Below are 72,089 nucleotides of genomic sequence, written 5' to 3' on the forward strand. Positions count from 1 at the left end.
TCGTTTTTTTACAGAAAGTAAAAAGCGGCTAGGCTATTCATGTCCGCAAACATTCGACGTGTTTTCATCTATTATCATGGTGTATCTTAGGACATACAAGTGTGACGAGTATTCATTTATATTCGCCTGTCAAAACTGTGAGAAGACTTTATTAATATTTGTTCATCGAAGTTGTGACGTGCCTTCTACTTTCCAACTCGGTTATCACTAATACTTGCTTTTTGAGAAATCTATACGAATTGACATCGCACAGACAAGAACCCTCTTTTCTTGTAACTTTTGCCATAGATGACGATGTAGGTGCTGACATTCACAAAGACAATCTTGAAGTTCCACGACCTCTTCAAGCATATAGAATGGGTATTAGGGACTCTAAATGTCCAGCTTGGCTTCAAGAAAGCCCAATTCACAAAAGTAGGCGGTGAATGCATATAGAGCATTGGAAAACGTTCAGAGGCTTTTCGTCAGCCCCGTGCAAGGATTGTCACATATCACATTGTGCATCAACACATGACGAAAATCTGCTAGTTGTAACAATGCTGCAAAGGATCTGAAATATTTCACTGTGTTTGTGTTGTTTCTACGGGTGTACAAACAATATAACCGTGCAGACACGATGGCACTTCGTCAAATCAGTGAGTACTACTGCTTCTACAAACTTAGATTGACACCTATTTCCTCGCTTTTTAGTCGTTCATCTCCCAGTGCCAGGAGTGCTAACCACCATTATCGGGCTTATATATGAGCGCTGAAGGGCAATGGATTCTGATACACATTTATGCCTCTGTTTACGTCGCGTATAACACCTGCAAGTGAAGAAATCCTTCTGTACCGTCATAAACCATGTGACTCAGCGACATGGCTTTCCATCATTGGCGTTTTCACGGTGCTATTGGAAGAATCCATTTATCAAAAGTTAACCGGCGTATTCACATGAAGTGATACGCAGGACTAGACCGCGTGCGCGACATTACAGTGCTCGAAAAATAACCCCTTCGATACGCGTTATAGATGAACTTAAGCACAAAACTGTATGCATGAAAACTGCTCTCAGAAGAGCTAATGATAAATTTTTATACGTTTCACCTGTGCACAAAGAAGCACCCCAAGTAACCGTAGAAATTCTTCAAAACAATCAGCTTAGATGTCTTGATGATGCTGCCCATGATAGGGTCGAATCAACTCTCCATAATGATGTTGAAAACGCTGAATGCTTTATATAATTTTTTCTGTGTTGTGTACACCTTTCGGATTACCGTGATGAACCATTCAGCACAGCCGACTGAGGTTGTGGTAGATCAAATGAGCAATATCGTTATTGTTTATCACGTAATTGAGGCTATTATGAAATTCATAGATGATTCTAAAGTCAATTGGCTTGGTGGTTTGGCACCTACATCGCTTTCTTTGTGCCCGTGACAACTGCCTGAATACCTGTGCGTCCTCTTCGATAAGTCTCTAAAAGAACCTTCGTTACCCGATGAATGGAGACTTCTTAACGGAAAGCTGTTTAACACAGGTGGCCACGAAGTAGTGTTTCGAACTATACGCCCATTACATTGACAAATGTTGCTAGCATGTAAGATACTTCAACATGTTCTATTTGGCAATGTTATGACTCAAATCAGCATTCTTTCCTTACTTATTCTTCAACAGCATGGCTTTAGTTGCCGCTTTTTTCTACAACCCAGTGGCTTGAAATGACACACGACTTATTTTGTGATTTATGCAAGGACTTCCTTGTGAACTGCTTGTTCCAAGACATTTGAAAAATAGCTTTTGACATTGTGTCTAACACATTTGAAAAAATAAAAATGTATAATGTGAACGACATGGTTGTGAGCCGCATAAGCAATCTATAGGCTAGGGTACTATAAGCAATCTATAGTATTCATAAGCAATCTATAGGCTGGCCGCAGGTCGCAGGATTGAATGCCGGTTGCATTTTCAATGAAGGCGAAAATGTTGTTGGCCGATGCGCTCAGATTTGCGTACACGTTAAAGAACTCATGTGGTCGAAATTTCTGGAACCCTCCAATACAGCGTGTCTTATATTCATATGATGATTTTAGGACATTAAAACCCACATATAAATCAATCAATCAATCAATCAATCAATCAATCAGAACCAGAAAAACGAGTATATAAAATTGAAAAAAAAAGTGCTAATAATGGCAACCCGCGATAATGATGTGTTTTTTGATATGCCAAAAAAAGTCAGTTTTCGGTCCTATATTGTTTATCAACTACTTAAATAACATATGCATTATTTGGTCATATATCAAACTATTAGCTGATGAATGTGTTTTGTACACACTCATATATAGCCCCCCCCCCCCCCCCACCTATTGCACTATTTTTCAAAACTATCACGAAAGAGTCTCTGAAGGGTGTTAAACGTGTTAAGTTTTTTATTAATGAAAAAAAATGTATGTTTCATCAAGAAAGAGGCCCCCCTTGGCTCTTTTTTTTTTTTGCAAATTCTACCAGGCAACTTTCAGTCCGCGGACATAAGCATCTTGGTGTATATTTTATGGCTGAACTGTCCTCAGCCCCACCGCGGTGATGCAGTGGTTAAGGTACACGGGTGCTGATTCACATGTGTGGGAATCAAAACCTGGCTTCGGCGGGTGCATTTTCGATGGAGGCGAAAATGCTGTAGGCCCGTTTGCTCATAGTTTGGTGCACGTTAAAAAACCCCAGGTTGTCGAAAATTCTAGAGCCAATCCGGGCTGCAGCTGCTGCATTTCCGATGGAGGCGGAAATGTAGGCCCGTGTGCTCAGATTTGGGTGCACCTTGAAAAGCCCCAGGTGGTCGAAATTTTTGGAGCCCTCCACTACGGCGTCTCTCATGATCATATGGTGGTTTTTGGACGTTAAACCCCACATATCGAAAATTATGAAGCCCACCTCTACGGCGTCTATCATATTCATATGGTTGTTTGCGGACGTTAAACCCCACATATCAATGACCTGTCCTGAAGCCGTGACATCAATCACGGCACAAATAAAGCTACAAGTGCACCAAGGTTGCTGCGCAGAAACCGAAAAATATTACTGGTTGAGGACCAGACTTAACACGTCTAATGTCCGATCTATTTTATATTACACTTATGCTGGGGGGAACCCATAAAAGGCATGTCATACGTTCAATTGATAAAGAATTTCAAACATGGCTGTTCGATTTGTCTGCTATAACTTGATTAGGAATTCAAGCAATAAAAAAAACTCTAGTTCGCGAATTTCCACACAAAAAAACATATAGAATAGCGATTTCTTCGCAACCTATTTCGTAATTGAACACGTTTAGACACATGCCGATACTTCTGCAAACTGGAATACGTTTCACAGCGACCTGAATATGCCATTAAGATAAAGGAGTTAAAATACTGGAATAATAAAAAATGTCATTTTTACTAGGTAAATAAGCCAGTGAAAAAGAGTCCTTTCTGAAGTAGCAAAAATAACTTCACATGAGGTATTTTTCAAGTTCACTGCAGAGTGTACAGTAGTGTACAATTGCAGTTGTGTCAATACGAAAAGGTGGCAACAACATATTTTAAACTCAGTACTACCATGTACCGCTACGTTAGTGGGCAGTGAACAACTTCCTCCAAAGGTTTTTTTTTATTCATATTGCACGGGTGTATGTACACGCACGCATGCAGACACACGCACGAACATGCATGAAGTATCCCCCCCCCCCCACCGCCCGAAAAGAATATCTGGATTAGGTTACTACGGGTAAAATTCCTATTTCTGGATCCAGAGGGTGAAACGCTAATCCGGCCGCATTATGCACTCAACAATCATGGCGTAACCTGGAGAAGCTGCTTTCTTTGAGTCGCATGTAGGCTCTCTAGAAGCTTCTACTTAAAATACGGTTATGAAGGATTCACTTACATGGTACACCGTTTCACGAATCAGTGAAGCACCTACTACGCATCTGTCAGCCAGTTGTGCCCCTTTATAGCTACAGATTTCGCTGATGCTAAGGATGATTGAATTGTAACCAATGACTGGGCATTGTTGTGAGTAGGAGGCTTTTAACTACTAACTTGTTGTTCAGTTCACACCACGTGACGCCAAATGCGATTGTATATGCTTCTGCTGAGCAACATATGCGCAGCTCCTACCTCTCGCTCGACATGGCCCCTTAATAGAGTCTTTTCGAAGCGGTTTTAGATAATCGCTAGTCTCTCAAGTCGAGCGCTTTATTGCAAAAGAGAACATCTGTGTTCTATTTAGACTCGAACAATAAGTTTTCTTTCGAATTCGCTACTATGGCGATAACTGAAAACATCGACTCCAAAGTATGGTGCTGTGAGTTTATACAAACGTAGACTGTAAAACAGTGTTGACAAACTTCTAGAAAAGTTGTCTGCGTTGCACTCAGTAGGTAACTTTTTTTAAGACTCCATTTTCATTGAGGCGCTACTCTTTTATTTTAATGGGGTGATAGCAATTTGCATTAAAACATGATACATAACTGCGTTTCAAGTTGGCTGCCTTACTTTTTTTCAGACTTGTACGCCTGGATTTTTATCGTCGTCTCATCAGGAGGTAAGACACAAATATTTAGGACAGCTTCGCAGCTTCGCACTACTCGTGTTACGCCTGAAAGTCTTGTGTGGAGCTTCGCACCTTGTTTTTTCTCTTTTATCTGTGTTTCTTTTTGTTATATCTCCCCCTCACTCTCACCTCTTATAAATATAAATAAATAAATATATAAATATATATATATATATATATATATATATATATATATATATATATATATATATATATATATATATATATATATATATGTATAATGTAACGTGGTTTATTTGCAGAGCAGACCGCAGAAGACGAAGCAGTCAGCAGTGTCCGGCCAAGCGCAGCAAACACGAGCTTATGCTGATAGCGATGCCCCTGAGGCGCAGAGAAATTTCGCCGAGGCCCCTCTTCTTCCCTACAATCGCCCTCCGCAAAAAAAAAGGCGCCATCCTGGTGGATTAGGGAGAAGAAATGACTAACGGGTCATAGTATGGCTTGAGGCGAGAGACTTTGACAGTGTCGCGGCCACGGTAGCGCAGGTCTGTGGATGGGATGATGGGCTTCACGATATAGTTGACGAGTAACGTTTGCTCTACAACGCGGTATGGTCCGAGGTAATTGGGAAGAAGATTTGCGGAGCTGCCAGGTGCAGTAGCAGGTGCCCGAAGCCATACCAATTAACCAGGTGGAATAGTTTGGAGCCAAATGGTCCCCAGGATGGCGGGATTGCTGCTGCCACTGGTCCTCGGTAGAAAAAAAGCGGGCAAACTGGCGGCATTCTTCAGCATGCCGGGGAGCTCCGGAGAGAGTTGTAATTTCGGACTCATCAGGTTTATATGAAACATTACTGTCTACTGTATTGAAATGTTCTCGTCCGTATAGAAGAATGTTCTCGTATAGAAATGTTCTCGTCCGTATAGAACCCAGTGAGAGCTTGTACGGCAGTATTGTACGCATAGGTGACGAACAGCAGAACTTGGTCCCAATTTGAATCATCAGAGGCGACGTAAATCAGCAGCATATCACCAAGAGTACGGTTGAAGCGCTTCGTTATGCCTTTCGCCTGAGGGTGGTACGCTGTACTTGTGCGGTGTACGATTCGGCATTCGTTGAGTAATGCCTTCAAGGCGTCAGAAAGGAAGGCACGGCCTCTGTCACTTAAGAGCCCTCGAGGGACACCATGACGCAATAGAAACGTTCTAACGCCACCAGCTGTAGCACTCGGAAGCGGAGCTGTTTCGGTATAGCGTGTGAAATGGTCTGTGGGAAGAATAATCTAGCTATCACCAGCTAGAAGCGATGGTAGTGGTCCGTAATTGTCAATGCCGACGCAATCAAAAGGTCGGCTAGGACAAGGAAGAGGTTGTGACGGGCAGACTTGTGCGGGAGGTAACTTTCGTCGTTGGCACAGAGAACACGGGCGAATGAATTTCCGCACGGAGTTATACGTGACACGTCAATAAAATCTGAGTTGAAGCCCAGCGTATGTCTTGAAGAGGCCTGCGTGGGTGCACTGTGGGTCATCGTGGAAAGCGTGGTAAACGTTGGGTATCACAAGGAGACACTTGCGACCACCAGAAAGGTAGTTGCGTCGATAAAGAAGATCGTTCCTTAGGTAAATGTTGCTAGCATGGCGGCGGAGAGTGCGAGATGGCGAAGGAGTGAGGTGATCAGAAAGCGTGCTTATGAGGCCACTGATCCAGAGATCTTTTCGTTGTTCCACCGTCATGTTGCACAAGGTAGATGGCGCAAGTGCAGGCTCGAGGGAAAAGAGGCAAACACCTTCATTCGATTGGATTTGTGGAGTTTAACGTCCCAAAACCACTGTATGATTATGGGAGACGCCGTAGTGAAGTGCTCCGGAAATTTCGACCAACTGGGGTTCTTTAACGTGCACCCAAATCTGGGTACACGGGCCTACAACATTTCCGCCTCCATCGGGAATGCAGCCGCCGCAGCCGGGATTTGATCCCGCGACCTGCGGGTCAGCAGCCGAGTACCTTAGCCACTAGACCACCGCGGCGGGGCACCTTCGTCCGATATGGGTCAGCAAAAAAGGGCGTCGGCGTCCGAGTGATTACGACCGGATCTGTAAGTAACGCGGATGTCGTACACCTGAAATTTGAGCGCTCAGCAAGCAAGTCAACCGGAAGGGTTTTTAAGTGTGGGTAGCGAACAGAGGGCGTGGTGGTCAGTGACGACGTCGAATGCGTGACCTTAGAGGTAGGGAAACATTTTCCAAGGGCCCAAATAATAACTAAACACTCTTTCTCGGTCACGGAGTAGTTAGCCTCGGCTTTCGTCACAGTTCGGCTTGCGTAGGCGACGAAATATTCATCAAACACCTTTAGTACCATGAGCACAGCGCCAAGTCTAACACCACTGGCATCAGTATGAACCTCCGTGGGAGCGGCAGAATCATAGTGGCGGAGTATGGGTGGTGAAGTTAGCAGGCGGTGTAATTTGGTGTACGCATCGCCGCATGCTCTAGACGAGGTGTAAAGGTCCTTGTTGCCCTAAGAAGGTCCGTAAGGGGCGCACATATAGAAGGAAAATTTTGAATAGGGCTTCTGGAGTGTGACGAAAAGCCGACAAAACGTTAGGTTCTTTAGGTTCTTTGGCTTCGGAAAATCGGCGACTGCTAGCAGCTTGGCGGGGCCGGAAGGTATGCCGTCCCACGATGCGACGTGGCTAAGAATGGTGAGCTGCCGGGCATCAAAACGACACTTCTTGAGATTGAGTTGAAGGCCGGCGTTGGTGAGGCGTGTGAGGACGTGCTCGAGACAATTTAAACGAGTGTCGAAATTAGTGGAAAAGACAACGACGTCATCGAGGTAGCATAAAGATGTGTTCCTCTTGAGGCCTCGTAAAATAGGGTCCATCATTCTCTCCGAAGTGGCTGGAGCATTACAAACACCGAAAGGCATAACGGTAAATTTGTATAATCCATCAGGTGTGACAAATGCCGTTTTCGGTCGGTCAGATGCTTCTTGAGGTACTTTCCAGTATTCAGACCGTAAATTCAGCGAAGAGAAGTATTCTGCTCCTTGCAAACAGTCAAGGCTGTCGTCTATTCGCGTAACAGGTAAACGTCTTTACGGGTGATCTCGTTTAAGCGTCTGTAGTCGACACAGAACCAAATAGAGCCGTCCTCCTTCTTACCATGATCGACCGGTGATGCCCAGGGCTGTACAATAGCCCGCTGTTAGAAGGCTGTACAATACCCCGCTAAAGCGTGTCAGCAACCTGGTCGTCAATAACACGGCGCTCCAACGCTGACATTTGGTAAGGACGCTGCCGTAGAGGCGTATGAATTCCTGTGCCAATCTTGTGAGATATGTTCGATGTGCGACTGAGGCCAGAAGCGTGGCTGTCAAAAGAAATGCGAAACGTTTGCAGCAGGTTGACCAACTGGCTTCGTTCTTAAGAAGACGTTGTGACAACGATGGAATGGTGGAAAGCCTCAAGGAGCGATTGGTCAACAACAGGGTCAGAAATGAGTGCACTGAGGTCCTGTGAAAGTAAACTAGACGGAGCGTCAAAATTGTGACGGGCGTCGATCGGATGCACGTGACCGAAGCATTCACCATGGTATAAAGATAAAGGCCCTTCCATCGTCACTACAAAACTGCGCGAAAAATCGACAAGAAACAGAGAAGGCACACACACAAGCGCAGACTAGCAACTGACAGTTTATTGAAAGAAAACACTTATATACCTAAAGAAAAACTATGACGTGAAAGATTAGAAGTTGGCAGTGAGATAATCAATCTCTAGTTGGTGCAAAGTCACCGAAGGCCTCGCAACACACGTGTCGCCATACTTGTGTATATAAAAAGCCTCCGCAACTTCTCTCGCTGTCCTATCCCTGTGCCGTGACAACACCCTTGTTTCGTGAAATAAAGGAGAACACTTGCAATCCCTGCAATGTAGGCACAGATTCGACGAAGGGTGGGCCTTCAGCGATGCCCTGTGATCCATTTTCTTTCAATAAACTGTCAGTTGCTAGTCTGCGCTTGTGTGTGTGCCTTCTCTGTTTCTTGTCGATTTTTCGCGCAGTTTTGTAGTGATGATTTACCAACTCGCCCAGCGTTCAGTACCCTTCCATCGTGTTGTACATGAGCGTCTTCGTGACGCCGTGGTGGAGAGTAAAGAAAGCAACGGGCAGTGGAGAACATTTGCGTTGAATGAACAGGGAGAGGGCGTAAATAGAACATCACCATCGGAAATAGCGTCACATGACACAGTCACCAGCAGAGAAAAGCGCGGTGGTATGGTGGTGTCGCCAGAAACAGACAGTTTATAATAGGTAGAGAGGCTTTGGCAGTGTCAACGCAGGAAGTGAAGAAAGCTCAAGTTCAGTGCGACAGCAGTCAATGACGGCATTATTCGCAAGGAAGTCCCAGCCGAGTATCATGTCATGAAAACATGAGGGCAGCACTACGATTTCGACGATATACACAATTCCTTCGATGATGACTCGTGCGGTACAGGCTGCGAGGAGTGTTACGCTTTGTACGTTAGCCGTTCTAAGATAGAGACCGGATAATGGCGTCAAAACTTTGCGGAATTTGCGGCACAAGTTGACGGAAAGGACGGATAGAGCGGCTCTGGTGTCGACAAGCACCATGACGATGATACCATTGACTGACACTTCAATGGCGTTAGATGGACAGGGGCGAGGACCTGTGCAAAGTGACGGGGAAAGCAGTTCGTGCCTCGGGAACTGCGGCCGTTAGTTTTCCTGATCGACGGGTCCGGAACGGCGGCGCATAAGGGAAGGCGAACGTCGACGTGGAGAATGGGAGCGGTTGTTGGAGCCGAGTGGACGATCAGGAGGAAAAGAAAAAGAAGGAAGGCTTGAAGGCGTACAAGGAAACTGAGGGTCTAAAAAGGGCATTCGTCGAATGTTTGGTGCAGCCTGGCGGTGACGACAATAAAGCGCCACGTGGCCAACACCGCCAAGCGCAAAACATATCGGATGGTTGTCGTAGGTCAGCCAGTGGTCGGAGTAGCACCAGAGTTGCGGCTTGGGGGCAGAAAACTGCGACTGATGTGGTATCGGCATAGGCAGCAGCGAAAAGAGCGGCGGCGAATACATAGGTGCTGGCTGGAAAGCAGGCTATCGAGGTCGAGTAATGGCCTCGGCGTACGTGAGAGGTGCGGCGACTGGCGGCGGTTCACGGGCGGGAGGAAGAGCTTGTGCGACCTGATGTTGAATGAAGCCGCGGATTGTAGACGTCAATATGCGTGGTTGATCGGGTTTACAGGACATCAAAGAGAGTTGATGGAGCGACCTCAGCGCGGATGAATTCTTGGATCTTGAAGAGAAGAGGGGCAAGGTTGTCTCCCATGCCAAGGGTGGGCAGACTGGACAAAAAGTCGTCGGGCCGCGAGGGACGTCGGGTGGAAAGACGTTGCCTGCGTAACTCGTCGAAACTCTGGCATAACTCGGTCAGTTCTACGACAGTGTGAGGACTCTTAGAAAGCAACATTTGGAAAGCGCCGTCCTCAATATTCTTCATGATGTGCTTGATCTTATTTTCTTGAGACATCGACCGTTACCTCGCTTGCAAAGGTCCAGAACGTCCTCAATATAGCTTGTGAAATGCTCACCAAGCTGCTGCGACCGAGTATGCAAGCATTGTTCGGCACGGCGTTCGCGTACCTCAGGCCGTCCGAAAACTTGAGTGAAGCTCGTTTTGAAGACGGACCACGTAGGGAGTTCCTTTTCGTGGTTTATGAACCACAGCTTGGCCACGTAAGACAGGTAGAAGGAGACGTAGGCCACTTTGGCAGCGTCATCCCATTTGTTGTGAGTACTCACTCACTCGTACATAGAAATTCAGTCATCAACGTCCTTGTCTACTGTGCCTGAGAAAACAGGAGGATCTCGCAGACGCAGAGAACCGGTGCAGAGGACAGTAAGTGGTGCCGGTGGAGGAGTTGGAGCGACACTTGCGTCGGTAGGCATAATGGACCGTAAAATGCGATTCCGAAGCTCAAGGGTTATCGAAACCCAGCAGACTTCACCACTTGTAACGGGGTTTATTTGCAGAGCCGAACGCAGAAGGCGAAGCAGTCAGCAGCATCCAGCCAGGCGCAGCAAGCACGAGCGTATGCTGATGACGGTGCGCCTGAGGCATAGAGAATTGCCGCTGAGGCCCCTCTTAGTCACTATATCATTCTCACTAACAGCATCCTTCCTGTCAATTAACTTTCCCACATCCTTGGTGTAAACTTTATTATACAGTGATGTATTATGTTCTGGTAACGTGCTTGGATAGTTCCACTGCTGTGATACTTGCTCTCGTATCGGGGTAGATGAATTGGAGTCCAGCGTTGCCAATGTAGTTCTTTTCACAAGAAGTTATTTTTTCTTTGCCGTTTTTCATTCTATATATTTCCTTTCAGTTTCATTCCCGCATGCGAGGTGCATCTGTCGGTAATGCCACAAACAATTTCAGAAGTTCATTTACGGTTGCTATTTCTAAGCGGTAATAATATACATTGCCCCGCCACGGTGGTCTAGTGGCTAAGGTACTCGGCTGCTGACTCGCAGGTCACGGGTTCGTATCCCGACTGCGGCGGCTGCATTTCCAATAGAGGCGGAAATGTTATAGGCCCGTGTGCTCAGATTTGGGTGCACGTTAAAGAACCCCCGGTGGTTGAAATTTCCGGAGCCCTCCACTACGGCACCTCTCATAATCATACGGTGGTTTTGCGACGTTAAACCCCACATACCAATCAAATAATATACATCTCGTGACTGAGGACCGTCATTTATATGGGTAAAGCGCACCAGGACAAGGACACAAAGAGAAAGACACAGGCACACAGCGCTAACTTGCAACTGATGGCCTTGCCGTGGTCGTCTAGCGGCTTAGGTATTCGGCTGCAGATCCTCAGGTCGCGGGATCGAATCCCGGCTGCGATGGATGCATTTCTGATGGAGGAGGAAATGCTGTAGGCCTGTGAGCTCAAATTTGGGTGCACGTTAAAAAACAGTAGCTAGTCAAAATTTCCGGAGCTCTCCTCTACGGCGTTTCTCATAATCCTAAGGTGGTTTTGGGACATTAAACCCCACATATCAACCATCAACTTGCAACGAATGTTTCGTTTGCGATCACACATGCTACTTATACAATAGATGTAGACCGATAAAACCTGGAAAAGATCATGTTAAGATACCGCACAGCTTATGTAGGCGTCATCCCCGATTGCGACAAATGCACTCACCAACGTCGAAGTGAAGATTCTAGATACTTCTTTTTCTTAGCTGACAATGCTATGGAAGCCACACTCACCCAATTTTAGATGCGAAGCGTTTCGCAGCGAACTTAGTCGACATTGAGCGTATCTATCTATCTATCTATCTATCTATCTATCTATCTATCTATCTATCTATCTATCTATCTATCTATCTATCTATCTATCTATCTATCTATCTATCTATCTATCTATCTATCTATCTATCTATCTATCTATCTATCTATCTAGCCCCCTACGACTTCTAGCTCTCCTGTAAATTTTGCTAGTGGTATCGATACCAAACTTGGTATTGCATAACATGACTGTATGAAGAACATATCTGACTAGTCATAATTCTGACTAGTTCCAGTCACATATCTGACTAGTTCCAGTCCTTAGTTCAAAGGAACTAAGGACTGGAACAAGCAGGGACAATGTTTGTTGTTTCATTCACACCAATACATCAATAATAATAATAATAATAATAATAATAATAATAATAATAATAATAATAATAATAATAATAATAATAATAATAATAATAAAGCCTGGAGGCTTAATGTTCTAATATTACGTTGTAATTACCTCAATTATACAAAATGCATGCCTCTAAAGGCTTTACAATATTATCGACGCTCAGGAACTCGACGATCAGGAAATCGACGATCAGGAAATTACGACGATTATTGACGATCAGGAAATCAAGACTTTTATGCCTAAAACTGTAATGTCGCCAAAGCGATAAAGTAATCAATCACTTGTCTTCATCACAGCATCTATGACTATACTGAGTCTTGAATATTGTTCAATATTTACATGTCATACGAATAAAATAAGCTCTCTGGCCATATATAGTCCAAAGTCTCTAAAGTTTAAAATTAAAAAAGCATCAACTGACGCGACATTTTGCGACCAATTCGGTCCCTCATTTAGGGATGAAATTTTGGCTGGCTCCAAAGCTAGCGACTTCTTTTAGCGGTGTTCCCCACTCCATCGTCCTTCTGGCCATATTACTCCAAATATGCATACAAAGTGCCTTGTTGAATAATAATTCTGTATAACAGCCTTCAGCCACAAAATGTTTACGAGCCTCTAGCATTTTTGTCAATTGACATAACTGTGGTATTTTTCGTCGGTTAAAAGCAATCTGTCTGGTTTTTTCGAGAGCTTGTGAAAGCGCATGGAAGCTTGGCCTACTTGGCCTGGGTTCACAATGGCAAGTTTCACAGCGCTAGAAGGTAAAAAAAATGCGACAGAGTAGAAAGGACTCCTTTTCTCTACCCAGAGCTTTTTTCAATACTGTCCCAGTTTTTCTACCTTCTCGCGCTGTCGAATTCGCAAGCTTGTCCATATTTATTTTTCAAAAAACTAGAATTCATGGGCTTTCTCTCAAATGGTTGCACTGCAATTTTAGGGCCACTTTCAAAATGGTTGCCATGCTGTTCGAAATCTATTCGAACACCGTTAAATTAGTAATTGCATTCAATTTCGTGTCCTAATTCTTTGATTCGTACTTGATTTGATTTTGAAATTCACTATTCTCACACCCCTGTGTATCAGCTGCTCAAGAGTTCAAGTGTAATGCGAACGAAACACTGATGCATTCAAGGCTTTGTTCGTGTTGCGTTTTCAGTTAGCCTTTTCTTACTCGGCTACATAAAATATCAGCACACCTTATAGGGCTTCATGTGCTACGTTAATAAATATTACGCAGGTTTTCTCTTGAACGTGCTTTGAAGTGGTGATTATAATATTATTTGGTGTTTATTGCCACTAGGGCCATGTGATGGTGTTTTGAAGTGTTGACCTCGTACTTTGAACAAGAGGCTACACCAAAAACGTATGTTTTCACGCGTTGAATAAACACCAGGACGTGACAGGAACTCTGTCAGGCAAATTACTGTGTAAAATTCACATCTTGTGTTTTCTACTTTCAGACGGGACGTACAGAGATGAAGTCTTACAACAGTACTTAAAAAAACTTGTTCCACCAGAGCTAAACTTCACCTTACCAGAACATAACTTTAACGTCCGTAATCCTTTCGACTACAAAGGCACTCTGTACAGATTCAAGCTAACAGATGGAAAGCTGTTTGTTAAAACTCCCAAGTCAGCAAAATTTGGCGGATCGACTTGCAGCACCACGCTTAAGCCTGCGAAAAGAGTGCAATGCATATTTCCTATAGACGGCTCCTGGGCAAATCACACCGGCAAGTTATCCTACGGGAGGCCGGTGGTTGAGACCTTCAAAGTGAACCTTACTGTTGAAGCGTACACCATGGAAAATTCAGGATGGAATAACCCTGCGGATATATTTATTTACTTGGAGCCAGTGGACAATGTAGGTAAACTCTCATTTCCCATAAACGCTGTTACAATTTCATATTTACGCACATAACGTCAAAATCTATACACAAGCATCCAAATAAAATAGGTGGATAGCAAATTCGTGGCTCACGCAAAGGATTGTGGGCTGCGGCGCCCACCTGCATCGACTTCCAGTTTGACTTGCCGCGACACCACACAGTCATTCTTGCGAGTACTATCGCTTTCTGCGTGTTCCACCCAGCGCTTGCGGGGCCCTTTTCTCACAAGTTACAGCATATTACTTTGGAGAGCTAATGCATACGGTTTCGTTCAATAAAAAATGCAGTAACTGTGAAATAGTGATAATCGTGCAAGCGGTGATTTCTTCATTCACGCGGCATGCACCGTAGGACACATGTTTCTGGTTTTGCAGTGAAGAGTGTTATCACACATATTTTTTCACATACTCAGACTTTCCGTACATCACATTATCACGAAATATCTGTCTATTTGTTTTCATGCTGCTTACCCGTAAATTTACATGTTTGTTTTTGTGTTACAGGGACACCATTCGAAGTTTTATATAGTGAATAGCAATAGTCAACTATTTCTCACTCTGAAAATGAGATGGGCCTAATGTTTATTGGATTTTGTACACCTCTTCGTCTTCATATACTTGAGATATCGCTTCCTTACGCTCTTCAGCTACGCGTTTCAATATACGTGAAAATCTGCGCACGCAACATACATAACACAGCCTGTCGGCACTTTACGCTTGCAAGCCTGACACAACAAAAGGTGCCATACCATGCCACTCCGTGCTTTAAAAATATTTCAATCGTTTTACGTCCTACGATACTATTAATACATATAGCGGCCGTTTTATCCCGTAGGTCTTTTACGCACTCAGCGGCTTCCATAAATCTGGCAGAGTACGCGTATATTGTCATTGAAATATGTTGACATTCGGCCGAATGTGCCCATAAGGGCGAGTGATTTTGAAGGTATCGCCGTTTGCGCTCGAAAATACTAAATCGAGGTGGTTCTGGAAAAGATTACTGAATGTATCAAAGCATAATTGCATGCTACGTTCGTAACCAACCTCTTACCGCTATTAGCGATTGCCCATTTTAATTTGAGGCTTGGTTCTCTGAAATGCGTCAAATATCGTATATCCATTCGACAATAAAAAAATAAAAAAAAACACTGAGAAAGCGGCAACAAATGCGTCACAGAATTGCACGTATTTTCTTTCCGATGACACAGCGCAGACTAAAACAGCGAAGGGATAGACCTTGAAACGGTAGTACCATAGCAGACAACGCATCACTTTGCTATCTACCTATTTAGAGCAGTTAATTTCAAGAGAGAGAGAGAGAGAGAGAAGAAATGTAGAAAAGGTAGAGAGGTTAACTAGACTATGCGTCCAGTTTGCTACCCTACACATGGGGAGGGAGGGGGAGAGGGGATTAAAAGAGAGAGAGAGAAGGATAGACACATGTCACATCGCACACACAATGCCGAGTTTCACAGGCGGTCCCTCAATGATGTTGCTGCCAAGTATGTCAGAAGGCTCGTGTGGCTTTCTGTGCTGATGTGCTGCACGACCAGGCTCCTAAGATCTTTGCTTCATTAAATGGCCGGTCACCGAGTCTATTCAAGGCACATTGGAGAGTCCGGCGATTTTTATCAAATTGGGCACAGTGGCACAAGAGATGTTCAATGGTCTCTATACAGATGCAGCTTTCCCACATGGATGAATCCGCCATGCCTATGCGATGGCTGAATGACTTTGTAAACGCTACCCCAGTCCACAGCCGACACAGCATTGTAGCGTCACGTCGAGAAATCTTGGATGGCAGTTGTTTCTGGAGTAATGACAAACGATGCTCTTCTAACTTGTGGTGAAACGCTGGGTGACTGACAACGATGGAACAAAAACAATGGTGGCGTATTTGTGTGTGTCACTGCAAATGTCAAAAGACGATTGTCTACCGTCTGGAGGGAGTGAATATAACGTTTATTTGGTGTTTGGCACGAGAAACTGCGTGAATTGGATTCCGGAGGCGCTGCGTGAGACACGAGTGTCATCCGGCTGTTATCTACGAAAACAAAAGAATCTGTACGCGGCCACCCATGTTGGCCACAAGGTCAAGCGGAGTCACCGCCTGGCGGCAACTGGCTCAAGCGCGCAAGTGTGGATCGCCCCGTGCGTCGTCTGCTACCCACATACCGTATATATGTGAACTGTAAAAGTTTTCACACCCTTCAGGGCGTATTTTTGTCTCATGGGCAACACTCTTTTAGCGTCTTTAGACACACCCTATAAACGTAGGGTGTAAGAAGACGTTACACCTTACTTCTATAGGTGTTTATGAACACCCCCGAACTATAAGCTTTAGGTCAAGCTACACCCATGCGAGGGGAGTGCAACACATAAAAACACCCTTGAAACGACGGCGGTTACAATTAGAGCATACTTGATCAAAGAAGCGCAATTAACGGGAAAACAAAAGAGACACAAAAGAAGAACCACTTCGTCCTGTAAGCCCCCACTGTACTATAGAGCAGCTGAGACTTGCACCAGTTTGGGATGCATATTTTATGGAATGGAGTGTCATGAAAGGGACAACAAAAGAGGAGACACACGGTACGAATCGTTGCCTTCCGTGTGTCTCTCCATTCGTTTTCCCGCTAATTGCGTTTCATTTGATCATGTATGCTTATACATGTAACAGCCATCGTTTTAGGGGTGTTTATTTAGGTGGCATTCCCTTACACTCTCAAAACACAGATTATTATTATGGCTGCAATATAAAGCGAGCAGCATTGCAGGCTACTGCATTTCCGAAAGGAGTGAGCAACCTTTTTTGGCAATGTAGTGAGGGCTACAGCCAAAGCACGCGTGCCGATGCGCTACTAATTGCAGTTTAAACCTGCTACCACATTTCACGCGTGAGGTTTAGAAAACAGCAGTGGCATACTTCTATGCATCTTTTTTAAATGCGAAGCATTTATTAGCGACTTCAGCGGCTTTGAGCGGATCTATCTATCTATCTATCTATCTATCTATCTATCTATCTATCTATCTATCTATCTATCTATCTATCTATCTATCTATCTATCTATCTATCTATCTATCTATCTATCTATCTATCTATCTATCTATCTATCTATCTATCTATCTATCTGTCTATCTATCTATCTATCTATCTATCTATCTATCTATCTATCTATCTATCTATCTATCTATCTATCTATCTATCTATCTATCTATCTATCTATCCACCTACGACTTTGACTTTTAGCTTTCCTGGCCGTTTCGATAATGGAATAACTACCAAACTTGGTATGGCATAACAATGTTGCAGCAGGACTGATAGTCCTGCTTCAGGGCTATCTATCATGGCAACAGTGAGTTGTCTCTAAGTAAGATATAAAGAACCCTCCTGAACCTTCAAGACCAGCACGTACGCGAATTTGCCTTCTCCCTGCCACCCGTATGGATGCAGGCCCTTATTCAATGAAACAACAGTGCTCTTCAAACATAGCAATCAGATCACAAGAGAACTAGTGGAAGCATTCTATATCAAAAAGAAAGAAGATTCCTGTGTCAGTCAGACATCAATATCTCTACATGAAAAAAAAGAAATCTTAATCAGTAGCATGTTCGTTCGAATAAAATTTGCCGCGCCTGCTCAGTTACCCGTAGCGCAAACTTGTTAATGGCGTCGGCGCGATCCTTCGCTGGCCCTCTGCGCAAGTTCTGTGGGTTTTTATCTTGCGTGTTCAGATAACTTGTATATTTAAATAATTTCTTCAGTTGAGAGTTAGCGCTTGTTTGTGTTTTTTTTCTTCGTCCCGTCAGTTTGTGCGCTGGTACTGCCCATAAAATAACATGACTATATGAAGAACATATTTGAATAGTCATAAATCGAAAAATTCGGCAGATACCACTTACCTGGTAATCGATGTTATGCGAAACATGCGGAGTAAACGTGACCGTATGGCAATTTTTTTTACTGAGTGACACGTCATGGAGTTATGCTCAGAGATATATTGAAGAGTTCCAGATTTTATATAACCAGTTGTTTGCACTTGCGCAACGATACCGACAGGAACATGCGTATTAGCAACACAGAAGCTGATTTGAAGCGCTGATGCTCGCGAGGATGCTGGTCCTGGACCCTGCTACACAAATGGAATGGCAACTAACCACAATAGACGTTAGCCCGACATGATGGCTGTATCAAAGGATTAGATATGTAATGTTTATAAAATTGGGTAGGCAGCGTTTCAACCACTATTGACGCTTTTCGAACATTAGCAACTATTTGAAAAGTAGCTTCAAGACATAGCGTAGCTCTGTGCTTAAATGCTTCATTGCCACGCAGCATGCTTGCTTTTGATTCCAGCTGGGACCTTGACATTCATTCTTTGCATTCGTAAAGTCGACGCTACCGATGTCGGGTATCTCGTACTACTCGCACGTTAAAATTACCCAAGTGAGTTTTCGTCGTTCCTGGGTAGATACTAAATGTCAGTCACCTGTGGCACATACCCGCATACCAGCGGCACATGCCTGTCCATGGGTATGTGCGCCTGTCTGGTGGGAAGTGTTTGATGACGTACGTGGTGCGATTGTGACATTATTGATGTCTTGGCCAACGCGTCATATTCGTCAAACCACCTTACCCTCCCATGCTAATTTTGGTTCACGCAGAGTTAAGGGGGTGACCACGAGAGCACTCAAACGTAAGTGCCTAGATAGATAGATAGATAGATAGATAGATAGATAGATAGATAGATAGATAGATAGATAGATAGATAGATAGATAGATAGATAGATAGATAGATAGATAGATAGATAGATAGATAGATGGATAGACAGATAGATACGCTCAAAGTCGCCGAAGTTTGCTACGAAATGTTGCGCATTTAAAAATCATCACATATATGTCATAAACGTCACTATTTAAATTTCATTGTCCTGCATCTCTTGCGGTGGTTTCGTTCACATGACAGGCTGCCAAGCTGGTATTTAGTATGGCGAACACAAGCGACACACCCTAGCATGAAAATCATGACATGAGTGTCATGTAACATGACTAAAAGCCACGTTCATGACACGCTCGCAGCCGTTTCGCTAGCGTCAAATATACCGAATTCGGTATTACAGTACGTGAATGGATGACGAAGCCATGTGACTGGTGCAAACAATATAATCATGAGATGCATGTGATGTAACAACATGACTACATGCTACGCTCATGATGCGGTTGCGGCCATTTCGATAGCTAAGCATGTACCAAACTCGGTATTACGTGACGCGAATGAACAACATTGGTAAATGACACATCCAAACATGATAATCACGACACGCGTGACATGTAACAACATGACCACATGCCACACTGATGATGCGCTCGCGGCCGTTTCGCTAGCTTTACATATACCAAACTTCACATTACGTTACGCCAATGAATGACGAAGGTTTGTGACTCGTGCAAACATGATAATCATGAGATGCGCGTCATGTGAGAACATGACTACATACCACATTCAAGGCGCCAATTCATTTTGACGTGACGCGGTGCGGGCGCTCGCCGGCGTCATTTCGTCGTGTCACGCCAGCGTTGCCACGCCATGCGCCGGTCCTGCCATATATACTCGCAGGCGTGCACCGCTCTGCGTTACTTTGACGCATGCACGTTTCAGCGTGTCCGGCGTCCCTCTGCCCCAAAAAGAGGGAGACACAGTGTTGTCTGGGTAATGCATCGGCGTGAAATGCGGCATGTCACATTTCGTGCTGGTTGCCGTCGGGCCGCGCCGACGGACGCTGTTTGCGCCTGGCGTCAGAGTATAGTGTGCTCGCGTTTTGCTAACGTAGCGTCGCTGTGCCCAGGTAATAAGTTGATGAGTTAAACTAATGAGTGTGTAAATATTAACCTAATTATTCGGCTACCAGTCAGCTTCTTTACTTGCATAAAAAGAATCTGCTATTAGGCCCGAAATGTATGCCCAGTTTGTTTTTTCGGTTTTATTTGTTTCGAGCGAAGAAAAAGAAAACTTTCCACGTTGGTCTCAGAATGCGTCATGTCGAACAATCGTCGACCATGGAAGTGCTTCTAGCAAAGTGATCCAATTCAGCAGTACGCCGCATAATGAAGTTAAATGATCGCCTGCTCTTCACTCAGAAGGCCTGAACAGTTGTGCACATTAATTTTGAAGCCATTTGATAAAACGCGCGGCGCGTGACCTGCCATTCTAGTTGGCGTCTCTAATTATACACTCCGTGACTGAAAGGGGTACTACATTATCGTTGCTTCGCCCTCCAGGGGAGACTGTGACTTTCTCGAAGTATAGTTTTACTGTGCACACCATTGTCTCCATTACTTATTTTGAAAACTGAATGATTATTACATTTCGTTTATTATTATGCTGCCACTGTTGCGCATAGTGAAATTAATGTTTCGTGTGCATTTCTTGCAGGAAACACGCCTCAAAGTAAACCATGTTCGCATTACGGATTCTATAGTCAATGTAAAAGTGGCTCCCCCTTTCAAGACATTTCAGGTGTTCTGCTACAACCAAACAATCATCGACAAAGTTTGGGCTAAGTTTTCCGACTATGCATACAGAAAGGGCAGGCCAGACATTCAAAAAGTAGCAGTGGACTCGTTCAAACAACAACTGGCCAAGAACGCACGAAATGCGTCGCTGATAAATGCGTCCTTGTTTTGGAAACTGTGAGGCAGAACGTGGACACAAAAAAATAAATCTATAGCATGCACAGAAAAAAAACTCATAAAAGTCGAGAAGTTACGTCGTTTTTTGTTTATCGTAATGTGTTCCATTAGTTATCACAAGACCGAAATATTCGAAGAGTTTATTTTAGAGACGATGAGATTTGTTGATAAATTTTGAGGCAAGAATTCGGGTCTCTCAGTTGACTTGTGTCATCCGAAACAACTAAAATCCAACCACATCCGCAGTGCCCACTAGTATAGATCTGGCATTGGCGTTCATGCTTGTGCGTATGCCGATTAAAAGAAAATATTGCGCGTATATCAGGCAGAATCCCAACATATCATTATTTGTGGCGTGTTTTAATATACTATAATAGACATGGATGACTAATTTTAAGGAACGTCACGTTTACTACGCTGCGCTGACAATGCAACGCTATGCACAAAAAGGCGATTGTTTCCCGCGCTCTGCTAAAACAACACGGTGACGGCACCTACCCATTGACTTCCATTCTACAAACTATGGCCTCCGAAATTGCGCCCACACACCACGCTGTCGCTATATGTGAGGCCGTACTTTTGTTTTCCAAGATTGCTGCCAGATGACGCTCATGTCTCACGCAGCGTAGAGGTACTGTATATGCTACCTATGTAGTACTGTTGACAATACAAGTTACTGAAAACGTCGTCGAAATGAACAAACATTTTGTAAAAGAGTTCAACTCTGATTTGATTTTAACATTCGACCGTCGATGAATTCATACATTTTTATTGTGCGTGTGACATGCTGTCAGCCGCAGTATCAGAACAAACTGCACAGTGGCAGGAGACGCGAACACGATTGAGGAGATTGAAAGAAGAAAAAAAAAAACATGAGATTGCATTTAAATTTCGTAACGCTGATTGTCGGAAGGTTTTGGCAAAAAGCTTCGCAGTTGCTGAACACATACGAGTAAACCAATGTTGATATTTTAAAGACAATAACCATTCTTGAGGACCTTCAACGCAAAAATGTTTTGTCTGTCTGTCTGTATTTCTGTCTGTTTGTCCACCCTTAACGATACCGGGTACTTTATCCGCAGCACCCACCAATGTTGCTCAAGGTTCAGCGTTCATATTTGTGCGATTGTCAATTAAAAAGCAATCATTGCACATATTTGAGACACCTTACCAACACGTATATATTGATGTGGGTCGTTTACTAGAAAAGGCATACATAAGTAATTCTAAGGACCGTAGCGTCTATCAAGCTTGTCTGACCATCCAACGCTTGCACGAAAAGGCGAGCGTTTCCAACGATTTGCTATGACGCCACGGTGGTGACACCTACCCGTCTTCTTGCGTTCTACACCTTCTCACCTCAGAGACGGGCGCGCACACCCGTCTCAGAGCCGCACGCTTCGTTTTCCAAGAACAGTGCCAGATGGCACTCATGTCTCACGTGTGACGTGACCTGATGATCTCGTTCGCCTCCGCTGCACGCTTCTCCATGCTCAAGGCACTCTAACGCAGCGCCTCCAGAATACCTTTCACTAATTTTCTTGCTCAGAACATCAAATAAATGTTTTGTTGACTCTCTCCACACGCAAGACTATCGCCTTTCGACGACATTTGCAGAATATATGCAGATATGAGGCCAATGTTTTTGTATCTGATGCGTGCATATAAAGAATCGATTGACTAAAAAACCTTCAATAAATTTTTCCACTTGCATCACACATTACATTTAGTTAGGTTAATGTTGTCGTCGATGACAAAAATTTGACCTGCTGTTTTTTGTCGAGCTCTGAGGGTCACAGCTTCGATATTCTCGTACAGCAGTCGTACAAGTGCTAAGAATTTAATCACTCAACCCTTGTTGAGATTCGCCCTTCAGCGGTGTCATATATCATTCAAGTATACATAGTGGGCGTATGCACCTTTATCAGACTCGATCTGGCCACAAAATTTATTAGTTAATCAATACGTACTAAATTTCCTTTAAAATGCTTTCCTTGAACGCCGACATACTGACGACGACGTGATTTTCTCGGTAAATAGCCTACATGAAAGTTGGTAGCAACGGCCTTTGTCGCAGACTTGCTAACTGCGGTAATATACGGACGGACCGTCATCCAAACACTGACCTTTTAGGCTTCACTTTAATATTTCAGAGCAAAAAAAGGTCATCCAAAATCTGGCAGGCTCACCTTCGGGCTGTGTGACCGCTGTATCAGCACAAAAGCAAACCCCAGAAGACTTTTTTTTTTGTAGCCAAAGCTAAAAAAAAAGTCTGAAAGAACGTCGTTCAATGATGAACCCGGCATCGGACTTGCTGCTCGGGGTCTTTGGTAAAGAGAAGAGCAATCAATTTTCAGGGAGCCTTTACGCTGAGTTGATCGCATCGTCACTAGGGTATCTATTACAAGGAAAACTATATCAAAGAATTCAATGTAAACCAGTTAGATCCGTGAATGTTTTTATACCATACTGAGCCTTTTTACGTTGCGGACAGACCCTACAGTTACGTAATATACATTATTGCTTCTTGTAATGGAGCTTGCCTAACGAGTTTTATCTTAGCGCTTATAAGCATGAATGAGCCCAGTACCAGTGTCCTGCAAGAAGATAACAGAGGGCTGCATTTTGGTTGCAGTCCGGCAATGCGAATAATAAGCATGGAAGCTACCTGCTGTTTAGTACGCCCCACCCTCCACGCAAAATCAAGAAAACACACAAGTTACTATATTTCCTCAATGAGAACATACGCTCTATGTTTCCGCGAACGCTTTCAAAATAGAATTTTGTGCCACGTGAGGTGACACAGAAGACATCACTCAAATAGTTTTGAAGAGCGCAAGCCAACTATACTTAGCGGCAATGCTTGTTTGAAACGAATGATGCATACTTTACAATAATATTTGTAAAAGTCACTTCTGAGGGTTTCCGCTGCGAGTGTTTGTTTGTTGTTTTTATTTTTGTTTTATTTTGCTTACTTTTTCAAAGCTTTTCAAGAGCCTCATTGGTTGGCGTTGTTTATCGTTGCTATTTCCTTTCTATTTTCTGCGATGATATGTTTTAACCTTGCACTTATAATATTGCCTCTCTTAATTGCAACGACGCTGCTAGCAGTGTACAATATTTTATTGAATAAATAAATGAATGAATTTTCGGCTTCAAACAAATATTATTTTGTATTTATTTGTTTCCTGGCTGTAGTGGCCAGCCAAGCTGCGAAATGAAGTTCTTCCTTCACTCCAAGCAACGAATATAATCTGCTTCTATGTGTACGTCATGTAGTTAAACAAACTACAACTCGAATACGTAGTAAGAAAACATATTGTAAGCACAGGTTTTCTATAAACAAATTAATGTACATAAGTATTTTTCGGGTCAAGTTCATGCACGCTGTCACGTATTGAGCACGCCTAGAGTGACAGTGGAACTGCACCACGATGTTTCCGAAATTGCACGGAAAAGATACATGTTCGTTTGCAGGGACTAGCACGCCTTCGATAATCCATACTGCATCAAAACAACATTTTTTTACTATTCAGCGAAGGAAACAGCAAAATTCACCTACAGTAAATTTATATTCAGCACAGAGAGAGAGAGAGAGGGTGTGTGTGTGTGTGTGTGCGGGCATGCGTGCGTTAAACGTTTATTATTTTGCGCATCTGTCTCAACTATACAAGTTCTCCAAACTACATTGATAGATTATTTCTAAAACTGAGGTACTTATATTCTCGTAGAGAGAAAGACAACATTATTTAAGTGAAAAAAAATCACAGAGGAATGGCGATCAGGCCGTGCCTGGCCGCCACCTCCTCAGCTCGCTGTATAGCCTGGAGCTGTACTTCTAGGCTTGTACTCTTTCCCGGGCCTGGAACGAGGGAGTGGTCAGTAGATTAGGCGGGGGTGGATCCTCACTGCAGTCCCATAGTATATGAGAAAAGGAGGCGACGGAGCCACGTAAACATACTGCCTGGAGTAGCTATAGCCGTTGTTGATGTTGGCGCTCACCAGGAACGGTACCTCTCCAGCCTGGGGAACTGATTGCCTTCTTGATGCAGAATCTTTGCGCACCTTAATTCTTCCTCAGTTGTCACTTTTGCATCTTGCTGCGCAAAACTTGCTTCAGCAAATGCAAGAGTTTTTAGGCGTCTAATAAAGTTCAGCCAGAGAAAAACTTAAAAGAGCATGAAGTTGGCTTGTGTATGCTAAATATATTAAGGTAAGATAACAATCCAAATGTCCAAGTTGCCTCTTTTTGACCTTGTCTTTAACAACTGCAACGATCTTCTCGTCAGCCTAATTGAATGCGGGATAGTACCGTGAAATAAAAATAGGCCACACCAAATTACGATCTGAAAGTGACCTGTAGATTGCACTTGTGAATAGGGTTTTATTGCCGCTTATCACACCACTTGGTATTGTATTGGTAGCAGCAAAGATGTGGAGGCATGCAATTGTTGCCTATGCTTAAACCCAATTGTGCCTATGCTTAAAACAGCCCTCGGACCACTTAAACCCACGTAGAGTATGCATGCACAAGCACCAAAAACTGAATTCCTTGAAACGAACCACCGATATCAACATGCTGATGAGAACATGCTCGCACTGTAAATGGTCATGGTGCCTGTTGAGTGGCATTGGAAAACTTCCGATGCACCTGGAAGACTGTGCTCGTGCCCACCTTCTTAAGATTGTCCTCACCTATACGCGGCCACCACACATGGATACAGGCTACCAACTTCCCTTTTTCATCTGTAGGGTGGCTATCATGCAATACGTCTAACAATACAGCCTTTAATGGTACTGGCTACACTACCCGCTCCCTTGTAACACATAATTCTACATCATCAAGAATACCTCTATTCAGTTAACGAAATTCCGTCACTCTTGCCTCGGTGGCAGGTACTGTCTAGTCACAACGCCACGCGCAAGAGAGCGAACACCGACTCATGACGTGTTACTGATTGTGTAACAGCTGGGTATAACGCTGTAAACATAAACACTCCTTGATTCCAGGAATTCTCCGGCTATGTCTGGCCGAAAGACAAATGGCTCAAAGCGACCCTATTTCTCGAGCTTGTACCTAGCCTGTAGCGTAATCGGTAGCTGTGACCGCTCAGTGTCAGCACCCGCCACAGCACTCTTGGAAAACACGGAAGGGATATGCGACTCCCATGACGAAACACTCCTAACTAATGTTTATGGTCGGGGGTAGCTTGACATGGAATTTCTCCACAAACTGGTGAAACGTTAGCATGCACACCACCACTCTCAATGCCTCTCTATCAAACTGGCTACATGTCTTTTTTTGCCACTGTTTCTTGCCCTAATTCAGATGCCACAGGCATCTTTTATCCGAAATGAATCCTCAGTGCTTATACAACTCGAGTTTTATTAAACAATGCAACACCACACAGCAACGGAGGTAACATGAAGTCACAATAAGCTGAGCACATCTGCAATAGGCTGCACACATCTGCAAATGTCAGCAACTGTTTGCTTTTTGCAAGTGTCACGGTTTGGCTGCCCAGTGCCATGGCATGCATTTCTTGAGAAAAGTGTGCAATGGGTGCAACACCTAAAAATAACTTGGAGAAATCCTCAGTATAGATTCAGCAGACCGAGGTAGCTCAGCTCCAACTTCAGTGCGCTGGATGGGGCCGGTGCTTGAACAATAGCGTAAACGTTTTGAGGTATTGATTGAAGGCCGTGTGTACCAAAGACATTTGCCAGGTATTGTACACTTGTCGCTGGGGAAGCACAGCTTTAGAGCTTCAAACTTAATTATTCGCCACTCAGTCACCCCCGCACTTCTTCCAGATTGACACCATGGTCCTTCTCGGCCCCTTCACACACACGTATGTTGCAAAAAGACACAATGTTCTGGCGGCATCTCGAGATATGTTCTCCAATTAGCACTGAAAGGTTGCACGTGGCTATGCCACTTCGAATGCCAGTCTCTTGTATAAATAATATCGCATTTGTTGGTTCACAGTCACAAATTTGTTTGACGCGTCAAACAAATTTTCTTACTGAAGTAATGTTTCGTGGTACAACTTAAAGAACCTCAAGCGTCCTCAGAAGTGTGTTCACATTTTTTTCTACATTTGAACCGGATAAGTACAGATCTCCGCGGCCCGCTTCACTGCCACCTTGATGTCTCTACACAACTGATCATACCAGTGCTTGCTCAAAAGTTGAGCAACGGTGCCACCCGCTCTGTCATTTGCACATGCCTGGCAGCACCTTCTTGCTGCATTCGCTATAGCTCAGGCACCATGTGATCTTGCCGGGAAAAATAAACTACTCTTGGTCGGAAGAACGCTGTTTCACATCCCTTGGTATTGTTTCTTAGGCCTTCACTCCGGAAAGTTTGCCGACACCTTCGAACACATCAGAAATCAATTTACCAGGTCCATGACATGAACGTTCAGCGGAATATCGAGCAGCATACCAAAGATTCTACCAATGTCCTCCCTATCAGGGCCTTCAAGCCATGAAACGGAGTTATTCAGCTGTTCACTGACTTGTCATTTAGCGTTCACAAATTACACACGTCTGCTGCTCTATTTTTTTCGTCGGATGGCCAACCCCGCTTGCCAAGGTTGAGATTAGACCAGTCAACTTTCCTGTCATCTACTCATATTTTCTGTGCCTTGTAGACTTCTTGCGCTTTCCTGCCCACTTGTGCATTTTTCTGCTGCGTGGAATTTACCTGGCAAGCCAAACACCACACATTCCTGAACCGGCGTCATCGCTCGTAAAAATAAGAATCACCTGCAACCTCTCCAAATGCCGATATTCAGTAAACAGCTGCCACGTCTGTCTACTAGCTGTTATTTTGGTGCCATAAATGGCGGCGGCTTTCATGGTGGTGATGATCTTGACAGCGTGGTAAAGTGTTAGCTCAGGTTCTTCTAACAATGTCACTCTTACCTTAGTTTAGAGTAAATTGTGCGTGATTGGGCCCCTCAAGTCGTTTTCTACTTTTTTACGAACTCAGAAAGGTTTGCCAGCATACGCTTCTCCACGACAATGCTCTTGACGCCCTTGACAATGTCTGTGGGTGGTAATGAAAGTGAGTGCCCAGGACTCAGTGATTGTCAATTAAAACGATACAACTACGTTGTCACTGATGACTTCAGCTCGTAATGATTGATGAGCAGGTGTAGACTTTCCGTGAGTGGCACAGCATTTGCCATTAAGCATCGCAACAGCGAGTGTGTCAGTTACCCACACGAACTCTAAGATACGTCATGCTACTCCTCAACGATGTGGCCATTGGTCATTAATTGTTGCCGCAACAGGCCCATGTGCTCCTGCAATTTGCGTACTTCCCCTGTAAAAAGTTTCAGCTTTGACATCCCGACTGGTGACCACCCGCAGCTCAGCTCTTAACTTGATGTTGCCTCGTCGCCAGTTGTTACATGAGAATAAAAGGTGTTCCTAATTCAGTATTGGCAGCCAACAGGGCTGCGTCCTCCAGAGTCTTGTGGCGCCAATGTCTGCCAGCGAGCTATGTGTCTCCTAGAAGTACAGCTTGTCTTCAGAGCAGTGACATTCGTTTCCAGCGCAAAAAACAAAACACTCTTCTTTCGGTAATACAGCCTGCATTATTCGTGGAAGACCAAAACTGACAGGCAACGAATTTCATTATTTTAGAGCCTGGCAGCTCCAAAAATCCGCTTACAGAGAAGGAGCCACCACGGGCCACTGCCACGTCGGGTCGAGTAAGCCATGTCTGACGACCGTGTCATGGGTCCTCTGGACGGTCCGTAGCTGAGCGGTGCACGCATAGGTCTTCAGCGCTTTGACCGGATCTTCATCCTTGGTGAGATGATCATGGTACCGTAACGAGGACCCCGCCAGAGCAGGTGCTTTAAAGTGCAGGGGAGATCTTCGTAATCTCCCAAAAAGTATGTACAGTGCTCGCGGATTAAAACGTGACATCACATTATTTTGTTTAACTTGTATACGGGTATGTCCAGTTTCTCAAGATAACCACGTGATGTTGTGAGATCTGTAACAATAATGTTGGCTCTGATGTACGCATTACAGTCGAAATTACAATTATGTCACCCGAGCTCTAGAAGGTGGAAACAAAATTATGGGCTATTCTCTATGTTGTCTCGTTTCAATTCGTGAGCACTGCACCCTGCTTTGAAGAAGCAAGCTAGCAAAACATTTTCACTGTGTTTACTTATCAAAACACGCGTAATTATAATAAGAAGGGAAAGTAGGCGAAGAAAGACCAATTAAAACACAGGCTCATAGGTCTCCATGAGTTGAAGATATACAACTGTTTTTTATTTGTAATTCTTCAAGTTGTAAGTTATCCTGGGTACTTCCTCAAGCGTTAAAAAGAGGAAAATCCAAAACAAACACACACACACACACACACACACACACACACACATATATATATATATATATATATATATAAATAAAAATATATATATATATATATATATATATATATATATATATATATATATATATATTTAGGAAACGTAAGAAACGCCTATTTTGCTGGTTTTTGATTGAATAGTTTCCGATTAAATGGAGCCTTGTCTGGAAGAAATAGAAAAAAAAGTGTTGTATCCCTCAAACGAAACAGCCTAATCACGTAACCACGATCACTATGAACCTATTCACTCAAGAAGCATGCAAGGCACTATTTTTCTGGGTTAACATAATATTTGCAAACTGCGTGCAACGGTAATGAAAATGATGAACTTACCTTAACATTTAACCGAGACTTGTCTTTCACGGAGCCTTTTAATCCAAATAACCTATTCACACCTTAAGGCCACCACGTCCATTCATGCTCCTTTTGGGAGAAGTTGAGAAGAAAAGCTTGCCAGCAAGCATGGGTGTTCATTTTTTTTAAATGCAAAGCATTTATTAGCAAACTTCGGCGACTTTGAGCGTATTTATCTATCTATCTAGCCGCCTACGACATATAACTCTCCTGGCCGTTTCGATAATCGTATCATTACCAAACTTGGTATGGCATCACATGACTGTACGAAGAACATAATTGACTAGTCATAACATGAAAACCATGACACATATGTCATGAATGTCACAATTTACATTTCATGGTACTGCAGCTCTTGCGGTGGTTTCGTTCACATGGCATGTTGCAAATGTGGTATGGTATGACATGATTGCATGCCAAACACGAGCGACCAAACCTCACATGAAAATCATGACATGCGTGCCATGTAACGACATGACTGCATGCTACGCTCATGATGAGCTCGCGGCCATTTCGCTAGCGTTACATACACTAAATTCGGTATAATGGTATGTGAATGGATGACGAAGGTATGTGACTGGTGCAAACACGACAATGATGAGATGCGCTTGACGTAACATTACTACATGCCACGCTCGTGATGCGCTGGCGACTGTTTCGCTAGGTTCACTTATACCAAATTTGCTATTACGGGACGTGAATGGATGACGGAGGTATAATACTGGTTCAAACATGATAAACATGAGATGCTTGTCATGTAACAACATCCCTACATGCTGCGCTCATGATGCGCTCGCGGCCTTTTCACTAGCTTCACATGTGCTAAACTCGGTATTACGCGACGCGAATGGACGACATAGGTAAATGACACATCCAAACATGATAATCATGACATGCGTGTCATGTAACACCATGACCACATGCCACACTCATGATAAGCTCTCGGCCCTTTCGCTAACTTCACATATGCCAAAATTTGTATTACGCGACGTCAATTGATGAAAAAGGTATTTTACCCCGCAGGGGCGCCTGCGCAAGTAGGCGTTTGGTGTGTAGCAACACCACGGACCCGAGCTAACGAGGGAGTTGTGACTCCCTCCCACGCCTAGCCGTGCGTGGCTTTGCCGTGTCCGGGGAAAAGGGGATCCTGGGGGTTGAGCCGACGCTAGGTGATTGGACCTTTAAGGCCCCCGGGCAGAGGCAACACACCCCTTTGGCCCCGGCTTCACGTAGACGGCACCCCTGGGCTGACCCACCCAGGGGAAATCGGCAGTCGCCTTTTCCTATCTATCTCTTCCTACATCTTCGTCTTTATCTCTCACTTTTTATCTGTCCTGTCATCTTCTCTTTTCCGTTTACTTCCGAATTTCCTGGCGGCGAGGGTTAACCCTGTGTAGTTACCCAACCTTGGGTAGTTATATTCGGTTATAGCGGCGATGCATGGCTGGCGTCTGCAAGTGTTCACTAGTCAACCTTGTAGCGTCCCCTTGTTGGGCTCGGTGGTGAGTGGCCACCATCGCCGCCGAACTTTATAGTATTTTTATGGCAAACGCTTTTCCTTCCCTTCCTGATCGCTCCCTAAAAAGGTGGCGCACCGATGATACTTTCCTTGCTAACACACCAAAGCCGACATTCCCAAAGTACCTTGTAATCCACAGTCAAAACGAAAGCAAGACAGTCCGAGCCATTTCACCTTTCCTCGTTTCCAAAACTCTCACAGAAGCAATAGGCCCAGGTTAAAAAGTGACAAAGATGGGAAGTGGCGATCTTCTTCTGGAGGTTCGTGACAAAGCTCAGTATGAAAAGCTGTCTAAGCTTGTAGCCTTTGGGGAAACCCCTGTTTCGGTGGGCCCACACAGGTCCATGAACACTATCCGTGGCGTAATTTCTTATGATGATCTTACTGGGCTTTCTGAAAGTGAGCTGCTCGAAGGTTGGCAGGACCAGAACGTGGTCAAAGTCCAACGAATAACAATAAGGCGCAACAACAAACTGACCCCTACAAAACACGTAATAATTACCTTCGGAACAATAGACCTACCAGAATCAATCGAAACCGGCTATTGTAAGCTTCGTGTAAGACCATACATTCCCAACCCTCGTCGATGTTTCAAGTGCCAACGTTTCGGTCATGGATCGCAGAGTTGCAGAGGGCGTGCCACTTGCGCAAAGTGCGCATTCATTCAACACATATCGGACAACTGCACCTCAGAAACAACTCATTGTTCGAACTCTGAAAGAGATCACGCTGCCTACTCACGATCATGCCCCGCATGGAAAAAAGAGAAACAAATAGTAGAACTTAAGGTTAAATTCAATCTCACATTCCAAGAAGCACGCCAACGTTTCGCAATACACAACCCATCTTATCCCTCCTTTGCAGATGTGACGCGCCGGGGCGCCGCGCCACATGCCTCGGCACCCGCGAATGTCACACAGTGTGTGGCCGCGGTCGTGCCGCCAGCGCCCCCGGCTGGAGCAGCCTGTGCTGCTCCGCCACCTGACAAACAGGGCCGGCAGACCCCAGTGTCTGCTGAACCTCGGACCACTGCAGGCGCAGTTAGGTCCGAAAGTTCAGTGAATGTGCCTGCCCAGCAGGCACCATCCACCACTTCACAAGAGGTGATGGATACAAGTCCCACTCCTCCGGCGCCTCAGACGCCAAAGGATAGGCGCAACTCCTTGGAGCGCGCCAAAAAAGAAAAACCTCGAATCACAGTGCCCTCAAAAGGCCCTGTAAACTAACGCAACACCTCTGTACACACAGCACCACACTACTATAAAATGACACAAATACTACAGTGAACGTCAAAGGACTGTTGCGAAACCTCGACGATATCCATGAACTTTTACACAAACATACACCTAAGGTGCTGTGCGTACAAGAGACACACCTGAAACATAAGCACACCAACTTTTTACGTCATTACGTTATCTTTCGGAAAGACCGGAATGATGCCATTGTGCCATCCGGTGGTGTTGCCATTATAGTGAATCAAGGGATTGCAAGTACACACCTACCACTACAAACATCCCTTGAGGCGGTGGCTGTTCGAGCAGTTCTTTTGAATAAGCTCGTCACCATCTGCTCTCTCTACATACCTCCACAACACCGTCTTGAAAAGCATGAATTTGAGTCCCTCATAGAGGAACTTCCAGAACCTTATATTCTCCTGGGAGATTTCAATGCACATAGCAATCTATGGGGTGACTCTCGCTGCGATGCTCGAGGTCGCCTGATTGAACAGCTCCTGTTCTCTTCCGGTGCGTGCCTGCTGAATCGGAAAGAGCCAACATATTACAACATCGCTAACAATACGTACTCAGCAATAGACCTCAGCATAATATCCCCATCACTCCTGCCTCTACTTAAATGGGAAGTCATTAATGATCCATATGGCAGTGACCATTTTCCTATCGTTATTAGCACATCAATAACAAATACATGTCCTGCACAAGTTCCTAAATGGCTCACCGAAAAAGCCGATTGGGAAAAGTTTCAAAAAATGACCTTATTATCTTGGACTGACATGGCAGCATTGAGTATAGAGGATGCTGTATGCTACTTCACAGCTTTCTTGGTTGATGCAGCAACAAAATGTATTCCCCAAACATGTGGACCGTCAAGCAAACGACGAGTACCATGGTGGAATAATGAGTGCCGTGATGCTCGAAAAAAACAAAATAAGGCATGGAGGTTGCTTAGAGACTCGCCCACAGCCGATAATCTTGTAAACTTTAAGAACGTCAAGTCGCAAGCAAGGAGGACGCGTCGACAGGCGAAAAGAGAAAGTTGGCACAAATTTGTATCGGGCATTAATTCATACACAGATGAGTCGAGAGTCTGGAGTATGGTTGGTAAGGTGGCAGGACGAGGAGCACATTCGCTTCCTCTAGTGAACACACAAGGGGAGAGTTTGGAAGACCAGGCAAACACTCTCGGAGCACACTTTGAACAGGTCTCCAGCACAACACACTATAGTGAAGCGTTCCGACGATACAAAACCGCAATAGAAAAACAGAGATTAGAGAGCAAGCCCAGAACACATGAGGCATACAAAGAACCTTTCTGTTTGGCTGAACTGCAGGCCTCACTTTCCTGCTGCAATAAATCTGCCCCAGGCCCGGACCATGTGGCATATGCAATGTTAAAACACCTGCCCACTGGAACCCAGAAAGCTCTCCTCTCTCTGTATAATGCGATATGGTCTTCTGGCGAGCTACCTTCAGCCTGGAAGGAAGCTATCAATATCCCAATTCTAAAACAAGGCAAGGACCCGGCCTCAGTTTCCAGCTACAGGCCAATAGCATTAACCAGCTGTATTTCCAAAGTCTTTGAAAAAATGATTAACAGGCGCCTGATGCACTTCCTTGAAATCAGTGGCCTACTTGACCCATACCAGTGTGGGTTTCGAGAGGCTCGGTCCACCACTGACCACCTTGTCCGTATCGAAGCACAAATTCGCGACGCCTTTGTTTATAAGCAATTTTTTCTTTCTGTGTTCCTCGATATGGAAAAGGCATATGACACTGCATGGCGCTACGGCATATTGCGAGACCTGTCACATTTAGGTGTGCGGGGTAGAATGCTGACAGTTATCGAAAGCTACCTGTCCAACCGTACATTCGGTGTCCAAGTTGGCACTGTCTTATCTCGAGTATTTGTCCAAGAAACAGGAGTGCCACAAGGAGGTGTATTGAGCTGCACACTTTTCATAGTTAAAATGAATTCCTTGCATCTGTCTCTCCCACGAAATATTTTTTACTGCATATATGTCGATGATGTGGCTACAAATCGTGCAACATCTCAATGTGCCAACTTCAAGTTCAACTAGGGTTGAACAAGGTATCTCAATGGGCAAACGAGAATGGTTTTATACTCAACGCGCAAAAGAGCACTTGTGTCTTGTTCAGCCGAAAGAGGGGCCTCCATCCTGACTCCGACATTGACCTGCATGGTCAACCTTTGTCAGTGAAGACCGAGCACAAGTTTTTTGGTCTCATATTAGACACTAAGCTAACCTTCATCCCACACATCAAGTATTTAAGGGACAGGTGCTTAAAAACAATTAACATTTTGAAAGTGTTGTCACACACTACATGGGGTAGTGACAGGAAATGATTAATTAACTTATATAAAAGCCTCGGACGCACACGCCTAGATTACGGTGCTATAATATATCAGTCGGCAACACCATCAGCCTTGAAAATTCTTGACCCTGTCCACCATCTAGGCATTCGCCTCTCTACGGGTGCTTTCCGCACAAGCCCTGTGGAGAGCCTGTACGTGGATTCGAATGAATGGTCGCTCCACCTACAAAGATGTTCCCTGTCCTTTTTGTACTTTTTGAAGGTGAAGGCAGACAAGAAACATCCTTCCCACTTCACAATTAATGATTTGTCTTGTTCTGGCTTGTTCGAGAACCGTCCTTCGGTTAGGCAGCCCTACGCGCTGCGTGTAAGGAGCCTGGCCGAAGAAACAGGTGTGCCTCTTCTTGAACCCAGTTTGATGGCTCCTGCAACATATCTGTCACCGTGGCAGTGGCAGCTTATAGACGGTGATGTCTCTTTTGTTGATGTCACAAAGCACGGACCACTTGCACGCATTCATACATAAATACACATGCCCTGAGTTCTTTACCGATGCGTCAAAGTCAAACACTTCTGTGTCATTTGCAGTGGTAGGCCAATCTTTTTCCGAGGCCGGCGTTCTCCATCCTAATGCAAGCATTTTCACAGGAGAAGCTTACGCAATACTGGCGGTCGTAAAACACATTAAACAGATAAAATTACAAAAGGCGGTAATATACACAGACTACCTAAGCGTGGTCAAAGCCCTGAAAACTCCTAAAAAACACAAGAACCCCGTGCTGGTGTCACTCTACTCACTTCTGTGCACACTCTACACATCAAAACAGCATGTCGTTGTCTGCTGGGTTCCAGGGTACCGTGAAATACAAGGGAACGTTTTGGCCGACAATCTGGCTGCTTGCGCCAATGTCACTACTGCCAATGCATCAACACCAGTCCCTGCACTCGACTTAAAACCTTTTATAAAACGAAAGCTCAGGGGGTATCGGCAGAGCATGTGGGATAAACACACAGATAATAAACTCCATGCTATTAAGCCGCAACTGGGTTATTGACCATCACTATCAAAATCACGACACACAGAAGTAATACTAACAAGGCTTAGAACAGGACATACAAATTCTACACATTCATTTCTTCTGTCAACTGGTGATTCGCCATATTGTGAGAGATGTGGAGAGCCCCTTACGGTTCTCCACATTCTCGTCCAGTGCAACGAGTTAGATGCTCTAAGAAAAAAGCACCTTTTACTGCGCTACCAACAGCAGCTCCCTCTACACCCTGGGATGCTTATCGGTAGGGATCCGCTTTTTAAACTGCAAACACTTTTTATGTTTTTAAAAGATGTGCAAAGCTTTCACCCGATATTTCGAGGTCATCCGTCGCACGACCCATATAGAGTGGTCGTGGCTGCGGTGACTACATCTTCATCATGGTTTTATTACCATGACATTTTGCCATCCGCTATCACTACACATGTGTCACGCCATTGTCATGATTTTATTACTTTCAAGTTTTAACCCGCGTTAGAGCGAGGAATTTTAAGGCCCCTTTACAGCCACGCACCATATCATTGTTCATATATGTATTCAATTGAAATGGCGCTCTTTGGCCATCAATTGGCCCTTGCGCCACTAAAAACTACTCATCATCATCATCAAGAAGGTATTTTACTAGGGTAAACATGATAATCGTGAGATGCATGTCATGTGAGAACATCACTATATACCACAGTGAAGGCGCCAATACATTTCGACGTAATGCGGTGCGCGTGCTCGCGAGCGTTCATTTCGTCGCGTCATGCTGCGTTCCCATGCCAGGCGACTGTCTTACTAGATACTCGAAAACGCGCCATGCTGCGTAGCTTTGACGCATGCTCGTTTCAGTGCGTCCGGCATCCCTCCGTCACAAAAAGAGGGACACGCAGTATTGCCTGGGTAACGCATCGGTGCAGGCATATCGCGTTTCACCCCGGTTGCCGTCGGGCCACGCCGGTCGTGCCTGGCGTCAGACTGTAGAGTGCTCACGTTTTGCTAACGTAGCGTCCCTGTGCCCAGCGTGCAAACGCGTCAACGCTACATCGGAGTATATTGGGCCCTTCATGATGCACTCCCGGCCGTTTTGCTAACTCCACATATAGCAAATTTGGTGTTACGTGACGTCCATTGATGACGAAAGTATATGACTGGTGCAAACATGATAATGCTGACAAGCGTGTCATTTAGGAAAATGACAACATACCACGCTGATAGCGTGCTCGCGGCCGTTCGCCAGCTCCACATATACTAAATTTGGTATCATGTGACGTGAATAAATGATGGAGGTAAACGACACATCCAAACATGATAATCATAACACGTAAGTCATGTATGGCATAATTTACCACCACCTCGCATCATTGTGCTGATTTTAGAGTGAAATATCAACCTTCATCATTCGTGCTTCGCATATCATCGATTCCCAATGTACGTGGGACCTGCCATTTTTTTTCGCATGAGAAGTTGACGAACCGAATCCATCGGCTTACACACGCACACGCACACAAAAACACTTCCACGTCCGTCCCCAATTGCCCCACGTATAGCGAAGTAGATTCCTGAGAGCTGCGTAATTATCTTGTGTAAACTGCAGCAGTAGTTGAACCCAAGTAAGAGCAAGAGGAATGCAAAGTGACACTGTCCGCACCACACCCATGGCTCTGGCGAGCGAGGAAGGAACAATGGCTCGGATGAATACACCACAGGCTGGACAGTGCAAGCTAGGTTACCCTTACGATCAATGATTTACATGCGTTTCACTGAAACTACTTTTTTCTAAGCTTATTGGCGAACTAACTTTAATTTGTGACGCAATAATAAAACCATACGACTGAATGTTTGCGCAAACTATTTTCTTCGTCGTTACTTGAAATGGGCCGCGGCGATTTCTTGGCTGCTGTGTCGACCGACTGCTGTGTGCAAATAACATTCCCCGAATTTTCACCCCCCCCCCGACTGGCTTTTTTGGACGTTCCTTACCGCACGCATTCCTTGCAAACTTGCAACCTGCAGTGCAGTCAGGCGAGTTAGTTGGGACAATGGAGCTCAGCTTCTCCCCGCAGGTCCAAAAAGGTGCAGGTGTATGACCTTTGAGACAGCCATTCTGTAAAGCTGCAGTCACTGCTTCGTGTACGCCGGCTACCAAGACGCGTTCCAGCCATACTTTTATCTTACTTCTCAAGCATTTATATTATTAGTAATATTTTTCAATCAACCAATCATCAATCAATCAATCATTCATTCAACTTATGCAGGAACAACCATATTCTCTTCCTTGCTGGTGCACGCAAAAAAAATCAACAATAAAAAACAATACATTACAGAATGTCTACACAAAAGCAAGTCAATAAAAAGAGCAAAAACGCTCGGACGAAATGTTATCAACGCAGAATGAGAACAATAAATAAAAGAGAAGATATTCATGGAATGAGAGTAAAAAATAATGCGGAATATACACAGCTGCGCGGAAGGCTTCCTGAAAGACAAAAAGGGAAGAATCTGTACGTGTGCACATCTACGTTAGGACAGGGCAACCCTCACTGATAAAAAATGGCTATAAACTATGAAAAACATAACGGATGAAGAAATTTGACGTTAGAGAGACTCAGTGGTCTGTGAAGGATAGAGTGTGGGAAGAAGCTGGCAGGTACATGCGAAGGTCGATTCTTTCTAGATACCTTACGCGGAATTTGAAAATGATTACAGCCGAGAAGGGCAGAATATCTTACATTGAACTAGCTTGTAAATTAATAACAGCTGAGCGCAATGTCGTGGGCCGTTAAGTGACGGCGAAGACAATATTCTCGCAGTATTGAAAAGGGTCTAGTGCAGCGATAAGTGTAAATGCTTATAAATTTATTTAGGACTCGCTCAGTGGCATTACTGCTGAAATTAGCAATACCATTCCAGATCATATATGCGTATGTACTGAAGTTTGAAAAGACATATCGCGGTGTATAATTTGTAGAAGGATATAGGAGAACTGGATTCTCGAGAGATATTTTGTCAAATAAGAGAGAACGAAGGCCTCGCATTGCAGCACATTTAATGCATGTAGAAAAAATTTAGCATGCTATCAAAAAGAACACCAAGATTATTGATCTCATAAATTTTACATAACACAGTAATGACACAGCAGGGAATGGACACGTAGGACGTTTTGCGATACCCAACAACATTACACTCATACCATTCTCACATGGCCGAAAATATCTGGCCACATTGAAGCAAATTCTAAAATCCTGATGTCCATCAACCGCAATACGTGAGTGTGTGATTGCACATTTTGGTGGGTGCACGTACCGGCGTACATATGTTATAAGCAAATGCAACACAGTGTTAGTGTTGACAGGATATGTTCGCAAGCAGTTTTAATTTTTACGTGGCTTCACCGTGGAGGGCTGTTTGCAAATGCCCCTCGCGGGCGCTGTAGGTACTGTAAATAAATAAATAAATAAATAAATAATGTAGATTTTGGCTTAGGCATTATGCCAGTCCTCATTTGCAAAAATATCTCATACTAATTGTACTCGCAACGTAATGTTTAGGCTGATTCTGACTAGGGCATTTGTGACCTCGACCAAATATTGACACAACCGCACAAAATAAAAGTTTTGTGAATTCAGCAGCCTGCGTTAAAGGTTGCAATGAATATTCAGCAATTCAATACATGGTCCATTAAATTTGTATAATGTGTGATTCAGGTGCACCCTTCTTAACGTCTGCTCGTTAAGTGTGTATGACGTGACATTTATTTGACACTTGCAAACTCTACATCAAATAAGTTGTTCACAAGTGCACTCATAAAATGTTCGATAAATTTACCAAGTACACAGCCCCGAACGATATACGTAGCCAAAGGAAATGCAAGATGCATTTTCGCAATAGGTCATTGCAACTTCCATATCGAATTTAATCACATAAATGGCGGCGAGTTGCATTTATATCAGTTCTTTTTTTCCAAAGATACCACCCTAAACATCGCACTGCACACGATTTTAAAGAAAATAGCCATTGAAAGCAATCACAGATGCGGGTAAACAAGAATAACTGAAATCTTGGTAATTGAAGGGAGCATATAGCCATTGAAACCTTCATATATTCAGCAATTTTATCCACCGATATGCAAGCTAAAAATGTATTGATTACCGTTTCTTGCTGCAACTCCAAACTATGCATTATTGTGAACCTAATATAAGTTGCAAGCATGTGGTATGCACATAAGACTATATAGGATTGCTTGATCATAAATGGAGGTTCATGAGCTTCAATGCATTTTGTGACCTGACACGATTCCTTCCTTGTAAAACAGGTCTGCTCTCGCTTACATTATATATGTCGTATTAATTGCAACTATCACGTACACAAATCACACCCAAATTGTTGTTTGTTTTATTGCACAGCAAAAGACTCTCTCTCTCTCTCTCTCTCTCTCTCTCTCTCTATATATATATATATATATATATATATATATATATATATATTGTTATGACCGTCGTCAATAGGCGCCATGGATGCTGTCACTGAGAAACGTAGCGAGCAGCGCTCCCACGCCCGGAATCCCAGTTTCTCGGATACAGCAGTGGGGAGCGACAAAGAGATTAGAAGACGGTCCGTGAGCCAATGTCACCACAAGCAATTCCTCCGGGCCGGCTTAGTGAGACGGGGAAGCAAACCGACCACACAGGTCGTGTCTCCGTGATTCAAGTGTCTACTCCTTGGCTGCACTTCCAGGAAAAGACCGAAGAAGCAACCCAACCGACAAATTGTTCCGAGAGATAACCCCATTTCCCCTATCCTCTGAGCATTGCGTCAAAAGGGCAATAACTATTCAGCGGACCATGCGCTAATGAATTATGCCCTGTGGGCGGTATCTTGTGTGCGTGTGATTGACGTTCCAATCAAGGAGGAGGAGGTCACCTTTGGGTACGGATGGATTGTTATATATGACAATTCGCATAAACATTTTTAATCGTGGTGCTATGTATACGTGGTTCATCCCATCCCATATAAGGGAGCACTTCCACATATAAGGATCTACTTGATATGTTACATATGGTGTGGCCGTGCCTTATAAGGCTGGATTCGGCACCTTATATGGACCAACCACATCATATATGGCTGTATATATTCCAATATATGAATCGACCCCGGCAGACATACATCCATATATGGTCAACGTATGTCACATATGCTGACATATATGCTTATGTGTGGCCAGATATAACTTATATACGAACCATATTTGGTATTTTAGTCAGGGCTAGCATTCTGCTGGTGCTTTTAAGAGATAAGGGGTCAGAAAGAGATATCGCACATAGGAAGGTAGAGAAGACAAAAAATAAACCAATCCTTCGTTAATCAACTTGAGAAGGCCCTTCAGGGACGTTTATAGTAGGCTATATGAAGGCCTCTTTCTCAGCATCCTCTTTGACTGACAATGATCCTATACTTAAGCATAATAAAAAAATTAACTGAAATACACACAAAACATGCCACGGACGAGTGAATTGTGCGGAAACGATTTCATATTAAACGTCATGCATTGGTCTAATTCGTAGCTAAGCAACAAGAGTCAGTAAGACTTATCGAGAAGTTCTGGCAAGGTTCTTTGCAGAGTGTATCAGTTCCTTGAGCTACGGGTGACTGGTACGCATAGAAGTTGTTTTCAATTAGAAAAACCCAACATTTTCTTTTTTCATATTATGCAATGGGCGCAGAAATACGAAGGTTCTGGGAAAACTTGCTCAGCTGCCGCAGACCGTGAGCCGTGAGCGGCTATGAGTTATAAAAAAGAGACGCCTTTTCTATATTTCTGTGCTCATTGATGCGAAAATTCAGAGACCTACCTGTCTGGCCAAACAAAGTGCGGTCACTCACGGCGGAGTGTTAAACGTATCACAATAACGCCATGACGTGCTCTTTTTTCAAAAATAGAGTGTTGGCGTCAGTGTCCTTGGTTTTCAGTGAAACGTCAGCGTTGTCTGTATAATTATTCATTTTAATCAAGAAAGATGCAATTGAATAAAATAATGAAAACTGTCGATTGAAGTAAGAATCCAACTTACGCCTTCTGCGTGGTAAGCAGGTGTTGTAATCATATCGCTAAGCCAGTTTTTTTATTCACCACATGGCTAAGCCACTACTCGAAATCAATAAAAAAAATCTATTAACGAATGTGTTGTGCAAACAACTTTCTTTGCTCATTTATTATTGCGTGCAGATGCGCACAGGCTCAACTGGCGTAAAAACACATGAGCGACAGAATGGGTGGGTGGTATTGAAGTTGATGTCTAGCTGACTGCTCCGGTCTCCTCGTAGCTGGGCAGGCTGTCACAAACCTCGCCTTCACGAAGGGCTGTTGTTGGAGGGAACCAGACTGAAGAGACGAAGAAGAGTACAATGAGGTTTATTTACATTTTTACAAAAGAGGATTTGGAACAAGAATTAATACTCAGGCATTCGCCTGCCGCTTGGCTGTATGGAGAACATATTTGGTTAGTCATACCATGAAAATCAGGACATGTATGCCATGAATGTCATAATTACCTTTTCATGGTCCTGCAGCTCCTGCGTTGATTTCGTTCACATGGCATGTTGCAAAAGTGGTTTGTATGACATGATTGCGTGCCGAACACAAGCGGCCAACCCTAACATGAAAATCAGGACATGCGTGCCATGTAACAACATGACTACATGCCACGCTCATGATGCGCTGATGGCCGTTTCGCTAGCGTCACATATACCATATTTGGGATTACGACACGCGAAGGGATGACGAAGGTATGTGTCTGGTGCCAACATGATCATCATGAGATGCGTGTCATGTAGCAACATGACTACATGCCACGCTCATGATTCGCTCGCGGCCGTTTCACTAGTTTTACTGATACAAACTTTGCATTGGGACGTGAATGGATGACGTAGGTATGATACTGGCACAAACATGATGAGCATGAGATGCGTGTCGTGTAACAACATGACTACATGCTACGCTCATGATGCACTTGAGGCCGTTTCACTAGTTTCACGTGGTTCAAACTCGGTATTACGCAACACGAACAAACGACATAGGTAAATGACACATCCAAACATTGTAATCATGACATGCGTGTCATGCAACAACATGACTACATGTTACACTGATGATGCGCTTGCGGCCATTTCACTAGCTTCACATATGCCAGATTTTGCATTACGTGGTGACAATGGATGACGAAGGTACGTGACTGGTGCAAACATGATAATCATGAGATGTGTGTCATAAAAGAACATGACTGCTTGCTACAGTCAACGCGCCAATACATTTCGACGTGACGTGGTGTGCGTGCTCGCCGGTGTTCAATTCGTCGCGTCACGCCGGTGTTGCCACGCCTGGCGTCGGTCTTGCAATATACTCGTAGGCACGCGTCGCACTGAGTTGCTTTGACGCATGCGCGTTTCAGTGCATCCGGCGTCCCTTCGTCACGAAAAGAGGGAGGCGCATTGTTGTCTGGGTAACGCATCGGTGCGAAACGCAGCATGTCGCATTTCGCATCGGTTGCCGTCGGGCCGCTCCGACGGCGCTGGTCGCGCCTGGCGTGAGACTATAGAGTGCTGGCGTTTTGCAAACGTAGCGTCGCTGTGTCCAGCGTGCTCGCGCGTCAACGCTACATTGGAGTATATTGGGCCCTTCATGTTGCGCTCGTGGTCGTTTCGCTAGCACCACATAAACCAAAATTGGTGTTACGTGACGTCAATGGAAGACGAAAGTATGTGACTGGTGCAAGCTTGATAATGCTGAGAAGCGTGTTGATTAAGAACATGACGACATACCACGCTCATAGCGTGCCCACGGCCGTTCCGCTAGCTCCACATATACTGCGTTTGGGGTGACGTGACGTGGATAGATGATGAAGGTAAACGACACTTCCAAACACGATAATCATGACACGTAAGTGATGTATGGCGTCATTTATCTCCACCTTGTAAGATTGTGCTGATTTTCGAGTGACATATTAACATTCCTCGATTGTGCTTCCCATATCATCGATTCCCACTGTACGTGGGATCCGACAATTTTTAAAAACACTGGCTGTTTTTCATAAAAAGGCAAGCGTAACACTGATCGAACTCTGCGCAAGAATACTTAGTACAATCCGATATCAACCTTCGCTATGCTTTACACATGAACAAAAAAATGAAAACCTTTTGTTCAAGACGTAAGCGTGTCAGATTTCAACCTTTAGACCCTCTTTCAAAGACGCGCCGCCGTAATGCTACAATTGCATTCTTATTGTGCGACGTTTAGTTACAAATGAGAAGTAACTTCCTTTAGTTTTAATGATTCAATTACTTATACCATTAAATCTCTTATAAGCATATGGCTCGATCGGGAAAATCCTCAAATAAGAATTAAGTTAACAAATAAAACAATGCTGAGGGCAGAGGGCAGTGGTCATGCATTTCATGCCACGCTGCCGAATAGCTGTAGTATTGGGTGTCATTCTTCCTTCCAAACTATGAGCATAACCTATCAGCTTTTCATCGTAATACTAATTTTTTTAGTGTGGGTACAGTACTGAAGAATAGAAGTAGGACAGACTCGGAGTGTCTGGCTGTGGGCCGCCATTTCAAGTAACGCAGCCGATGTACGCTGTTGGAGCCAGAGTGTTGCATTGTGGTATTGAGCGAGGGCGAGAGCATTCACCAAGCAGGATTACTCTCCGGTTGCCCAAGAGTCAGCCTTCAGTGTACTATGTGCACAATGCTGGTGTGGCACTGCAGTGCTGGTGCACTTTAGCAAGTTAATTGAAGCGACTCACTGGCGCACTCTCTTATACTGTGGCGCTAGCAGATGATGCTCTCGTTGTATGCCTTTCGGTAATGAGTTAAGCATACTGTGTATGTAAGGAAAACAATTAGGTAAATGTATTGCGCCCTGCGCGAGTTCGCAGATATGATGAACATGAGCACGAAAGCATATAATCATTTTATTTCTGTCAGGACAAAAATAAAAAAAAGACTGTAGCTGATTCATCTGTTTAGTAATTGGTATAACACGAAAGAAAAACATGTCTTCGCAAAGGAAGCAGAGCACCTATTGTGCTTGGTTTCACCGCAAAAAACTAAGGACTGAATTGATGATGTCATCATGTGGCGTCATGATGACACGACAAAGTTTGGTTGTCTGTCACGTCATGAATCACGACGTCTTTGTGACGTCATCGCGTGATGATGTTTTTTTGAGTCAGGTGGGTTGACATCAACGCAAACCAACGCCCGTGGTCAAATTTCTTGATTGGCTAGGCATCAAAGACTTCGGCTTTTAAAAAATCAAGTGCAACATCTCTGTCTTCGTTTCCTTGGAGTATAGATTACCACCTTTTTTTTCGCACTGGCTGTTTCTCATAACAAGGCAAGCGTAACGCTGATCGCCAACTGCACAAGAATACTTCTCACACTCCAATATCAATATTCGCTATGCTTTACACATGAACAAAAATTGAAAAGCTTTTGTTCAATAAGTAAGCGTGTCAGATTTCAACCTTTATTCCCTCCTTCAAGGACACGTCGCCGTAACGATACTGTTGCATTCTTATTCTGCAAATTTCATTTGCAAATGAGAATTAACCTTATTTAGTTTCAATGATTTATTGACTTATACCATGAAATCACTTATGAGTACATGACTCGACTGGCAAAATCCTCAAATAAGAATTGAGATAACAAATAATACAATACTGAGAGCAGTGGTGATGCAACGCTGCAGAATAGCTGTAGTACTGGCTGACAGTCTTCCTTCCACATTATGAGGAGAACCCATCAGCTCTTCCTCGCAACACTTACTTTTTAGTGTGGGTACGGTACTGAAAGATGGAAATAGGACATACTTGGAGCGTCTGGCAGTGGGCCGCTGTTGCAAGTAGCACAGCTGACGTATGCTCGTGGAGCCAGTGCGTTGAATTGTGGTATAGAGCTTGAGGTAGAGCATTTACAAATCAGGAAAACTTTCTGCTTGCCCAGTAGTCGGCCTCTAATTTACCATGTGAACAATACCGGCATGGCGCTGCAGGGCTGGCGCACTTTAGCAAGTTGACTGAATCGGCTCACCGGTGCACTCTCTTAATAATGCGCAGCAAGCAGACGATGCTCTCATGGTGAGCCTTTCGGTAATGTGGCATGCATACTGTGTAAGTAATAAAAAAGATTAAGCTAATTTATTGCACCTTGCGTGCGTTCGCAGATGTGATGAACGTGAGCACGAAAGCATATAATCACTTTATTTCTGCCAGGACAAAAACTTAAAGAAAGAATGTAGCTGTTTTTTTCTTTTCAGAAATCGGTATAACACAAAAGTAATCTTGTCTTAGCAGAGGAAGCAGTGTGCTTATTGTGCTTGGTTTCACCTCAAAAAATGAAGGACTGAATAGCAATTTCACGTGAAGAACAGCAAGCAGCTCAAAACTTGCAGCGCGCACATTAAGCAGAAAACACCACGAAACGAGTGTACACAGAAAGAGCACGGACTGTCATAACTCGGCGCTTGAAGCGTGCTGCTCAAACAGAAAGACATTAACTTACAAGCATACACAGGATGAGTGTGACTTCTCACAATTCTTGCTTCTTCCTTTGTGAGCAGTGCGCTCTTTTCGCCCCACCGCGGTGGTCTAGTGGCTAAGGTACTCGGCTACTGACCCGCAGGTCGCGGGTTCGAATCCCGGCTGCGGCGGCTGCATTTCCGATGGAGGCGGAAATGTTGTAAGCCCGTGTGCTCAGATTTGGGTGCACGTTAAAGAACCCCAGGTGGTCGAAATTTCGGGAGCCCTCCACTACGGCGTCTCTCATAATCATATGGTGGTTTTGGGGCGTTAAACCCCACATATCAATCAATCAGTGTGCTCTTTTCGTAAACGTGACCACCGTAGCGAGCAAGGTGACCTTCGTCCTCTCTTTAATCACTGTAACTTCGAAGCAAACTTACAGCTGAATCACAAGAGGCACGAAGCGTCTTAACAATGCAATAAAACGCCCCGTGGAGGTGCTCGCGGGGTATTGACGTTTAGACCACGCCCAACGCATGCTCTTTGCGCCACATCTGTACTGATGACGAAAACACACTAAAGTCACTGAGCTACCTGCCATGGTGGTCGAGTGGCTAAGGAACTCGGCTGCTGACTCATAGGTCACGGGATCGAATCCCAGCAGTGGCGGCTGCAATTTTGATGAACGCCAAATGACATTGGCCCGTGTGCTTGGATTTTGGTGCGCGTAAAAAAAAACTGTTGGTGGTCAAAATTTTCAGAACCCTTCAGTACGGCATCCTTCATAATTATCATAATCATGTCACTAGTGTTAAAGGTGCAACGTTTGACGTATGATGTAGAAAATACGGCGCGTCCCAGTCATCATCAGATAATCTAAGCATTACGCTTTGTGCGCGGCTGATAGCATACAGCTTGTATCGGTTGACATCTCGTTTACCGGGCACCGGTTTGCCCAAAGAAAACGATTCGCCTTCAAGCGTTCGTCACTGCCGCCTTTGTCAACGTAACGATACCGTAACAATATACGATGCAGCGTCTTAGCGCTCACACAACTGGGCATAACATCTAGCTGTGTAAGCATGCTCGAGAGCTTTGAAGCTTGATGATTGCCCATACTGAATAAAACCATGTCGGATTCTCGGATTGATTTATTCAGGGTATCACGCCCTGAGGCCTTTTCGAGGGCACATTTGCCTTTTAAAACACAGATTATATGACCTATCAAGACTATACGCGGCCGAAAAAGAGTACGGTTTCTCAAAAAAAAAACATTTTGGCATGAGAACGTTCTACAACCACGGTTTTCTCTATCGTGTGCTCCTAGAATATCTCTGTGGGTCCTGTCTAGGCCGCCTGTTACGACACGAGTGTTACAATGTCTGCTATTACAAAGAAGCCCCTCGTATCATCGTTTTTCCCCACCTTTTGAATACTATGGTACCATTATCAGTGATGACAAGCGCTTATGATTATTTCATCGGATCCCCATTTCTACTGAGCCGAAGCTTCGAGCCCCGGTGAGCACTCCGCACTCACTCAATACCAAACGCATCTAAACGGTCCGTTACACCTCTTCCTACTCGGCGGATCTTCTCTCCCGGTCTTGGCGGCCTTCCTGGATGGTTGTGTGTTTCGATTGTTCGGCGTGCGGGGGTCGAGACGGATCGAGTGTGATCCTTTCCTCCTCTTCCTCCCTCTTTTGCTTTTTCTTACCTATCCACTTTTACTCCCACTACCCCATCCCTTGTGCCGACCATTCGAGGTGTCATCCAAGTGATAGACAGTTACTGGCGGCACTTTTCTCTTCCTTTCCTTTTCATAATCACTTACAGAGAAATTGAAGTATTTAGTTTCCTTTCTTCGATATTTAAGTAGTCGCCAGCCTTGAATTGTGTGTGTTGATTTTTCATTATATATTGAAGCAGTGCCCCAAGTTGAGCTTGCCTTAGAAAGTGCCCGCAAGCATTCAGCCAATAGTTTTCACAAAAATAAAGCAGGGGGTGGATGATATAGCTGCAGTAATGCTCAGTAGTTGTTTTGAATATTGTATTTACTTGTGCTGTCTTTTCCAAAAATCTCAATGCTATAAGAGCCGTTTCTTGAAGCCGTAATTTAGCTAAAGGTGGCCCTGTACACAAACTTATTTCTAAAAACTCATCATATTATCTTGAGCTGACGCCCTAAAACTACGATATGACTGACGCTGTATGATGGAGAGCTCCGGAAATTTCGACCACCTGGGCTTCCTTAAAATGCACTGGCATCGCGTAGCACGTGAGCTTCTGCCAATTAGCCTCCACCAAAATGTGAACGCCATGGTTGGGATCAAACTCGCGCTCGTCGGGTCAGCAGCCAAGCATCGTAGTCGGCATACCACCACGGCGATCTGAACCGAAAAAATGCGTAGAGAACTACAGACACTGTACAACTAGTAACACATGCAAATGAATAGAACACACTATAAATATGTTCATCATGACGCAAATATAAATGTAACTTATTATATGCGGATGAACAACAATTTAGGCAAGGCTCTCCTTGTAGTGTGCAGGTAGCAGCATTCACTCAACATTTGACCCTAGCATAGTCAAGTAACCCGTAATTAGGTGCATCTTGTTATATTTTCGTAAAGCGTATTACGTTGTGACTAGTGACCTAGCTATTATAATATTAAACAAATACATACTGAAGAAATAGTAGTTTCATCGATACCTCCATACCTTTCGCATAAACACGCCCTCAGGTCGCCATAGTTTCCTTGTGGTTTAACGTTAAATAATCATTGAGTTGAGTTCATCATTGATACAAAAGACAACGGGGATTGAACTCGCGACCTTTATGTTACACCCGAGGACGACGCTTTCCTCTTCCAAATGCTTTTCTAAAAGCGCCTCGAAGCTACTCTTCTTTTGCTGCATATAGTAGGCACCACCCCACCGGTTGGCACACTGCAATGCGACAACCTTCGATAGAGTATTTCTAAGGTGAAATCAAGAGCTGTTGCTCACCCGATAGAATATTGCTTGAGCTGCAGCGAAATACCTCGCCATTTTCTCAATGTAATGGTCCGTTTTTCATCTTAAGCGGGACATTTCGCTTGCAAAGCAATATTGTCGTCGCCTTGCGGCCTTGCTTTCTCAACCGAAACCGATGTCGAGTGCCCGAAAAGGTTAGTCAAAATCGCAATGATAATAATTCGCCGCTTTACTTACTTCGCATCTGCCACACAAGTAATCAATGCTAATAAGGAGGCTTTATAGGCCCAAGATGAATTTATTCCTTTTCTTATTGCAGTTGGTCAAAATATATACATGCAACACACTTCAGTACCTGTGCTAATGCTTGGCATTATGATTTTCATGAGCATTTTGGAGTTTCCAAGGGCTTCGGCGAGAAGGGTAAGCAATGATCACATTCTCGTGTCTGCCTTAATTCATTGTGTAAAACAAAAAAAAAGGTTGTCCCGCCTGGGTTTACGCAGAGTTGCCGCTAGGTGGAGCGGAAAAATAGCCAGCATTCCAGAAAAAAATAGACAGGTATTCATGTCTTTTTATTTTATCTTCAAGTTATTAGGCAAGTAAAACCGAAAAACCATTCGAAGTGCAGTTTTGGATGTTGAAGTATAAACAATGCCGTTTAAACGCCACATGTGTTACAGAGCTCCTTTCGCAGAGATTCCTATGTTGGTGCGACTGGGAGTGAAAAATCAGGGTTGCCCATGAGTGCGATTTGGAGCTACATTCAAACAAATAAATAATGAAAAACTACACCATAAGGGCGCATCAATTTGGGGCCTTCTGCGCATCAAGCAGGCTTTGAACCCCAGCGCAACACTATTGCTTCGAGCTGTGTTATAAATTGCCACGATCAAGATATCAGAGACAGTTTCAAATCGACGTCCAGGAGGCAATATTCTCTTCTTTCTCCACTTCCAAGTGATTTCACACTACAGTCGATGGCTCATACCCATTTACCTGTGACATTATTCCCTTTCCTCGAAAAGCATCGTCTCGATGCTGGTGATAAGCGTTGAAAAAAATGAGAAAGAAAAGAGGCTACTATGGAATCTAACAGCTGCGTCATAAGAAAAAAAAAGGGGGGGGGGGGAGGCTTGTGTCACAGAAGTACTGAATAAAGAAAGGAGTTAGGACGCAAGACACATCAAAAAGAAACAAAAGTGACAAAAAATACGTAGTAATTGCATGATAAGTCAGTACACGTTCGCTTTACGACGTGAGAAATATGGCTTGAGCCTTGACACATGCACCACATCACTTTGTGAAAACCGTCAGAAACGTCTTGATGTGCACTCAGGGAGAACTTTGTATGTAATTTCGCAGAGTCAGCGTTGAACTTTGTACGGGCCAAAGTAGCACCACAGCAACGTTTCAGAGTGACCACGCTGTCGGATGGGGGCAAAACCCAAATTTCATCGCCTGGTTAGAAGGCAACCACTCGGTGTGTAGGGTTGTAGCGGCGAGTCGGCTTTGGCGAGCCTGAATACGGCGTCAGGCGAGTTGACGGGCCTCCTCGGTGATTGATTGATATGTGGGGTTTTAACGTCCCAAAACCACCATATGATTATGAGAGACGCCATAGTGGAGGGCTCCGGAAATTTTGACCACCTGGGGTTCTTTAACGTGCACCCAAATCTGAGCACACGGGCCTACAACACTTCCGCCTCCATCGGAAATGCAGCCGCCGCAGCCGGGATTCGAACCCGCGACCTGCCGGTTAGCAGCCGAGTACCTTAGCCACTAGACCACCACGGCGGGGCGGCCTCCTCGGTGCGTTGAGCGAACAAGGCAGCGTCCGCGTTGAACATACCCAGGTTGTTGGGAAGGAGCAATGGGTCGAGCATTGTAGTGACCTCTAGACCATGAACTAAGCGAAATGGAGAGAAACCTGTACTATCTTCGACTGCTGTATCATAAGCGAAAGTTACGTAAGGGAGTATATCGTCCCAGTTCTTGTGATCAACGGCCATATACCTTGACAGCATATCTGCAATGGTCTTGTTCAACCGCTCAGTGAGTCCGTTTGTTTGGGGGTGATATCCCGTGGTTTTCCGATGTTCTGTACCACTTAGTCTCAGAACTTATTGAAACATTTCCGCGATGAAAAGCTGTCCCACGATCAGTAATTATCACAGCTGGCGCTCCGTGACGAAGTACGATGCTTGTGACAAAAACTAGGCGATTTCGGCTGCGGTAGCTTTGAGCAGGGCCTTTGTTTTGCTATAACGTGTTAAATATGCGAAGGTAACCATAATTCACAGATTTCCAGACGAAGACGTGGAAAACGGTCCGAGCAAGTCAATGCCAATTTGGTGAAATGGTGCTTTCGGCGTGGCGATAGGCTGTAGTAGGCCTGCTGGTCGTACAGGTGGAGTCTTACGGCGTTGGTAGTCACGGAATGTGTGGACATACTGCTTGACGGTCTTCGCGAGGCGCGGCCAGTAGTAGGAGCGGCAAATTCTTTCCAAGGTGCGCGTGTAGCCAAGGTGCCCGGATGAGGGTTCGTCGTGACAAGCATGTAAAATATCGTTATGAAGCGAGGTCGGCGCAAACAGTAGGTAAGTAACTTGTGTATGGTTGAAATTCTTCTTATAGAGGACTCTATCCCTGATGCAGAACGAGGCCAGTGATCGTGCAAAGTTTCGAGGAAGACTGCTTTTTGGGCCTTCGAGGTAGTCAATCAGCGGTCTTCGCTCCATGTCATCCCATTGTTGTTGAGCCAAGTCGGTTGCTGATACAGAGGAAAGGAATGTATCGTCTTCTTCAACGTCCGCGTTCGTACTTCCGAGTGGTGCACGTGAGACACAGTCAGCATCGGTGTGTTTGCGTCCTTATTCGTGAATGACTGTAACGTCATATTCTTGGAGCCGCAGGCTCCACCGTGCTAGACGACCGGAAGGATCTTTGAGGTAGGCGAGCCAGCATAAAGAATGGTGGTCGCTAACTACCCTGAATGGTCGACCGTACAAATAAGGCCGAAACTTTGTTATAACCCAAACAACGGCTGAGCATTCTTTTTCTGTTGCAGAGTAGTTTTTCTCTGCGAGTGATAGTGTTCGACTTGCATAGGCAATCACGCGCTCTACGCCATTTTGCCATTGAACCAGTACAGCTCCAAGTTCGACGTTTCTGGCATCCGTGTGTAGCTTTGTGGCAGCGTTCTCGTCAAAGTGACTATGTACAGGGGGGATTAGAGATGGTTTCGTAGCGTGTCAAAGGCGTGATGCTGATCCTGACCCCAAAAAATGGTATGCCTTCTTTTGTAAATTCATTTGGCGGTTCAGCGATTTTAGAAAAACCTTTGACGAAGCGTCTGTAATATGCGCACAGTCCCAGAAATTGGTGGAGATCGCGCTTGTTCATCGGGACAGGAAATGCGGCCACAGCTTTCGTTTTCTCAGGGTCTTGGTGAATACCAGCATGGCTGACAATGTGACCAAGAAAATTCAGTTCCTCGAAAGCAAAGTGGCATTTCTCAGGTTTGAGAGAAAGTCTAGCTGTTCGAATCGCCTGAAGAACTGTCTGTAAGCGCTGGACGTGCTGCTCAAACGTGCCCGAGAATACTACCACATCGTTAGGATAGACAAGACACGATTGCCATTTTAGCCCAGAAATAACTGCGTCCACCATTCTTTGAAAAGTAGCTGGCGCCGAGCATACGCCGAATGGAAGGACCTTGAACTCGTAGAGTCCATAAGGAGTAATGAAGGCGGTATTTTCGCGGTCGCGCTTATCAACAGAAGTTTTGCAATAGCCGCTGCGTAGATCCATGGAAGAAAAGTAACGAGCTTTGCGAATGCGTTATAGCGAGTCATCTATTCGTGATAAAGGATGCATGTCTTTCTTCGTGATCTTGTTTAACTTTGGGTAGTCGACGTAAAATCGTAAGGTACCATCTTCTTTCTTCACCAACACAACAGGAGACGCCCAGGGACTGGTCGATGGCTGTATGACATCGTCCTTGAGCATCTGCTAGACCTGTTGGCGTATAGCGTCTTGTTCTTTTGCGAGACCCTGTAGGCGTGTTGTCGAATGGGCTTCTCGGTAGGCTCTGTGATGATACGATGATTGGCAAGCGGTGTTTGGTTCACTTTCGAAGTCATAGCGAAGCAGTCCCGAAATCAGTCGAGTAGCTTCAAAAGACGTTTCCGTTGTGCGGACGGTAGACCCTGGTTTACGTCGAGTGTGCTTGCGAATGTCATGGCGGAATGGTCACACGACGAAAGGGCAGATAACGTTAAGAGACCAGGGACGTCGGCAATATCCTCAAGGTATGTGATCACAGTGTTTTTGGTAAGATGGCGATACTCCTCGCTGAAATTCGTGACTAATAGGCAAGCCTGCTTCCTGCTAGGCTGAACAATACCTCGGGCAACGCAGATTTCTTAAGCAAAAAGTAGGGACCAATTTCCTTCTGCAACTACAACATCAAGGACGCCTTGGTCACATTCAACGCTGATAGACAGGCTGCTGCGGGGAGGCAGAGTAACAAATTCGGCGGATACACGTAGGGCAGCCTTCGATAAATAGGTGTTCTCAGGTTCAGGATGAAACGGGTCCTTGAGCGACACCTGCAAGTCTCGTAGGTCGCGAATAAAGTCCGTGTTCGCGAATAAAGTCCAGTCCCAGAATGAGTGCACGGGGGCACACAGGCAATACGAGGAAAGACCCTGTGAACTTCGAAGCATGGACTCGAACACAGGCTGTGCACATTCCGGTTGGCGTGAAGAGGTGGCCCCCTACCGTGCGCAGCGGTGGTCCTTGCCAAGGGGTAGTTACTTTCCTCAGTTTGGATGCCAGGGCACTGCTCATAACCGAATAATCGGCACCAGTGTTGACGAGAGCCGTGACGACGTGATTATCGACGTGTAGGGGGATGTCGGCGGAAAGTCTTATGACTTTCGGGAACGACTGAAGAATCAGAACGGTCTTAGTCTGGTCTTTGCTTCGAGGGAGGCTCTTTGACAGTTCGTTGAGACGTGGATTCACCCCCATGAGCCATGGTTTCTAGTTTCCCCTCTGGGAACTCGGTGACCGGCCTCTGAAAGGAGCATAAGATGACGAAGAAAAGCTAGGAGACGTGGGGCGGCAAGGTGATGGTGATCGTGATTGGTGGCGTTGAGCAAAGCGAGGAGCTTGCTGGCCCGAAAGGTATGCTAAGATGTCGCGGGGATGCTCACCATAACGCGGGCACTGAGCATCAGGGTGGAAGCCATGGAGACCAAGTTGGCGGTACTGGCAATTGCGGTAGACGTGACCCGCTTCGCCACTGTGATAGCAGAGTGGACGTTTATCCAACGTACGCCACACGCTGGCATTTGTGGTGTTCTGTTGCGATCCAGACTATCGGGATAAGTGGGTGCACTCAGAAACCTTGAGGCGGGTGGCGGAGTCAAGAGGTGCCCTGGAATCGATGGCTAGCCTGATTCATTGTACGCATGATGGGATCATAGCATGTGGTGCAGGAGATCGCAGGGTGGCCGCATAAGTCAGCACAGGGGCCTCAGGCTTTGTTGGTGTGAGTGGGGTGACCACCCGCCTGATCCCATCTTGGATTAAATCTGCGAGAGCATTTGCAGGTGATTGGAGTCCCGCTGCTTGGAGTTGGCACAGCTCGTCCCACACGACACTTCTTATGAACTCCGCAAGGGCATGCTTCTCGCTGTCGGCCCCGATAGAGCATGCAGCAGTGGTGACGTCGTGGCGTTCATACTGTTACGACTGATGCTGGAGAGTACGCTTCATTGTGGTTGATTCATTATGAACTGAGCCACATTTGTCGGCGGATTGCGCACGAGTCCGGCGAAGAGCTGCTCTTTTACCCCACGCATTAAATGCCGCACGTTCTTTCCTCAGATATTTCAGGGTCGGCACGCTTGAAGAGTCGAAGCATGTCCTCTACAAACATCAAAACTCTCTCGTTAGGTCGTTGGTCCCGAGAGGAGATGGCCTGCTCCGCTCTATCCTTCCTTTGGGCGCTGCGGTACGCATCGCGAAACTGTCGGCTGAACCCTTGCCACGTCACACCGTGCATAGCAAAGCCATGCACGGTGTGACGCAAAGAAAGCCCCGTATAACGCAGCGACATATCGCATAGGCTTGCATAGGCATAGTATAGCATTGTATAGCTTATGCATACGACAGCAAGGGGTGTCAACGGTAAGTCTTGGTAAGCAGAAGGAAAAGGAGTGCAAGTGTAGATCGAAGCAGTCATCTGTAGTATATAATCACAAGAGGCGGCAAGAAGGAATGATATGAGGGCAAGAAGGAAGTACAGAGGGATATTGAAAGAGCAGCACAGCATAGCTGTGCATTGTACAGAATAGTAAGGGTTTGGGAAAGTAAGCGAGAGCGAAGAGCAACAAAAAAAGGAAGATAAATTACGGCCCAGCCATGCATACTATACTACAAAAAGGGGGTGAAAAGGAGAAGTTTGCATTTGAAGCGGAGATGTGACCATGAGGACAAAAGGAGGGTGGAGGGTGAGAGATGAGCATAGCTAAGCAGTGTATCATAATACAGCGGAGGGTGAGAGGTGAGCGTAGCATAGCTATGTAGTATAATATAGCATATCAAGAGGCTGAAGTGGATGTGAGGGTGATGAGCGGATGGGAGGGTACGCTGACGAGAAAAGATGGGTTACAACTACCTTATAAATTAAGGCTTCCTTCCCCCTATAGACACCAAATAGTCTTAGCGTTTTGAACGCCAGCACAGGGTTGCCATGAACCCGAGCTCGCTGAAAGGCACGCAAATCCCTGCTCAAAACCTCCTACTACTCTAATCTTAAGGGCTACTGCGTACAATTTTTATTGTTTCACAACTTCAGGTTGTTCAGAAAAATACGCGATTCAAAAATTGCTACTGAACTGGAGCTACTGTGAGTAAAGACCTGTTTATCTCTTCACTGTATAAATGAACCCTGTGATTGATCACGTTCTTAAAGCGGGAACACATAGCCGGCTGAACACATTTTCCTGTTGAAATAATTTATAGTTATTTGTTCCTATGGCCTGCTGGTTCAAACAGTTTTTATCCACTAATATGTTCCCGTTTTATATCGCATGTGCATTTAAGTTAGGCGCCACGTGTGTCTTTTGGTCGAGACCTGATTTAGGATTTCGGTTTCCGGACCTTTGTAAAGCATCAGGCCACAGCTTCTAGCCCTGTGATTTATTTTCACTGTATCTGGAAAAATAAAGCACTTGAATTTAAATTTGTTGTATTACGCGACTGTAGACTGCATAAGGGGTTGCACAGTGACAACAGTCGTGGTCGGGAAGTTGTTAAGGCAAGCTCATTGATTAGTGATAGAGACAATGCATTGTCTGCATATGATTTTTCATTCCCCGAATAGTGCGGAGTTAAAGTAAAGCGTCTCGACGTGACTTGGGGTGCTTGCAAATGACGAGATATGTACTGACTTTATCGCGAGAGGTGCCATTTTGGTTTCTCCTCTTGCGGTGTCTGGAGCCAGTAAGGAAAACCTTGGGCACATAAATGGAGGCCTTCATTGCCTGGCATACTTCCGAGGGCGGGAGCCCAGTTCATCAAAATAACCTGTTTAAATGATAATTTTTCTGTGAGGCACTATATTTAGAATGTTTGTATGCATTGAAGCGCTTCCTTACAGTTCACTTCCTCTCAACAACGCTCATGGTTTTCTTAACTATTTCTTTTACGCAAAAAGGCACATTTAGAAGCCTGGAACGTTGTTTTCAACACTAACAAGGTATTCTTGAATTGGATTTCGACGGGATAGTAAGTACCTTAAAGGGCAACTCACCTGGCCCCATACGAAATTTTAGTTAGACAGTAGAAGTTGTTAAGTGTCCGATAAGGAATATTTTGCGACAAAATTTTTTTGAATCGGTTCATCACGAGCGGAGAAAACAGGTTTTTTGAAGCGGCGCAAAATGAAAATGAGAAGAGGTGAGCTCGGAACCCTTGCCGCTGCTCCGTGTAGCCTTCGCAAGCGAAATCTCTTCCCCACCCTCTAAGGCATCCGACCAAGAGGTCACTTGCGCATGATGTGCACAAACAAGTCTAACCTCCAAGCACGCGAGCGGCGTTGCTTTGTTGACCAGCGTTATTTTGTGGTCTTCTGCCTGTTTCTGCGAGATGGTTTGGAAACGCTGCCATAGACGTGGTAGAGTAGATGAGCAGAATGAGTGCGCGAACGCGTACGAGCGTTCCACGACAGTTGTCTGCTCGATGCGCTGACCGCGGGGACACGAACGCATGCGAAACGCCGACACTTCAGCCCCGCATCTCGTTGCAATTCACACGATAAAAATGAAAAAAAAAAACACGCTCACATTCTCTCATTGCGTCTCTTTGCTTCTCTGGAGTTTTATTATTATCTTCAAGCAACGAATTATTTAAAATACGCATGCCATGTTAAAGAATTTTCGCCATATCACGTGCCATAGTTTGCAATGTCGGAGCAGAATCGTTTACGTAGAAGGCCAACATCACAGCATTGCCGTGTACGTAGGACCATTCATACGCGCACGTCATACCCTCATTCTCTGGAAGTGCGCCGGCAGAAGGGATGGGAGCAGTGTTGATCTTGAAATTTAACCCACTTCCGCGGCGCGTAACGTTGAAATTTTTGGCAGACGTGATCATGAACACCTCGTCAATGCAACGCGCTTGTCAGCTCAAAATTGCCAAACCATGTGAGTGGCCCTTTATTGGCATCGTGAACCAGTGTTTCAAATAATCTTCAAACGACCTTGGTATGGGAGTTAATTGCCTCAAGGATCAATTACGTCAAACATGTTCGAACTACTCAAGCACGAGCAGAGCTATAGGAATTCGTCGGACGCTTCAAGCGCTTCCTCTTTTCTTCCATTCTGATGAGCGAGATAGCAAGTACACAGGGAGGGATACCAAAAGCAAAAGAATCTACGTTGCTTGAGCACCATGGCCTTGACAGGTGCTACAAAAAGCGATCGCTCTCTCCTTGCGTTGTCCCCATGTGCACGGATGTTGCTACTGTGTAATTTTAGCACAATCTAAAGTACAGTGACCGGGACATAGCAAAAAACCCATCTTGCTCAATAACTCTGCGTGATGTGTCAGATATAGGCCAATAGTAGCAATCTGTTGTGCGACGTACAATTGTATGTATGACAGTCACCCTAAGAGTGAGCAGAGACCTCTGTGTGATTAGGAAGCTGGCACACCACCCTGAACTTGTCAATTCTCCTTACCACGCGTAATTGCAAGATTTTTCATAGCCGTTTATAGCAGTGCCCACTTTCAACTTGATGAGCTTTCTTACCATTCACGAGGGCTGTTCTACGACCCCCATAAAACACACTTATCAGATAAGTTATGGCTAGAATTACGTGTGACTCACGATCATTCTTATCTAATAAATGTGTCCGTAATGTGTGCAATGGCAATGATGAACACCCACTAACTGTTTTCTCGTTCGCTGTGAGAGTTCGAGGCCCATGGTGATTGAAGCTTCCTATACAGTATTTCACCCTGGTTTAGGCACTAAAGCCCGCAGATTGATGGTATCACAATCTACTGACCAATAAGTTTCATGCATAACTGATATGCGTAACTCAGCGAAGGTAACTTGACATCGGTAATTGCTAGAAATATACTAGTAAGTGCATTAAGTTCACCCCTAAAGTAATTCTCCCTGGCAGTCCTTACAGCAGCACGAATGAATGAATCATTTAATTACTTAATTACTTAATAAATAATGACTTATTTATAAGGTGATGACGTCATCACTCAGTAATTTTTGCTAAAAAGATTAAATATTTTGTTTACCCTTCATAATATTGAACCTGGTTAATGTTTTAGTAGGCCTTGTGTGTACAGACGGTGCTGGTGGTAGCAATTTCTTACGTAATTTTTGTTTTTTCCTGAACTTCTGTGTATAAAATTGGCAGATCCCACGTACAGTGGGAATCAACGATACGAGAAGCACGAATGAAAAATGTTGACATGTAACTTGAAAATCATCAAAACTTTACGAGGCGCCGATAAATTATGCCGTACAAGGCTTGCATATCAAGATTACCACGCTTGGACGGGTTATTTACCTTTGTAATCTATCCACGTCACCTGATACCAAATTTGGTACATGTGGAGCTAGCGAAACGGCGGCTAGCGTGCTATGAGCGTCTCATATAGTTCAAAATTACATGACACGCATGCCATGAATACAATGTTTGTACGTGTCATTTACATTCGTCGTCCATTCACGTCACGTAATACCAAATTTGGTAAACGGGTAACTAGTGAAACGGCCGCGCCCACTATCAGCGTAACATAATGTCATGTTTTACATGACACGCATATTATAATCATTATGGTCGAACGTGTCATTTTCTTCGTCGTCTATTCACGTCACGCAATACCAAATTCGGTATGTGTGGAGCCAGCGAAACGGCTACGAGTGCATCATGAGCGTGGCATGTGGTCATGTTGTTACATGACACGCATGTCATGATTACCATGTTTGCACCAGTCACATATCTTCATCGTCTATTCACTTCCCGTACTGCCAAACTTGATATATGTGAAGCTCGTGAAACAGCGGCGAGCGCACGTAGCGTTGACGCGCCCGCACGCTGGGTGCAGTGACGCTGCGCTAGCAAAACAGGAACGCTCTATAGTCTGATTCTAGGCGCAACCAGCGTCTGGCGGTGAGGCCTGGCGGCAACCGGTGCGAAATGGGACATGCTGCATTTCGCGCCGCCGATGTTACCCAGACAGCACCGCGTCTGCCTAGCTTCGTGACGGAGGGACGCTGGGCGCGCTCAAACGCGCATGCCCCAAATCAACGCAGTGCGCCGCGTGCCTGTGAGCATATGCCAGGCAGATCGGCGCCTGGCGTAGCATCGCCAACATTTAGCATCGCCAGCGTGACTTGACGAAACGAATGCCGGCATGCATGTGCGCTTGGTCACGTCACAGTGTATTGGCGTCTTGAGTGTGTCATGTACAAGAAATGCAAGTCATGATGATCATGTTTGGACGTGTCATTTACATATGTCATCCGTTCGCGTGACGTAATACCGAGTTCGGTACATGTCAAGCTAGCGAAACGGCTGCGAAAGCATCATGAGTGTGGCATTTAGTTATGTTACATGACATGCATATCATGATTATTCTGTTTGCACCAGTCACATACCTTCGTCATGCATTCACGTCCCGTAACACCGAATTTGATGTATATGAAGCTAGCGAAACGACTACGACTGTGCCATGAGCATGGCCTGTAGGCATGACTCATGACTTACATGACATGTCATGATTTCTACGTTACGGTCTGTCTTTTGCGATCATCATGCAGTCCTGTCATACTATGAAACTTTCGCAGCATGTAATGCGAACGAAACCACCGCAAGAGCAGCAAGACCATGAAACAAAAATCATGATATTTATTACATATATGCCATGATCGTCATGGTATGACTAGCCAGTTATGCTTGTCATATATTCATGTTATGCCACACAAAATTTTGCATTGATACAAACAATGAAATGGTCAGGAGTGCTAAAACTCATAGGTGGATAGATAGATAGATAGATAGATAGATAGATAGATAGATAGATAGATAGATAGATAGATAGATAGATAGATAGATAGATAGATAGATAGATAGATAGATAGATAGATAGATAGATAGATAGATAGATAGATAGATAGATAGATGCTCTCAAGGTCGCCGAACTTCGCTAAGAAGTGCTTTCCTTTCAATATGCATCAGTCCGTTTTTCTTCTTTCTCCGAACAGTGCGCAAGTTACATCGACTGCTGCCAAATTTACACGTGTGTAAATTTTACGTGTGAATACGACTACGCAACGCCTCGTTCAGTCGTTACGGATTTAGTGACTACACCTCTATAACTTCATGGCTACTGGATATGTTGCAATGAGATAACAGTACAATTCATTTAAATGTCGCAAAATCACTATAGAGTGCTCTTTTTTACTAGTTTTTAAGTTCACGTTCTTTTTACGTACAAACAAAAGCATCATTTTTACAAAAAAGCCACTTATAACAATACATAACGCTGGATTTCATAAGTATATTAACACTTAACAGTATCTAGCTTAAGCATTAATAATACAGTAGCAAGTGAGTTAGTATTTTCTGCAAAACAGAACCTAACTGGTGCTGGGTCGTACATGATTCGGATCATAACAAAACCAACACCGCTGTTTACTCTGATATGTCTGTGCCACATGAACAGCGCGAAGCGTGTTTTCCAAGAATGTGAACGGTCGAGCACGTTTTGCAGCAATGTACGTTCATATCTGTTTCAAAGCTCCAGCTATTTTGGCAAAGTCAATGCGACATCATTTACAGATACCTAATTTTTTCTTACATAAACTAGTCAAAATTACTTGCCTTTCATCTCGATTAATTGTTTCTTTATCGCTCTCATATGCGACCGCATATACGAAGCTTGCCAAGGCAAAAATATATAAGTATATTCTCTCTCGTAGATTGGAACTAAGACTACGTCTAGGTATGTAATCAATCTTAGCCTCTCGTTCAGCGGGGTCTATAGATTTAAATATAACGTTTCCCCGCAATGGCACTCGTTCTACAACACTACAATGCTTCCAAAGTAACACTTTTCTTTCAATTTAATTTTTAACTGTCCCATATTGTGCTTCTATAAATTTTATAAGAAACTATTCGCTCTCCTCGTGCTCTCAAGCTGCGTTACTATTGGCTCTCGTTCAGTAGCATCTTGCGTGAGAAGACACGTGGAGCTTTGGATCACTCCCCAACTGCAAAAAACGTGCTATAACGAGACACTAAAGTGGGAAAATTTGTACTGTCTTCATGTAGTGGATTAGTATGCTTTTTTGTTAGTATTGTGGTTTGTAGCAAAGGCTGTGAAAATCCATCTGCTGCGACCTTTTATTACTAGAAGGTGATAAAACTTCTTTAGGGCCAGCGGACGTACGTTCCACATATTGCCCGATTTTCTTAGCCAAGCCAAATGCCCTCTGTTTCAAAGAATATTTATTTATTCGTTACATTATTCAAGAATTCCTTCAGACAAACTCAGAAGAGTAAATGTAGCTAAAGAATATAGACGCTACAAATTTAGAAAAGATATTGGCGAGCAATGTAAATATAAAGAGCAGTGAAAGTCAGGGAAGAATGAAGTGCTAAAGTAGCCAATATGCATTAATATTGTCTCACAACATACGTTTACGGCAAGCAAACCACGCAGGCGAAAATGACCTCCTTGTGAAAGTGATAGTAATAAAACCATGAAAATTATCGTCTTGCAGCATACGTATAGAGCAAACGAAACCAAGCAGGCAAAACCAACCCACCTGCGACAGCGATAACTCATGAAACTGAAATGTCACAAAATAAACGTGGAATTACACAATTGGAGAGCGAGGGAGCGTAATTTGGCTTGTACAAAAAGTGTTTAATATAAGGTTCCACAAAACCAATACGCAATGACACAAATGAAGTGACATATGCCACATTTGTAAAAACAATAGAAGGTTAAAATGGCTCGAATAAACAAAACTTTTCTTAGTCTCTCTCTGAGGCTTGGATAGGTCTTGGAAATCACGGTTATTCCAAAGGCTAACGGCTATTGGAAGAGTGGAAAAGCTAACACCCGTTTCCACAAACTGACCTTGGCCTTGCCTCAAGTTTTCCTCAAGTTTTTGTACGCTCTATATGCGTTATAAGGGCACAAAAATGGTAACTAGGCGAAAGATCACAAGAAGACTGGTTCGTTAATACCAACCTACTTAGTACACCAATCTCATTAAAGGCTCACAGCCGATGAGAAAAACTCGAGGTAAAGCTGAGTATGGTTTGTGAATACAGACCTAAATTTACGAGTATACCCAGAGAGGTTCATGACGCTTAACCTATTGTAGATTCTTGAGACCTATTCTGAGGTGTTTTAAGCACGCTGAAAAGTACATTGTGCTATACGCGTGTATAAATAGGTGCCTGCTGTTACGATTAGCGTGTATTCATGCTTGCCGTGATTTGCATCCGATTGTACTTGATACAATATTATGGTAGCTGTAAAAACAATAGCCGCTTTGATTAAAGGGGCTTTATTCAGGCAGTCTTCATCTGGCGTACTTCTTAGATGCTATGCACTCACCAACCACCACATTATAGCAATAGTGGCTATAAAACTAAGGTTCTTCCATTGCTGGGAAACAAACTCTTCTCATTTGGCGCCCGAGGCGCATCACCCGACGTCGTATAGCAAAGTGGGAGAAAGAAAAGTACTGCCGCTATGCAAATGGCGGCGGTTGACTTGCTGCTCGCTTGAGGAGGAAGTAAAAACGCTGGGGAAGTTCTAGTAAGGCTTACAAAATCTTATATTTACCGACTGTACCGACAATACGCAGTTACGAACCTAAATGTTGCAAAAAAAAAAGAAAATAATCTGGAAATGAATCGTCTTTTGTGGGGAACCCTACGGGATTCGGCAGAGCTGGCGGTGCCTAATGGCTTAAGCACGGTTCAAAACGCCAGGCAGAACTTCGGGGCCTCTTTTTATTTCCTCGGTGCTCTGCCCTTTCACAACGGTCGGCGAATGGTTGCCTGTTTGTCCTCTAATAGGACCGTACACTTGGCCAATCAGAAAGAAGCCACAAGGACGCCACTTTCGTGCACTTGCGAGGGCTTATGCCTTTGCCCCAAATAACACAACCAAAATGTGAGTAAAACAAAATGACATGGAAGTCATAGAAGCAAGGGCAACCTCAGTGGGCGCACAATTATCTAACACAAAGCTACGCATTATGAGATTTGCGGCCATAAGAATGGCACACTTAGTCATACGTCAACTTCTTGCGGACGGGACAGTCATCCGCCTACCTCTTCGTCACCCGCGGGGGATTGGTTCCTTTGTCTTGGGTTAACAGAAACTAGAAGTACTCGGTAGTCTGAGGCACCGCAGCACTTCGCATGGTGCCATGCAGGCAACGCATTTTCTGTGTGGTCAGGACTGACACTGACTGAACGTCGTGAAGATAATACGGCATGCCGAAGAAAATTCAGCGCATGGTATGCCCCCCCCCCCCCCCCAAGCTTCCCGCACAATTTAATAAAATTAAACCAAAAACTGCTGCACAACCACTTATTGCCGCTGGCCTACAGTGACGAAGAACCCGCCCATGTAAGACCAATGACCTATCTGCTTCTGCAGTGGCGTACGAAGTAATACCGTTTCATGATGACAAGATGTGGACGGCATACGCCATTCACACCAAGGCCTACTTGGAAGAAAAGGACATCGTGGAAGACGGACGCGAGAGAACGCTGCTCATGTCGGCTCTCAGTTCAAGGTGAATCGGCGTTCTCATTCGATGGTGCGCTCTTCATTATGCGAACCAGTTTCTTCATGAAAAAGCAATTAACGTTTGCGAGGTTTCTATGATCCTCACCAGAGCGAAATTGCAGAGAGTTTCAGATTACCCCCTTGTGTCCAAAATAAAGGCAAATCCGTCCAGCAGTTCATTGTCGATATCCAACAACTTGCCAACAAATGCAACACTGGCGACATGTTTGACCGATTGTGGCGGCAAAAGACTGTATGCGGTATCCGAAACGCAGAGCTGCAAAAAGCAATACTACATCGGTGAAGTGTGACCTTCAGGTAAGCTGAGAGCATGCTGCTCGCATCAGAGGTGGTTGGTCAAGGCATCCAGTTTATGATAGACGTTGGCTTGAAGACTGAAACAATGCTGCATAGGCTAGCTGACATCGGGCCAACACGATGCACAGCAAGCAAGTTAGCAAAGAGTGAGGAAAGTGTGGAAACATCACCCAGTCGCATCAAGCTCACCCGTACAAAAATGCCGGATGCTTCCAGTGCAGAAAAAAAGAGGCATATATCCGTAGCCTACAGGGCAAACGGCAGGAGAGAGAGCACTTTTCTGTTAACCGGAAACACCGAAAAAAAAACGAGGCCTCTACTGCTCAGCTGTTCACAACCAGCGAAGGTAAAGCGTCGTTGACGGACAGCGAAATCATCTGTCCCGTGCGACGTAAGTTACGCTGCGGAGGGATTGACCTAGTTATGAAAATTTACACCAGGCCACTGGTATGCGTAATACGCTGGGTCGTGTAGAACAGGTACCGCAAGAAGCGGATCGAAATCAAGGAGACAGGTCTGAGGTTGTAGCCTGGGAGTGCTGCCTGTCATTGGTAAGCTCACGCTGCCAATTTTTAACGACGGCCAGACCCTGACTCCATGACCGATTTTCACCATTCAAGGGCCTCCTTTATGTGGCCTTAACCTCATTCGAGCCCTAAGGTGTTCCTGTTCTAAGCCTCAGCAGTGCCAGCTGACAAGATAACAACGAGCTCGAAGCGATTTTGCCTGAGTATGGAGACGTTAGAATCGGTACTGTTATAGGTTCTGTCTGTTCACGTCTAATGCAAAGGAACAGCTTTTGCGAAACTGTTCAAGGCGTACCACTGTCGTAAGCAATGGTAGACAAGGTCATGGAAGATCTGGAAAGGTTAGTGAAGTCTGGAGTGCTTTTTCATGTCGCTCACTCTGAATGGGTTAGGTGAGTTGATTGATTTGTTGATTGCAACCCACGTACCATGGGGGATCAGCCATGAAACGAGTGCGGCCATGCTATATAGAAGAATTTGTTCATGATGCTCAAATTGTAGGCAATAGCATTTTTGAAATCACCTATTGATACATAAATTCAGAAGAAAAAGAAAAAAAAAAGAAAAAAGACAAATTTTTAATTGATTATGCTTATATTTTCTGCCTCAAAATCAAACTTATTTCAATTAATAAACAGAAAAGCATAATTTTTTGAAAAATATGCTTCATAAAAATGAAAAGTTAGCATCAGTGAACAGTAAAGGTCATGTATATGCAGTTATGACAGCCTGAGTTGCTGGAGAGGTGTCTTCAAGGTGAAAGCCATGAAAATTTACCAATAAATCTTGTTGTTTGGGAAGGGGCACCGAAAAAATGTCTTTGTTGGGCTTCACAGTTCAATGAGACATTGGATAATTCATACTTGATGTAATCACGGCACTATCGCACTTGCCACCGTTTTAAAATTCTTAGGTTTGAAACATAGCCATACCGAAGTCAGTTTGCTGAAAGAGAGTGACCGCAATCAACGATTTGCTGGCACGGCCACAAGAAGTACACCTCCAAGATTAGGCAACGCAAGCAAGACGACAGGCTAAAATGCGAGAAAATGACTTTGACAACGGCTTACAAGCTGGTGGACAATAAATAAGGTTACTTCAAAGTGTCTGTGTCCAAAAATGTTCACATTTACTCTATTTTCTTACTCTTGGGTCAGTTATCTCAAAACCACGTTCTTTTTATTTCTGAGATAGTTATTTTATTATGTTTCAAGATAACCACTTGATAACGAAGTGTTATCATCTGAATTAGTGTAGACAACTACAGCAGCAGAATCAAGGTTAATCACTTGGTACTTATTGTGTTGCAAATTTATAAACGTTATTATTCAGTAAAATACGGTACTAGTAAAACAATTTCACCAATAAATATCGGTGTGAGTCAGATTTCACTGCTTCTGCTTCAATGAAAGAATTCCAAATTTCTCGCAAAAGTATCATACCCATTACACCAAAACCTCTTGTAGTTGCTGAAAAATCGGTTCATCAACAAGATCGAAAGCGCACAGGAAGTACAGGGCCGACTCCATATCCTTAAAGAGCCCCTTAGAATTAGTTTCTTACCTATTTTATTTATTTGTAGAATACTGCGGACAAAAAGTCCAAGCAGGGTGAGCATATATGAAACACACTAAATAACAGAATGAAGCAAGGTCGCAAAGCGTTTTTTACACAATTTCTTTGCTATAAGACAGAGGGGTTATGACTTTTTTATAAAAAAGTAACAGTTGAACAACAAGGTGATAATACAATTCAAGGAAGTCATCGAAGAAGAGTATTTACACAAATGGTCAAGGGCGTTGAGGAAATGCTTCGGTTAGTTTGTTCCAATCATCTATTGTTTGTGGGAAGAAGGAGTACCAAAAAGTATCAGTCCTTGCGAAGATTGGCGTTAGGGAATGAGTATAGTGGTGTCGAGTGGGTCTGCTTAACAAGGGGGATACGTATGCTGTGGTGTCTACGGGTAGCCTGTGGTTCACTATGTCTGAAAGAAACTGTAGCCGACTTTTTGTTCTTCGAATTTGTAATAGTCCTATACCATTTGCCGTTAATATTGCAGTGGGGGAGTCGGTTGACATAAATTCACTATATATGAATTGTACTGGTTTTCTTTGAATTCTTCCTAGGTGTTGAACGTTAATTTTTGTGTGGGGATCCCAAACTATGGAGGCGTACTCAATTTAGGCCTAATTAAGGAAAAGTAGGAGAGAAGTTTAACACTAGGCGGAGCAGTCTTGAGCTTGTGGCGGAGAAGGCATAATTTACGGAAAGCGGCAGAGCAGATATTATTTATGTGCAAATTCCCGGATAAGGTACTTGTTAACGTCAAGCCTAAGTATTTATAGGAGGCTACTTTAAGTAAAGGTGCTGCAGCTAAATTGTATGTGTAGTCCAATGGGACGTTTTTGCGCGTTATGGGGAGATACACACATTTGTTTGCATTATGAAGCATTCCCCATTGTTCACACCATTTGGATACATTGCCTAAGTTAGTATTAAGATCACATTGGTCACTAATGCAGGTTACATCTCTAAACAAAACACAATCGTCAGCAAATAAACGAATTTGTAGTGGGGTGCTAATTACATTGACAATGTCATTAATGTAGACCAGAAACAGAAGGGGGCCTAGTACGCTCCCCTGCGGAACGCCAGAAGTCACAGGAAGGCAGTCCGATTGTTTTTATCCTACCTGAACATATTGGTTGCAATTGAGTAGATAAGCTGAAATCCAGGAGATAAATAATTCTGGTATACCAACTAACCGAAGCTTTATAATTAGTTTATCGTGTGGAACTATGTCGAATGCTTTACTGCAGTCTAAGAATATTACATCAATTTGGCCGTTAGCATCAAGACAAGCTGCAAAGGTATGAACAATAGTAACCAATTGTGTTGTAATAGAAAATCCTTTTCGAAACTCATGTTGATGATTTGTTAAAACTGAGCGTTCTTCTAAGAAATCATTTCATTTATGAGATATTATGTGTTCGATAAGCTTACAGCATGATGATGTTAAGGAGATCGGACGATAATTTTGCAGTACTAGGGGGTCACCTTTCTTGAATATAGGAACTATTCGTGCCGACTTCCTGTCATCTGGCGATTCCGCTGATAACAGAGAGACTCGAAAAATGACGAGTAAGTATTTTGCAACAGACTCTGCAAAGTGAGGCAGAAATATGTTGGGGATATTGTCGGGACCGCAAGAAGTCTTAGTCTTTGAGTTCAAAAACATAGCTACGACACCAAAATAAGAAATAAAGTTTACATTTGCAGCATTGTCCGCATTTATGACAGATTGGGAAGCACTAGGAGTAGAAAATATACTATGAAAATAGTCATTGAGGTGTTGAGCAATGGCAGCCTCTTCAGATACCATTGAACCATTGACAAAAACCTGTGATATGGGTTTCTTTTTTTCGCTAATATAGTTCCAGAACTTCTTTGGATAATTTTTTATGAAGTTTGCGAGTGACGTATTGAAGTAGTATTCCTTCGAGGTGTGTACGGCATGTGCAAGCTTATCTAGAGCGTCAGCTACAACTTTGGGGTCAGCATGCTTTTTCTTTATTCCTTTAACTTTACGCTTGAGATGAATGATGCTTCTCGTCATCCAGGGTGTATGTTTAGGCACCTTTTTACGTTTAGACGGTATACATTTTTCGATGCAGTGGAAGCATATGCGTTTAAATTGGTCCCACACTCTACAAACATCGGTAGCTACAAAATCTATCAGACAGGTTTCTAGGTGCTCGATAATGCAAGCATCATTGGCATGTGTATAGTCTTTCACACAATGAAAGGACAAGTTGGCAGTTTCTGAAAGCAATACCAGAGGGATAGAAACTGACACAAGGTAGTGATCAGACAGCACTTGCTCAATTACTACGGTATGTGTACTGAAATCACGGGGAATAAATACCAGATCTAAGATAGACCTAGCAGTACCCTGATAATGCGTTGGTTCATGAACGAATTGTACCAAATTATGTGCGAGCATGATGTCAAACACTGCATTTGCATTGCTGATATTGGCTGTAAAGGTTTCAAAACGCTCCCACTCTACTCCGGGGAGATTGAAATCGCCAATCAAAAGAACTTTGTTGCCATGGTATTTAGACATGTGTTCCTTTAGTTTTAATAGGTATTCAAGAGTTGAGTTCGGCGGTCTATATAATGCGCATACGATGAATGAGTGGCCCCACAAAGTTACTTTAATACAGATACATTCAAGCTCCGGTACATCTTCCAACAAGACAGCATCAAATTTTTGTTGGATCAGGACGGCCACACCATCTCCCCTTGATTGCCTGTCCTTACGAAAAGCCGTATAGGAAGGTGGAAAAATGTCGCCATCATCCACCTGTTCATGTAACCACGTCTCAGTTATAACAGTAATGTGAGGATTGTACTGCAGTAATAGGATTTCGAGGGGTTCGGTTTTATTCATAACACTGTGGGCATTCAAATTAAGTAGACGAAGTTGCTTGTGCGCATGCACATTACGTCAGGTTTTAGACTGTTGGGGTGCGGTGTTCTTGTAACCGGTCATTTTTACCCGCTTATTTTGCACCTCGTCCCAAAAATACATATCCTTATCGATCTTTAGTTTATCGTGTATCAGGTTGATTCTTTTCCCTTGTTCTATCCCGGCCTTTGCGCTGTGCCAGAGCAGACTGCGTTTTTTTAGCGTTGATTTTGAGTAATCATTCTTAACAAAGATATCTGAGCCCTTCAGTTTGCTTGCGTTTTAGGGGCGAAGCTCCTTATAGCGGCACCCGTTCGTCCCGCGTCCCGTAGTCGTATGTAACCAGTCTTACGCTTTGACTTGCAAGGTGGTGCCAAGTATAACATTTTGACCTCCAAGGTGGTGCCGGTGAGAGATTTCTTCCGTGCGTTGTTTAACAATAAAAAATAGTGCTCAATGTACACGCCAATGACTGCTAATGGGGAATGAGAGGCAGGAGCATTCGGCTTTTAGTCAATGCGCACGCTGCGATCCCCTTTAGCAGCCATTGACTTGTACAATGAGCACTATCGGACAAGAAAGGTTTGCTACATTATACTCGCTGGGTGTAGCCTCCTTAGGTTCAGAAAGGTTTAGCGAGCGTTGAGCCGCAGGGCCATGAATACATGAACTAGTATATGCTATGAATGAATTCGAGGTGGTTAAAGGGGGGAAGCAGACACGAAGCACAAGCCGTAGGAAATTAAAAGCTGAATCCTCCTGTCTCTCATTTCACATTAGCATTTACTGGCATGTACATTGAGCACTATCTGACAGGAAAAGGTTGCTACGTTATACTGCTGGGCCTAACCTCCTTGGTTTTAGAAAGGTTTAGCGAGCATTAGGCCGCAGTGTCATGAATACAGTGAACTAGCATATACCATGAACTCAAGGTGGTTGAAGGTGGGAAGTAGACCCGAAGCGCAAGCCGTAAGAAAGAGTGCGTGTGCCACCTCTCGTTTAGTCCTTGGAATGTCCACTGAATAGCGGTGCTTCTATATGGGGAATATATAATAAAAAGATACGAGATGATGGGGCTTGGAGTGTTGAATAGATGGACGAACGGACACACAGGCAGATGCATGGATGGACGCATGAACGGAGGCAAGGGCGGATGCATGAACGAACGCAGGGACGGGCGCACGAACAGACGCATGAACGGTCACACAGACGGACGCATGGACGGACGAATGCTTCACCCCACTCTCCATCATTCACTCCGTGGATATGCTGCAAACATTTTTCATTATCTCTTTTTTTTCTGTAAAGTCTTGCAGATACACTATTACAGGCCGCTTTCCTACGTGCTTACCCAGTCGATGAATACGCCCTACAGATTCAGATTTAACCTGAAGTTTTCCTTAAAAGAGACTCTTCACGACCTTGTTATTTAGTTCCCCTTCTGATTCTGCTGAGATCTCAGGTATTCCATGAATAATTACATTTAAACGTCTGCTGTGGTCTTCAAGGCCTGTTAGCTTTTTAGTTTGAAAAGACATTGCGTTGTCACAGAACGAGCGCTAAAAAAGAGCGCGCCGCCAAATCCTTGCGACAACGGGCGGGAAAAATGCCGCGAGGTAAAAAAGAAAAAAAAAGAAAGCAAACACCCAAGGCTCCCGGGCGCGCGCTCTCCCCGCAGAAGCATGGCTTCACAGACGAACCTCCTCACCCCACATCGGCGGCCCAGCAAGGCCGCGACTTTTCTAGAACGAAGGAGGCGGGGTCAGACCGAGTGAATCATCCTCCGGAGAGGGCAGTCGAACCGTCTCGTGCCTCTCCCCAGCCTCGCTGCGCATCGCGCCGACGAAATGAGAAGAACGTTCTGGAAGGTGGCGCGGAAAGTATTTAATCGAGCGGCCGAGACGAGAAATCAGGAGAAGACGGAAAGTTAGCGCCGGACCGCGTAGGAATTCCGCCGTGTAGTCGGCGAAGGTTCTGCCCGTAGTGACAGAACAGGAGGAGACGGAAGTGAGCGCCAGAGTGCGTAGAGATTCCGCCGTGTAGTCGGCGAAGTTTTGGTCCGTAGGGACGGCTCGAGCTACAGGCAAGAGCGTGGGTTTACCGCTATCGAGCGAAGACGCGGGCAACAGCTGCGTGTGTGAAGCCGACGTGTTCCGGCGAAGAAGTTTGAAGCT

At 44.4% G+C, this 72,089-nt stretch overlaps 1 protein-coding gene across 1 annotated transcript; it reads left to right on the forward strand.

Moving 5' to 3' along the window:
* The first annotated feature begins 395 nt into the window (after positions 1-395).
* On the forward strand, positions 396-20,922 carry LOC142817377 (uncharacterized). The gene is made up of 4 exons (XM_075894406.1): positions 396-635; positions 4,525-4,563; positions 13,728-14,131; positions 20,590-20,922. Exons 1-4 carry the CDS (start codon positions 617-619, stop codon positions 20,848-20,850), a joined length of 723 nt encoding a protein of 240 aa, XP_075750521.1. The 5' UTR covers positions 396-616; the 3' UTR covers positions 20,851-20,922.
* Positions 20,923-72,089: the final 51,167 nt, after the last annotated feature.

The sequence above is a fragment of the Rhipicephalus microplus genome, chromosome 5, assembly GCF_043290135.1.
Source record: "Rhipicephalus microplus isolate Deutch F79 chromosome 5, USDA_Rmic, whole genome shotgun sequence".
Taxonomy (NCBI): domain Eukaryota; kingdom Metazoa; phylum Arthropoda; class Arachnida; order Ixodida; family Ixodidae; genus Rhipicephalus; species Rhipicephalus microplus.

Excerpts from the sequence above, each read along its gene's own strand:
- LOC142817377 (XM_075894406.1), top strand. Across the intron at positions 4,564-13,727 it reads TATCGTCGTCTCATCAGGAG|ACGGGACGTACAGAGATGAA; the intron begins GTAAGACACAAA and ends TTCTACTTTCAG. Across the intron at positions 14,132-20,589 it reads ACTTGGAGCCAGTGGACAAT|GAAACACGCCTCAAAGTAAA; the intron begins GTAGGTAAACTC and ends CATTTCTTGCAG.